At 31.5% G+C, this 69,477-nt stretch overlaps 9 protein-coding genes across 39 annotated transcripts; 7 read left to right on the top strand and 2 right to left on the bottom strand.

Moving 5' to 3' along the window:
- The first annotated feature begins 8,824 nt into the window (after positions 1-8,824).
- Positions 8,825-17,743, top strand: LOC113852417 (protein LNK1-like). Of its 28 annotated transcripts, none has more exons than XM_027482661.1 (10): positions 8,864-9,012; positions 10,356-10,462; positions 11,201-11,305; positions 11,432-11,608; positions 12,079-12,611; positions 12,723-13,056; positions 13,728-14,390; positions 15,693-15,838; positions 16,030-16,165; positions 16,248-16,751. In XM_027482661.1, the coding sequence occupies exons 4-10, from the start codon at positions 11,606-11,608 to the stop codon at positions 16,338-16,340; spliced, it is 1,908 nt and encodes a 635-aa protein (XP_027338462.1). In that variant the 5' UTR covers positions 8,864-9,012; positions 10,356-10,462; positions 11,201-11,305; positions 11,432-11,605; the 3' UTR covers positions 16,341-16,751. The 28 variants fall into 28 exon arrangements, 23 of the variants coding, with proteins under 23 accessions (XP_027338466.1, XP_027338463.1, XP_027338460.1 ...); XM_027482663.1 differs by having other exon boundaries at positions 8,882-9,012; positions 11,114-11,305; XM_027482660.1 differs by having other exon boundaries at positions 8,899-9,012; positions 11,201-11,317.
- A 269-nt stretch (positions 17,744-18,012) lies between these two features.
- LOC113852028 (probable inactive receptor kinase At2g26730) lies at positions 18,013-20,222 on the bottom strand. The gene is made up of 2 exons (XM_027482289.1): positions 19,514-20,222; positions 18,013-18,680 (listed from the first exon to the last, which is right to left on the bottom strand). The coding sequence occupies exons 1-2, from the start codon at positions 20,220-20,222 to the stop codon at positions 18,013-18,015; spliced, it is 1,377 nt and encodes a 458-aa protein (XP_027338090.1).
- A 4,144-nt stretch (positions 20,223-24,366) lies between these two features.
- LOC113862712 (cationic peroxidase 2-like) lies at positions 24,367-26,419 on the top strand. Its single transcript, XM_027495852.1, has 3 exons — positions 24,367-24,789; positions 24,923-25,085; positions 25,883-26,419. Exons 1-3 carry the CDS (start codon positions 24,382-24,384, stop codon positions 26,272-26,274), a joined length of 963 nt encoding a protein of 320 aa, XP_027351653.1. The 5' UTR covers positions 24,367-24,381; the 3' UTR covers positions 26,275-26,419.
- A 2,906-nt stretch (positions 26,420-29,325) lies between these two features.
- LOC113850261 (cationic peroxidase 2-like) lies at positions 29,326-30,709 on the top strand. The gene is made up of 3 exons (XM_027480724.1): positions 29,326-29,745; positions 29,921-30,083; positions 30,310-30,709. The coding sequence occupies exons 1-3, from the start codon at positions 29,326-29,328 to the stop codon at positions 30,699-30,701; spliced, it is 975 nt and encodes a 324-aa protein (XP_027336525.1). The 3' UTR covers positions 30,702-30,709.
- A 4,838-nt stretch (positions 30,710-35,547) lies between these two features.
- Positions 35,548-37,478, top strand: LOC113862704 (cationic peroxidase 2-like). Its single transcript, XM_027495840.1, has 3 exons — positions 35,548-36,070; positions 36,422-36,584; positions 36,865-37,478. Exons 1-3 carry the CDS (start codon positions 35,675-35,677, stop codon positions 37,278-37,280), a joined length of 975 nt encoding a protein of 324 aa, XP_027351641.1. The 5' UTR covers positions 35,548-35,674; the 3' UTR covers positions 37,281-37,478.
- A 2,827-nt stretch (positions 37,479-40,305) lies between these two features.
- LOC113874366 (cationic peroxidase 2-like) lies at positions 40,306-41,984 on the top strand. Its single transcript, XM_027512592.1, has 3 exons — positions 40,306-40,797; positions 40,970-41,132; positions 41,428-41,984. Exons 1-3 carry the CDS (start codon positions 40,390-40,392, stop codon positions 41,841-41,843), a joined length of 987 nt encoding a protein of 328 aa, XP_027368393.1. The 5' UTR covers positions 40,306-40,389; the 3' UTR covers positions 41,844-41,984.
- A 1,198-nt stretch (positions 41,985-43,182) lies between these two features.
- LOC113845955 (3-hydroxyacyl-[acyl-carrier-protein] dehydratase FabZ-like) lies at positions 43,183-46,707 on the top strand. The gene is made up of 4 exons (XM_027473711.1): positions 43,183-43,599; positions 43,694-43,754; positions 43,824-43,968; positions 46,318-46,707. Exons 1-4 carry the CDS (start codon positions 43,392-43,394, stop codon positions 46,564-46,566), a joined length of 663 nt encoding a protein of 220 aa, XP_027329512.1. The 5' UTR covers positions 43,183-43,391; the 3' UTR covers positions 46,567-46,707.
- Positions 43,964-48,178, bottom strand: LOC113845949 (chlorophyll a-b binding protein CP24 10A, chloroplastic). Its single transcript, XM_027473699.1, has 2 exons — positions 47,824-48,178; positions 43,964-47,727 (listed from the first exon to the last, which is right to left on the bottom strand). Exons 1-2 carry the CDS (start codon positions 48,048-48,050, stop codon positions 47,178-47,180), a joined length of 777 nt encoding a protein of 258 aa, XP_027329500.1. The 5' UTR covers positions 48,051-48,178; the 3' UTR covers positions 43,964-47,177.
- A 1,051-nt stretch (positions 48,179-49,229) lies between these two features.
- On the top strand, positions 49,230-60,514 carry LOC113872070 (probable protein phosphatase 2C 71). Of its 4 annotated transcripts, XM_027509327.1 has the most exons (11): positions 49,230-49,591; positions 49,742-50,130; positions 50,221-50,278; positions 50,396-50,769; positions 50,931-51,061; positions 51,461-51,527; positions 52,519-52,606; positions 52,961-53,130; positions 59,014-59,157; positions 59,417-59,545; positions 60,154-60,510. In XM_027509327.1, exons 1-11 carry the CDS (start codon positions 49,384-49,386, stop codon positions 60,313-60,315), a joined length of 1,920 nt encoding a protein of 639 aa, XP_027365128.1. In that variant the 5' UTR covers positions 49,230-49,383; the 3' UTR covers positions 60,316-60,510. The 4 variants fall into 4 exon arrangements, 3 of the variants coding, with proteins under 3 accessions (XP_027365128.1, XP_027365119.1, XP_027365110.1); XM_027509318.1 differs by having other exon boundaries at positions 49,742-50,278; positions 60,154-60,509; XM_027509309.1 differs by having other exon boundaries at positions 49,742-50,278; positions 51,461-51,532; positions 52,491-52,606; positions 60,154-60,426.
- The last annotated feature ends 8,963 nt before the right edge of the window (positions 60,515-69,477 follow it).

The following is a 69,477-nucleotide window of genomic DNA, read 5'->3' as shown; positions in this document are numbered from 1 at the left end:
ACCAATTTAAGTCTAAAAACTCTTATGAACTTTTTATTTAATTTAAATTTAATATATTATAATTTATTACTTTACTGACTGTTAGATTTAAGTTAAGTGGAAGGTTCAGATTAAGTGTAAGAATTTTTAAAAGATCTTTCTCCTTATAAAAATTTATATTTTAGCCTATTAACTTTATAAAACAACTTATTTTTAGTCCTTTTAGATGTAAACTAATGATAAAAAAAAAATATAAAAATATTTTTTTGTGTGGCAATGACAAATATTATAATGTGAATTTTATGAGGTATGGATTAAAATAACTAATTTCTACAATTTTAGAAATTAAAATGAGATAATTTGTTTTCTCTCTTTTACTTAAGGTTTTTACCTAATGAGATTTTTGTAAGTACAAATACAAGAATGACAAAATTTAGATAAATTTAAATGTATTATTTTTTTTATAATTTTTCTTTCTCATTAGGTAAATTATGAATATTTATATAAACAAATCTAAAAATACATGTGCATTCAATATTTTATTTTTCTTTACTTTATTTACTTAATACCTTGCCTTAGCATTTGACTTTCCATGTATCAAATAAACAATCATAAAGTAGATCTAGCTTAATAATCTCTTAATTATTTATAGAAAAAAAAATCTTAACACTGATGCATTAATAGTTTTATTTTATATACTCAAAAGTTATCCTTTTTAGTTAGTTCTTTTAGGAATATCCATTTTGCTTCCCTGCAGCATAAGCGTGGGAAAAAAAAGTGTTATAACAAAATTTAAAATAGAAATGTTAATATTTTTTGGTTAATTTAATAAAAATTAATCACGAAAACAAATTTACCAATATCACCAATCAAATCCAAATGAATGTGTTGTGATATCAAGAAAAGTTTTCAAGTACTTTTTCACTCATTGAATTAAAATGGCTTCCTTAGCACCAACTACTGCCAATATTATCAAAGATGGTAGCATAGAACAACCATTGCAATCACCATTGGTGCCGCCAATGCTTGACAACCCACAAACTGGAGGATTTGGATCCCCTCATGTTGAATGTCGAACATGAGGGTTATGTTCCGTTATTTTTTTGCATTCGCTTAAGCGAGTAAAATTTTCGCTTAAGCAAATGCAAAAAAATAACGGAACATGACCCTCATGTTCGACATTCAACATGAGGGGATCCTAGGGCCAAATTGGACTTTCGTCCCAAAGACATTGTCATCTCACACAGTCCCAAAATTGGCTTCTTTTCTCCAAAGAGTAGAAGAATCATCTCTGCTTGATTTGATGTATCATTGTTGCTTGAAAACACTAACAATAAAACATTATTCATGTTTTCTTATTTTGCTTGTACGCCGAAATTTGACGATGCAAAATTCCAATAATAAAGATTGATTTTTAGTAGAGATAATTTTTAGCTTGTTTAAATTTGTATCTCATTGTAGAACTATCTAATAAATAAAAATTAAAAAGAGTTCTAACTTTTAAAAATATTAATTTTTAAAAGTTATTTAAAGAAGCATTTAATCAAAAGATAGCTCACTAATATTTTTATTTTTATTTTTTAAAACAATTTATTTATCATAATTAAAACTTTTTGTGTATATGTTAATTTCATTATTTTTTTGTTCTTTTTATTTCTATAATTATCTCATTTTTTCTTTTTTTATCATCTATTGTATTATCTCTTTTATCTAAATATATTTTATATTCATAAAAGATATAATTTAAAATATTTAATATTTAATTTTAATATGATTATAATATTGCATATTTATTGAAATTATTTAATATAAATCATTTAATTACATAACTTGTATAACAAATAATTTTAATTTTATAAATTATTTATACATTATAAATTTATAGATAACTATCTAATTAGAAGGTATGTCTTATATCGATGATTAGACTATGCATAAAAAAATTAGTTTATTATACTTTTGTAATATATATATATATATATATATATATATATATATATATATATAGAGAGAGAGAGAGAGAGAGAGAGAGAGATAGGTTTTGATTTTGAAAAAGGAAAGGAAGACTAAGTTTATTTACTAGTTGAATTTAGTAGAGAAATTATTTTCAAATTAAAATTTAGGTGTAGTAGTGAAAACTGTTTAGATGTTGGTAAGCTCAAATAGTAGTCCTGATTATATGTTTTGTAATATATATATAGTCTGATAGGTTTTGATTTTAAAAAAGGAAAGGAAGACTAGGTTTATTTACTAGTTGAATTAAGTAGAGAAATCATTTTCAAATTAAAATTTAGGTGTAGTAGTGAAAATTGTTTAGATGTTGGTAAGCTCAAATAGTAGTCCTGATTATATGTTCATGATATAGCATGGTGGTAAACCACTTGGTCAGCTAGAGTGTTTCCGTTACATTAAGGGTTAGAAATTTAAAATGGCTAATCTACTAAGAGCTACGAGTAAATTGAACTTAGGATGAAATAGTCAAATAGTTAAAAGAGTAATGTCTAAAGATAGAGCCTCAACATCAGAAACAGTTCTACAACAAATTACAATAAATAAAATTAAAAAATCTTTACATAACTAATCAATCACAGTTATAAAAGAAAAAGATGTATATCAACAAAAATCATTTTAGTCCTTTAATAATAATAAACAGATACACAAAGTTGAATATTTTTATTTAGGTACTTAGAGTAAAAAAGATATATAATTACTAGAAGACCATGTATTACAAAAACATAAAAAGCACGGATTTAACTTTATCCATCTAGGGTTAATTCAATTAGTAGTTAAACCAAATTATAGATTAGGAGTAGATCTTTTCATATTAATACTTCTAAGGATATGAAATTACTAAAAGTAAAAGATTCTATAATACCTGCATTAGAAATAAATCTACAAGATGGTCATGCTTTCTTTAATTGCTTCCCTAACTTCTCTATGAGTTTCAATAATAAAAATATAGCAAAAGCAATTAAGATATTTATTAAATCACCAAAAAATATAGTAGGTAATTCCTATGATTCATTTAATTTAATTTATAGAGTATATTATAAAATTACTAAAGTAAATTATAGGTTTCAAGCCAGAAGAGAAACGCTTAACCGTGAAACCACAATAATACAAGCCTTAATAACATTAATTGAAGAGTTAGAAGATGGTCCATTAAAAAATAAATTCATAAAAAAATTAAGTGATTTAGTCACAAGAGAAGAAGAAAAGTCCTTAGAAATAAAGTCTAGAGAAATAAAAGATGTATATAAAAAATTCAAACAATCAAGTGCGAGTATAACATTAGACACTTACAAAAAGAAATGCAAAATTTAAAAAGAAAAATAAATAAATTAAAACAAAACCAAATAGTATTAGATTCAAATTATTAAAACTAGAAGGGAAAAACTTATTAAAAGAACAAAGTGATAAACAAGGAGAAGAAGAATGACAAAAAATTTTAAAATAGAATTATTAACATTAATGACAACTCATAAATAATGGTGTGAAATTACTCTCATAATAGGAAAAGAAAATTTTAATATAATAATTTTAATAGACTGAGGAGCAGATATTAATTATATATAGGAAAAATTAATTTCTACTAAATATTACGAGAAGACAACAGAAAAATTAACTTCAGCAAATAGATCTAGGATGCATATACAATACAAATTGTCAAAAAAAAAAATTTGTAAAAATAAAATGTTTTACAATCTCTTTTATTTTAGTAAAAAATATGAAAAATCAAATGATATTAGAGACTCCATTCCTAACATTATTATATCTTTGTAATATAGACAATGAAGGAATAATAAGTACAGTGGTACTACCATGAAAACTAATATAATTCAAATTTATAAAAGCTCCTAGAATTAGAGAACTAAATCTATTACAAGAAGCTTCAATGTCTAAGTTTAATCTAATAGAAAAAAAAAACAAAATCAAATTAAAATGATTAACAAAAAAATAAGCTATAAAAAAAAATAGAACAACAGCTAAAAAATTTTAAAATACAAAAAATAGTAAAAGATTTTGAAAAAAGAATAGAAAGAGAAATATGTGAAACAGATCCAATAACTTTTCATTGTAGAAAAAAATGAGGTAAGCGTACCTTGTGAAGAAAATTTTAATAAAAAAGATATTCCAACAAAAGCTAGACTAATATAAATGAATAAAGATCAATTGCAATATTGTAAGCAAGCACTAGAAGATTGTCTGCAAAAAAGATTAATTAGACCTTCAAATTCTTCTTGGAGTTATACAGGATTTTATGTTAATAAACCTTCTAAACAAGAATGAGAATCTCCTAGGTTAGTAATAAATTACAAACCCTTAAATAAAGTTCTAAAATGGATTAGGTATCCAATACCTAACAAACAAGATCTTATTAGAAGATTAGTACATGCAAACATTTTCTCAAAATTTGATATGAAATCAGGATATTATCAAATATCTATAAAAGAAGAAGATAGATATAAAACATCTTTTGTAGTTTTTTTTTGTCATTATGAATGAAACGTAATGCTCCAAGAATTAAAAAATGTTCCTAGTAAATTTCAAGAAATCATGAATAGTAGTTTTTATCCTCATATGGAATTTGCGATAGTATATCTTGATGATGTACTTATTTTCTCTAAAGGAATACAACTACACATACAATACTTAAATAAATTTATAGAATTGATAAAAGAAAATGGATTAGTTGTATCAGCTAGAAAAATAAAAAATATTTCAAGAAAAAACTAGATTCCTTGGATATGAAATTTATGAAGAAACAATTACACTTATCCAAAAGTCTTTAGAATTTGCTAACAATTTCTAAACCAAATAAAAGACAAGACTCAATTACAAAGATTTATAAGATGTCTAAATTATATAGCAAATTTTATCCATAATATTAAACAATATGTGCTCCTCTATACAAAAGGTTAAGGAAAAATCCAATACCCTAGGACGAGGAAATGACTAGAATAGTCCAAAAAGTAAAAGTTTTAGTAAGAACTCTTCCATGCTTAGGAATTCCACATCCCGAAGCTTCATTAATAGTCGAAATAGATACCTCAAATTTAAGATATGGGAGAATTTTGAAACAAGTTCTTTTTGAAACCACCAAAGAATAGATAGTAAGATATTACTTTGGTATATGACCTCATGCACAACATAAATACTTAACAATCAAAAAAGAAATTTTATTAATTGTACTTTGTTTATAAAAATTTTAAGATGATCTTTTTAACAAAAGATTTTTTTAATAAAAATTGACTGCAAAGTAGGATCACAAATTTTACAAAAAGATGTCAAAAATTTAGTTTCTAAACATATTTTTGCCAGATATCAAACTTTATTATCAAATTTTGATTTTAACATTGAACATATCAAAGGAAATAATTTTTTTTACCTGATTATCTTACTAGAGATCTTCTACAAGTAGAAAATGTCTAAAATAACTAGCTCTAGTTATGGACCATGTAAAAAGACAGAACCAAATGCACCACAGACGCCTAAAAAACCAAACAAAGATAAAAAGGTAATGACAACTTTAATTACAAACCTTACAAAGCCCTAAAACTATTACTCTAAATGAAATAACAACCTCTTCCAACAAATTCACCATACTATTTTTCTAAAATTTCACTAAATCAGAATCACTATATTTGTAAAAAGAAGATTGTATTCTGGTAATGCAAATATAGCTCGAATGGTTCTCATTATCCAGAAATGAAATAGCCAAAAACGTATTCCTTCCATGATGTCATGTTGTATTGTCATCCTCACAACGAAAAAGAGAATATTATGAGTTTATTCTTATAGGTACCTAGTCCATAGAATTAACTCATCACAAAAATCCATAAACACAAGAGATTGTATTTTTTAAATTTAAAATAAACAATATATTGAAACTAAAGGATTGGGGACAACCCCTGTTCTAATGTAAAAGCTTTACAATAGACTACCGACCTAAACAATATAATTACTTTGATTATATTAGTGCTTGAAGAAACATCCTTTATCTCAGACCAACAACTCATTCTTGGTTTAGAAAAGGAATCTTTTTGAAATTTTCCAAATAGTTTTGTTATTGGTTTCATGATTTTGGACCTATTGTTTTAATACTGCTTGATGAAGATAGAGTTACTTTGGATTATTTCACCAAAAATACAAATTTTACTCCCGAGTGTCAATTCATATCCTTCATAACAAGTCAAGGAATCACTTGGATAACTATGTAGAAGTATAACTCGGCCAAAATTCATGAGCAACAATCAATATAATTATTAGTCTGAACTATAAAAGTCAGGTGGTAGAGTAAATTCAATCTTGAGCTTCTCCGCAAACAAAAAAATATATCAGTGCCTACATGTATATTAAAAAATACCAAGTCCAAATAAAAGATTTCTCATAATACCTACTCATGTTTAAGTTTAGCACTAACAGAAAAAAGTAATTAAGAGTTTCTTCAACCAAAAAACTCAGTTATTAGCTAGTTTTAGCGCAGCTAGGACCAAAAATAAATTTAATAAGATAATACAAATAATATCTCTGAAAACATTAGATGCCGCCTTAGAAAAAGATAGTAGTCTAAATCCGCTAGAAGATATAAAAGATTTTGGTTATAATAATGAAGATGATTACTACGTAATTTATTTCTCGTTTAAGACAGATAAAACAAAGTGTCAACAAAAACGTGGAAGACAAGATGTGCAAAATGAATAGTTAAAAAGTAAAAGTAAAAGTAAAAGCATCTTTGTACAAAGGTGGACCAAATTAATATGAAAAATAAGTGTCAGCAATAAAAAATGACAAATAAATTATGATCAAGAAAATAAGAGAGAATCTCTCAAAAGGAAGAAACCTCTATAAGAACTAGCATTAAGAAGAAGAATGCATTGACCATTCCAAACAAACACAAATTTTCTATAATTCTTGATATAAAGAAACTTTCTTTCTTAAGCTTTGTAATAGTTTTCTTTAATATTTTGTATTAGACTTCTACAATATTTGTAAGAAGTTTTTAATATCAATACAAAACTTGTTTCTATAAGTTTTATTTTATCTTTTTAATATACTTGTTTAATTATACTCTATTTTATTTTCAATATTTTTATTAAAATCAAAATGTTTTGCTATTTTTTAGTTGATCTAAGAGTCTGAGAGGTTTTAATTTTAAGAAGAAATAAAAGACTAAGTTCGTTTATTAGTTGAAGTTAATAAATGTATAAATTTATAAAATTATTTATATTTTAGTTTTATGTTATTAATAATAAATTTAATTTTAATTTACTATTAGCGTAATTTTTTATATTATTAAAGAATTAAAATATATTACAATAATATATTTAAATTATCTTCAGATTCTTTTTAACTTGAGTTCATTTCAATATTACAATTTATACCTTTCACGTTAAAGCAGTAAATATAACTTAGGTCACATTCTTATTCTTCATAAGAGTGAGAAAGTAATAGTTCTAATACTTAAAAATTAAAATGTTAAAAAGGTTATAGTGTAATAACAAAAAAAAAAAAAGTTACAGTGTAACAATATTTTTGGTTAATGAACACGAAGGTTTATATTAAAAAAAATACAAAGGTTGAAAAATGAAAATTAATGCATGGATGTTTTCAATTTTTATGATAAAGGATATTTTGACAACAAAAGATAGTAAAATAGGTGTAAACAGTAAAAAAGAACATGCAAAAGAAATCTCCGTGTTAAATAGGTTTCAATCGAACGTGTAAATAATGTTTTTAAATGTAAAACTGTTTGCCAATAATTAATTTATTTTGATTTGCGAGTTAGCGAACTGATTTGTTTAACTAATAAATCATATTAAACATTTAAAAATTAAAAATACTATATTTTTATATTTATATATAAAACTAATATTAAAAATAACATAATGAAATCTGGCAAAAAAATCCACATTTTAATAATTCAATATTTTTATTAGTGATAACTTACTTAATCTACAAATTAAATAGATTGATCTACGAACTTAAATTCATATATCCAACTGTAAACAAAATATAATTCATTCCAATATCAATTCATGCTACACATTTTTTTTATAACAATTGCTTGCATTTATTCAAGATTGTTAAACAGCCCAAGCCTACGTCAAATAGGAAAAGTTTCACTCCGATGCATTTTTTTAAAATAAAACTATTTGCATAAGTATACTAACTAAAAGTCTTGAAGATAAATTTTTACGAGGATTGTCATAATCTCACTGCTTAATCGTTTTTAAAGATTAGGCAGAAAACATTGACAATTAAATTTTCAGAAAAAACATTATAAAAAAATTTCTCATAATAACTTGTGAAAAAACAGAAAAAGCTATTTAATTTAAGATATAAAAAATTATTTTTAATTAAATTATCATATTTACTAAAAAACATTAAATGTTTTTAATAATTTTTTATCTTAAATTCCTTAAAGCACAACCATCACTTGATGCATTGGATACAATTTTTTAAAATTAATTTGACTTTTCACCGCACCAAATTTATAAACCACTAACATGGCAAAGAGTTTCTACGGAGGAGGTTCCAAAGTGGTGAAGGAAAGACAAGTGGCGATTATTATATTCATGAAAAACAAAACAAAAATAGTGTAGCATAATTGTTTGTTTCGAGGATAGGCACGTGCCAAGGGTACTACGAGTGGGTACGGGGCACGTGTCCCGATGAGAAACGGGAACTCGTCGTGGACCAATAGAAACGCAGTAACTGATCGGATCTTAAGCACCCACCTCCCATCCACGAACCAAATTTCATATCCATCTCAATGCCACGTGTCGGTTTTTGCGTGATACCTTTTGCAATATTAAAAATAATAATATTTATTTATTTTTTTAAAGAAGAAAATTCTGCGGGCAAGTTCAAGTTGGATGATAGTAAAGAAGCGTCTGGAAAGGAATCCTAACGCGTGAGGTGAACAACGAACGCTCCCCAATCCATTCTCTCACTTTTTCTCTTTTTCTTTTTTTAGTTTTCTCTTCCGATTCCCAAACTTGCGATTTTCCACCGAATTTCGATCCTCAGGTCAGTTTCACTCCTATCTTTGGTTAGTTAGTCATTTAGTTACTTCTCGTTTTCTGATTTCTCGTTTTGGTAACTTTTTTTTTTCCTTTTTCATCTCTGGTTTTGTATGGTATCGTTGTTTTAGTTGATGAATATGAAAATTAAGTCTGAAAAAGAAAGATGTCTTCTGCTGAGCTTCACGCTATTCTTCTTCTTGATGGTTTAATTTATAGTTATTCCAACGGAAATTAGACACAAGTGCTTCTATTTTGCATCCTGCTTTAGAATTCGTTATTGTTACAGTAGTTATTATTTTTCCGTAACAAGCTAGTTGTTAGCATCGCTGCATGGTTTAATTGATGTGATATTTATTTATTTTTAAATTGTGATTTGGTCGTTAGGCGCTTTCAATTGTAGTGTAACATAGCAATCCGGTTGGTGCAATATTTCGGAAGTAAGGAAATGGTGAAAATGAACTTCTGGTTCTTTGAATTTCTGTGTATGGCTCGCTCAGTTTTTTTTTTTTTTTTCAGAAGCCAGATTTATTCCGCTATATCTTAATGTATATATTTGTAGTATAAGTTGCTAAATGAGTTGAAATTGCACGAAGTTTATAATATTTAGGGTTCTGCTTCGTGCTTAAAGTTAAGAGGAAGGCAACGGTAGCTGATTGGCATGAGTGCCTTCTTTCGAGAGAAGGGGAATGGAATTCTGGGCCTAGCAGAAGTTTAACATAACAATGATAATTATAAGAATATCCTTTGCGAATGTGTTGTGTTGTCAAATTGGTTTGTAATTGGTGAAGGTTTTGGCAAGGCTCTAATTTGTAGCATTGAATAATGTTTGAAGAGCTGTGGAAACGTGAAACAGGAACAGTTTGGATCCTGTTTTATAATTATAAGGTCGTGTACCTAGAATTGTAGCTGTAGTGTCAGCTCTGTATTTCTTGGACTGAAAACACTAGTGAATTTATCTATACTATTTGACAAATTAGTTTTATGCTCAAAATTTCCAAATTTGGTATGACGATAGTCAACAGCGATAATGAGATCGGTATTGGTATTGGTAATTTCTGATGGATATTGATGTTCGTGTACTACCGATGAGGTGGTGGTGGTGATACTAGTGCCAGTTGGTCATTTCTCAAGAGTCACAACAACATATAGTGTTAACCTAAACATTTAAGAATTCACTGATGGTAGCTGTTGCTATCATTGATCACTTCTATTCATAATTTCTAAATGCAGTGGATATGAAAGTGCTGATTGACCTAGACACTGTTTCAGTGATTTTTCAAACTTATGACTTAAGCTAAGTATTATGTTTGGTGCATATTGTGATTGAGAAGCCTTCTTTGATGACAGATACTGTTAAAGAAATATGACATTGGGTCAAGCAGTTGAATGTATCTTTAGTGGTGGATAAAGGGTCTCAGAGAGGAATGTCAAACATCTGTATGTACCACTACGAGGTATAAAATATTGTAGTTAAATTCAACCCCAGTATTTGAAATATAATAAATATTCTTGTGCCATACTATGCCCAAACATCAAAATGCTTGTATTAATTGTCTACACTTGAAATTCCAATCTTTATGTAGTGCAGAATATATAGCTGGCCCTAATTCCTTTCCTTGTAAGATGTCAAGGTACAATGACATTTGTATTGAGTTACCTATTGACTCTACTCTTTTATAGGTTCCAATCTTCTGCTTGAGTTCAAGCATGAATATATTTACCCCTAACTTGTTAAGATAGTTGGAAACTGTCTCTAACCCAAAAATAGTGAACTCTTTTTACTTTAATGATCTCATCTCACAGCATTAAATAGAGATTAACTTCTCTTTTATTCTGACTAAAATAATTTACCATGTTATTAGTGTGTTTCACCGTTTAAGCTTCCCGTTTAGGTGTTCATTTCTCATTAAAATCATGGTTCAATGCAAGCAGACTTGTCTTTCTGAACATAAGTGCCATTTTCTGTGTTGACCAAACAATTTTCTCTTCTTCTTTTATATACTCAATAACTGAGATAACAATATTGGTTAAAAACTTTTCAGCATAATTAGAGACTGTTTTTCTTCCTGTGACATGTTCATAAACGTCGTTCCTGTCATTGGTAGTCCAGTGACGTCACATCTTTGGCATTGTTCCCTAGAGTTTCATATCTGTATTCATCATTCTAAAGCAATGAAGTCAACATTGAGCAGTTTTGGTGAGCTGGAGGAAATGTGACAAGTATCCTTTACTATGGCTAATGCTCAGTGGCAGATCTTGGTGATAAGTGAAGATTGCTCCTTCGTTACTCAAATAATGTGAACTACTCTGTAATGTTATTGATGATATCACTAGTTGGGCTTCATTAGATGTTTTCATTGCAGTGCTAATATTATTTCTGATTAAATATCACTTTTATACGCAAATGGACTTTTGGTCTGTAGCATAATCTTATTATCAGGCTGTGTTGTGCAATCCAAGTTCAAAAGAGCTACAGACGAAGAAGTGGCTTGGTAATTATTAATAAGACTACAGAAACACCTCTTGAAAAGCTAGTTGTTGATTGCAGTGGGTGTAGCTGGTGTTACTGTTAATGTGAAGTATACAGTACTTGTTAAATGGTAAATTTGAAACTTAAATTTGTATAACTTTCGTCCTACTTTTTGCTTACATCAACTCCACTTTTGTCCTTATTTGCATGGTTCTTGAAGTACTACATGTTAACTAATCATGTCTGAGTTAAGCTTCCTTTAGGTTCAATTTGAATCTTGGATGACATGTGGTTCATGTCTTCTATAGTGGATTTTTTACCATAAAGTTATTCCAAAACCCTTCTTGCAGGGTAAAGTGGCTCTTTTTTCTGAATAACAGAACAGCTTTTGGATTTATTGTTATTTCTTGTTTCCCTTTTCCTGCTGATATCGGCAGAGTGGTGGAGCTTGTATTAGTAGGAGCTTTAGCAAAATTATAAACCTGATGTTTGCTATTTCTCTTTTTATCCGGTTTCATGCCATGCTTTTATGGATTTCTCACATTACGTCATGTCAGGTTACTGTTAGTAATTTGTTTAATATGTGTCTTTCTGTTACAGGTTGAAGATAATGTGTGGGATGGATTTGGTGATAATAGTGATCACATAGTGCCTCATGCTGGTGATAAATATAATAATCAGTTTGTAATACAGGGAGATAGCTGCAAGAAATCAATTCCTGAATTACATATCAGAAGTAGGGATTATGTGAATAGCTATGGTACTCAGGGTAGAGAGGAATTATATTTAAAAAATATGACCCAAAAAGAAAGAATGCTGGAAAAGGATTCATGGTCTAACACGCCTGAAGGTGTGTTTTCTTCATGCAATAGTGAGTCAAGCAAAGAAGCCAAAAGGCTAACATCAGATGACACAGGCATGTCCGATCACTGTTTCAAGAGCAGCAATTTAGATTCTGGTGGTTGCGAGCTCTGTGCTGATGATAGTATCTTGGGAGACAAGTGTTTGGTGGAAGATGATAGTGTCTGTCAATACCCAATCAATCACATATCCCAGGCTGACAACGAACTCAGTTTTCTTGATAATGATGGGTGGCTCGATATAGGAAATTTTGAAGATGTTGACAGGATGTTGTAAGAAATTCTCTTATTTGATAGAAATTTCCTTGTAGCCCTTTGTTTGAGATGCTAATCAATTCCTTGTAATTGCCTTATGAATATTTGATTTCACTTTTAAAATTGCAGAAGTTGTGATTTAACTTTTGAAATTGGAAGTCTCAATAATGAAGAGCAGTTCTGCTGGCTTTCCTCTTCTCATGGCGCTGATGGTTCTGATGACTTCAAGTTTTCAAGTGCAGAAATGAGTCCTTTGAAAAGTATATCAGATTATAATATGGATTCCAAGGAAAATATTGGAGGTGTTCCAATCAATGATTCCAACAAAAGATCAGCTCCTGTTGATGAAAAAGTCAGGTCTCAAATCGATGTTATTGACAATGGTGTCCCTGCTTCATTATTATCAATTAGTGAATCAGACATGAAATCTGCTAATATATATGACTTGCTTCCCAGAGAAAAGGTTGGTTACCCATTCATTTTATTTCATTATATACATATTTTTTATATAACTTGGGTTCTGAATTCCTGAATTTCAAAGTATGACCTACTCCAGAACTGATTGTTTGACGTTTCAAAGGATAATGAAGTTGGGTTTCATATATTGTAGATAGGATTCAGTTGATCTCTGGATATAATCATACATTCACCCATTTAAAGGAGTTTTATAATTTATGAAAGTCGAATAAAATTCTATCATTTTTTACTTCTAAAACTTTTATGGAATAGAAAATGAAATATTTTTAGCATAGTCTTCATAAGATGTTTTTATGGCATACTTTAACTTCTTTTATCTTGATTTGAGTGATATCTACCAATGAGCGTGCATTGAAAGCAATCTAGTAATTACCACTTTCCTATTTGATTCAAATTATGCTTTTTCATGTTTCACTATTTTTGCATTGTTGATGGGAAAATGGGGCTTGAAAATGAGACCTTTATGTAATACTACAAAAGTCAAGACTAATTGTTTCATTTTCACATTCCAGGTTATTTGTTGGATTTATTTGGTTTACAATGTAGGTTTAATGGCAATGGTGGACTAGTTTGAATCAATTTTATTGGGGTGAACCTATAATCTGAACTAAATTGACTCTTTATTTGCATATTGCTAAAAATATCCTTGTGTTACAGCTGCAGAGGAAAGTGCCAAAACCATCAGCTGGAAGGCGAAAAAATAGTGGTTCTGTTCATCCTTATGCTCCTCCTGAGCAATATGCAGATTTTGGAGCTTCTTCCAGTGGGGTTACTTCACTTGATAGCATCCAGAAACATAAGCTGAACATGGAATCTGATTCTTTAGGCTGTATACAGACACAAAGTCCTATAACACACCCAGACCATAGTCATGCTCCAAATCATGCTTCTATCTTTCCAACTTTCTCTGGATCAAGATCTGAGCTTGATGGACGTCTGTCTGCTTCTCTTAAAGAATCATCTTATGCATCGAATGTGGAGAGTTCTCATGGTCATTCTTTCGAGGCTGCTGCCTTGAAAACAAATGAGAAGAGAGAAAAATTGCATCATTGTTGTGATGGGCCCCCATTATGTCGGAGTTTCAAAAATGAAAATATGCCTAATCAAATGCCATTTCACAGTCCAGGTTCAGCTCAGCATGTAGGTCATCAGTTTGAAAATGAAAATGAAGGTCATAGTGAAGTTCAAGAAGTTAGTGTAGGATTTTCACCAGAAATAGACTCATCAACAGTGCAGGAAAGCTCATCCATGAGCTCTGCTCTGGACCAAGCCTCTCGTGAAGCAACTAGCTTTTGCCACCTGCAACATATCATGGATCAGGTATTGGAATCTTGTGTGATGTTTGGGATCGTTCCTGTTTGTTCTTTATTTTTTTTATCTTAAGAGGAAAGAATACTCTGTTTTGTCACCTTAACCTTTCGCTCTAAACCTGTTTAGTTAAGGTTAGCTTTGATTTGATCACACAGGCATAATTCTGAAGAGAAAAAAGCATGAAAATTATTGCTTAGCAGTTGGTAATGTTTTGTATGCAAATCAAGTAGAAAAAGTTTCTCCGCCCTGGTGGTCACTCCTTTTTATGGGTGGAGTTATTTTCTTTGTGTATCTTTGATTCAGCTTATTTTGGAGAAATCAATACTAACATTTGAGAACTCTCTAAGATACCAAACAAGGGCCAACTTTGGTGATTGTTTAAGCTTGGCATTGCCACCAACATTGTTAAAACATTCTAATAATATAATGATGTTTGGTAGTTTCTCTTAGCCTTAAGGGTATTAGAACAGTCTGTTAGAGAGATAAAATCCTTCATGTAGCTCTCCCTTTAATAACTTAAGTTGTTAGGAGAGAGAGCGACACTTTTGCCATGGTTGAATGTTGGGCATTACATACAGCTCTTTGAAAAATTACTTTGATGTGGTGTTTAATAACTACTTGTCCTGGGTGATTAGCGCTTCCTGATAGTTTATGAAAAATATATGAACATGATGATAGAAGAATGATAGCAGCAATGATTTGGATTTATACCCAAAATGTTTGTGTTGGAGCCGGTGTGGGCTTCTGTGAAAAAATTATATTCTCAATATGAATGGAGGAGGAAAAGTAGGGTAATGGAGGAAGATATCTGATGCTGGAGCATTTTGTGTAATTCAATGAAAGGAATGAGACAAAATATATCAAGACTTTAAACTGCAAAAAGGATTATCAACATTATTATTTTTACTCCAAAATTCAAGAATTTGAGGCAAAGCTAGAAAGGAAGAACTAAAGATATCAAGTTGTCTTTCTTACTATTAATTTCAGTTTATGTAATTTGTCATCTTGGTTGAATGTGAAAGTTTTTGTTATATTCTTTTAGTTAGAGGTAGTAGGCTAATAGTGCTTATTTGATTTATATAGTTAGATCTGACTCTTCTTTGGATTGGTAACGTGTTAGGGCATGCTATGCATTTTGTAATTTATTCTAAGCGAGTGTGTAGTGGATTAAACAGACAAAGTCGATATTGCAAAACTAATAGTGTTCTCCCTTTTAAAGTTGCCAAGGTTCTTACCTACCTGTGACTCATTACTGAAAATCCGTCACTTAGTTGATTATAATTTACTTGTTGCACCAAAAATTTGTTGCAGTTGGATATTAGAACCAAACTGTGCATAAGGGACAGTCTATATCGCTTGGCTAAGAGTGCTGAGCAAAGACATAATAATTCAAGCGCAAATGGTTGTATCGGAGATGATGAAACGTGCAAAGCAATGATGGTACAGGATGCAAACAGGTATTGCTCACACTCTTTACTCGCTACAGATTTATATTTCTTTTAACTACAAGGTAGCGGCATTTGTAGTGTTTCCAAAGATTTAGTTTTTATTTTTATTCACTCGCCGACACAAAAATATCCTTTTAGGATCTAAGTTCAAATATTGTGTTTATGAATTAATCTTTTTGATAACACATAGCTTCATTCAGGTGTACCGGATTCATGGATATGGAAACTGACACAAACCCCATCGATCGGTCTGTAGCGCACTTACTGTTTCACAGGCCCTCGGATCCATCAATGTTGCTTCCTAACGAAACTATACCTCCCAAATCCAGTCCCACGGTATGTTGTCGTGAATTTGTGACATTTTTCGATGAAGTAGGCCATTGTTTCGTCCAAGCCTCATTTTCTGGTTAATTGACAGATACATGGATCAGTGATCAATCCACCACTAAAGACTGAGAAACAGGTCTGTCAGGAAGATTCTTCTACTGGAGTGGGAAAAATTTGTTTTTAGGGGGTAACGCCTGGTGAAAGTGAAACCAGTGTCGGCGCATTTCGTTGTACAATTCATACTTTTCAAGTATATGATGATGTATAATTATTTCGGGCTTACTCAGATCCCTTTGTTAATCTGTGATTCATTGTTGCATTGGATGTCTTAATGCTGATGTAAATTTCTGCTAATCATCATAAGGTAGCATATATGACGATTCAGATTAATGCTACGCTCACAACTGTTTTCATCGGAAGGATCACAATTACCTTGCGCATTCCACGGTCAGTCATCAAAATAATTTGAGACTATAGTTACTTGACTGTACCATTTTCTGTGGAAATCTTGTTTTTTCAAGTGACAAGACAGTGAAGAGAGGTAGATGACCATGAATAGAACTTTGCAAATTTCAGTGAACCTTTATTTTTCTCCCAAATTTTGGCATGCAATATCATATTAGTCTCTTAAGTTAAAGAAACACGGAAATAATGTCCATGATCTATTTTTGGTCAGGTACATTGGTGTGTCTAATTAAAGGACTAATATGACTGATAAAGGGTTAAAGGCATATCTTGCGGGGTAACTTGATCTTCTAAAACATAGGTTAATGACTTACCTTTGTGAAGCGTGGGGATAAAAATGTGGGTTTACTTGTACAAATTTTGATAGGACCTACTAATTTAAAATTCCATTGTCTGTCTCAACATGAAAAAATAACGTGAAAACTTCATGAGGATGTGTTATCATTTTTTTGTACAGGATGCTGTCAACTGTTTTCGGATTATTAGTGGATCTTGTACCATCATTATAGGATCAACTCAATGATTTCCACACTAGAAAATTGGATGATTGCTTGTTTTATGCTCATTTGCCTTGTTATATTTCATTTAGTTACGTTTTCATGCAACAGGGGAAAATGATTATTCCTGTCCTTCTGGAATTATCAACGATTCATTTGTATTTTCTATCAAGATACGATGGGTTTTTCCTTAGAAGCACTTAGGTGCAGTCTTTTTTTATAGGTCATTAGTAAATACTACTGTAAGCTTTTGTTATGGCTTGTGGGTTGGGAAATTGGTTCCTTGTTTGTAAGCACGCGCACATTGCTATTTGAAGGAACTTATTCATCACAAGAGATTACCAATTTGATTAAGCAAATCTTGAGTGTGTTGATATTGACAATGACCCACGTTTCAACATACCCGAACAGAGAAGTTGCGATCGGGAGTTGTGGGGCAAACCACTCAAACGAGAAAACACACATTTAATCATAGAAATATTTTTTTCTGTTCCTATTAACCTAGGCTCCAAGAGAAATACGCTTAAAGTTACTCATTTTAAGTCTAGTGTGACATACTCATTAACGTAGATCAAAGATCACTACTTGATTCTATTAAAAAGTACAACCAAGGTTTTAACAAACCGCAAAAAAGATAATTTTGAGAAAGAGATTAAAAGACATGCGATGGATTAGACCAAATAAATTTATATTCTTGCGTAATCGCGAATATATAAAAGTAGGTTTAAGAAGTTTAGCAAAAAATAAATAAAATAAGTAGGTTTATGAATTCATTTTGAGAGAGAAAGAAACGTACATAAAAATGGTGACTTATTTTGGAACACTCTACTTCCTTCATGTTAAAACAAAAAGAACAATGTGTACTGGATGAGGTGCAAGCACTAAATGATCTATCTATCTTTCATCTGCAACAAAGGAAGTACTGGTTGAAAGGGAATCATCTGTTAGAGACCTATCCCCAGATACATCATCTTCATCTTCAGAGATCATTGGGGCATGTATTTTCTCCACTTCTCTCACCACCTCTCTCATCTCAGGACGATTTTCTGGGAACCTCTCAATGCAACGCATTGCTATCTGCAGCAACCTTAGCATCCCGGGAAGAGCACTCTTTTGGCCAGAAATTTCTTTATCAAAGATCTCAGCTGTCCATTCTTCTCTCACAGCTCTGTGAACCCAACTGCAGAGATCCACGCCATTGGTCCCTGATGGAGCTGAGCACACTGATACTTTTCCAGTTACAAGTTCAATTAGAAGGGATCCATAGCTCCATATATCGGATTGAATTGTCACCTTTCTTGCATACCCATATTCAGGTGACTTGTAAACAACCATATGCTGAGCTGCAATTGGTTGTGCTATTAATGAAGCAAGACTAAAGTCAGATACAACAACTGCATCGTTTTCATCGAATAGTACATTTGAAGACTTCAAGTTCCCATGTGGGACAATGTTTTGGAACCTGTTGTTTAGGTGCAGGTACTCCAATGCTCGAGCCACGCCTCGTGCCACTGATAACCTTGAGCTCCAACTGAATGGAAGCCGGTTTCCACCTCTACCATCTGAAATGTCCATTTTTGAGGGCACAAGATTAAGATATGTAAGGTCATGCATATTTTTGTTGCCAAAGCATTATAATCAAACAATTTTTATTTATACAAGAACTATTTTTATTAGCTTTTTGCTCTTTCAAAAATATATGAAGACTGAAATAACATAAAATAAAATAAACGAAGCCTGGTGGTAAGTCTATGGATTTAAGATGGTTTTACTAAATTTTTAGCTGCTGAAAGTTATCAAAATTTTGGAAACATGCATGGCTTTGTATACTTAATGTTTCTTCACGTTTAGTTTTTACTAGAAATTAAACTTGAAAAATAAATCATGTGAATTGGAGTTTTTGTAAAATTTGATGTGGCATATGATCTGTGCATTGAAATCAATCTCTCCTAAGTTTTGATCGTCAACAATTTTTCAGCTATTGTTTCTAACTTTGTCATTTTTTTTTATCTACACGTCAAACATTTGATTGGATTAATTTCTAGAACTAAAACCATTATAAATATTTGTCAAAAGGGATAACGATTATATATATATATTTTTTTATTTTGACCAAAACGAGGAACAGAGTTAGAAAACATTTCTGCACACATCACTCAATTTCTAGATCCTTTACCTTGACCCTTTTTCTTCTGAAAAAAGGGATAATGATTAGAACTGTTGGATAATGGCTGCTGTCCGAAGGAAAATTCTATTGTGTGAAATGTTTCTAATGCTGACTATGTTGTTGTATTCAGTGTCTGTTTACCGCTTTTTGCAGATATTATTTTTATTAAATTTCACAAATGTACACAACAAAAAATTTTAAATAAAGAAGCAAGTTGATGCAAATTACCATGAAGTCGGGAGAAAAGATTTCCATTCTCTGCATATTTATAGAGCATCAGTTTCTCATCTTTGGAATGGTAGTAAGCAAGCAAAGGTAACAAATTGGGGTGCTTCAGATCAGCAATCAGATGCAATATCTTTGCAAATTCCTCCTTAGTGAGAGGCTTCAGGTCCCTTAGCCGTTTTACAACAATAGTTGATCCATCATTCAGCATGGCCTTATAACTATTCCCCATGATTCCATGACCCAGTGACTCAGCAGAAGCTCTAAGAAGTTCTGCCATTTTAAATTTTGGTTTATCATTAAAGAATATGAGTTCCTTTCTCTCTTCTACTGTCATCATTATTGTCCCCTCTCCTATCTCTATCTTCTTGTCAACGCTGATCTCCACATCATTGTCTTTTTCTAGGACCGTTGGAACCTGCCCCTTCCCAATTTTATTTAGCTTTCTGGCTGTGTTGAAGTAAAGTATCAACAGTAATATAATTGCAAGCAGAAGAACCACATTGAAAATTAATGAAATATTATTGGAACCGTTCTTTTTATCTGAAGGTTTATTTTGGACTTCATCGTTGTCAGTGCCATTTAAGGGTAGTAGGATAGAAGAATCTGAGCTGGTTTTGCTTATAGGGTCTCCCTGAGCTACAGCAAGTGTGGTCAGAATAGCAAGGACCAAGAAAGTAATGTGCTGAAGAGCAAAGAGGGGAAACCCCATCATGCATTTGAGATTGAAATCAGTGTTGCAGTTATGGCATCAAGATTTTACAAGCGAAAATGGATTGAACTGCTCGATGAAATCACAGACACATTACTCCAATGCACGTAAAAAATTACTAGTTGCAGACAACAAGGGCATCTACTTATTCATATTCTCCTGAGAATACTAAGATTCAGATTATATATAGTTTTAAATGTTTCCAGCCAGCTCAAACCAAGTGATGATGTGTACATATGAAGTTTATAAAACCTTGGACCTGTCAAGTAAATTGTAATGTTGTGTATAGCCTTGAAAAAAAGGTGGATGATTCTTGTATTTCATTCTCAGAAGTCATGGACGGCCAACGTTGTCGTAGTGTGAGGCAATGAGTGAACTGCGTGTTGGTTGTATCAACATCTTACAACTGCACACAATTGGTACACATGATAGCTGTCAAAGTCTCTTGAAAAATTGTGTTCTTAAAAGTCCATAAAGTTAATTAAGTGTATAATTTACTATGTTTCAAATGGATAGTATTTTTAGTTTAATATCAATTAATCATATAAATATTAAAGTGATTTTTTTTTTTTAATTTTCTTTTATGAAGACAAGTAACCTTCTTAAATGTTATTTTATTATGTTTATTATTTAGGTAAATAATAATCCTAGCGAAACGGTATTACCAACTATCAAGCAAAGCAAAAAGCGAGTGAAGCAGGGAAGCATGATTAGTTTCCACGTTGAATACGTCTTATTATTTTCGATTAGACTTTTAGATTAATTGTCCCAAATATGTCGTTATAAAAATTTCACAAATTTTATTAAATTTTTAGATGAGATCAAACAAAAAGGGGTCACCGACTAACGAGTCACATTAACAATCTTCTCTGATACCAAATCGGATATTCGTTTTAATTAATACAGTGGAAAAGTGTGATTGGTTTCGACCAGTACCTTGTTAAATACCTTCCTTGATTACTTTACTTTTACTTGATTTAATTATAATGTTAGTTTTGTTATCTATATGATTAATATTGTAATTATCACACTATTTACTTTATTATAAATTTTAGAAGAATTTAATGATAAAAAATAAGTTGAACAAATATGAAGCTACAAAAAAGTAAATGTACTTTACCCTGAATATACATTAACCATCAATGTTATATAAATATTATTTTATACAATTTAATGGATCATATGTTGGGCTTTCTTGCAAAACCTATTGTAAATATAAATTACTAGTAATTTTTTTAAAAACAATCAATGCTATTATATTATTTAGGCTATTTTAGCTGCTTTTTTTTGTATTATTTTAGTCAAAAGTTTACTCCTCGAATTTTTCATGAAGTAAAGGCTTACTTTTTTTTTAATCCTATTAGCTAATCTCTCATTCTAATTAATTTTTAATTTTCCGAAAGGTCATAATTTCAACTTCTAATCTCATGATTTCTCTCTCAACACCAGTTTTAAGATTGCAAATTCATTTTTCCGTTTTCCCTACCAAAAATTGCCAGTTTCAAATTAAATTTGTATCTTCTTTCGTTTATGAGAAGTGTTACTCTCATCTTGCACATGAAAACTTACCATACCCATTCTAAAAAAGAAGAAGCAATTACCCAAATCTAGTGTTAAGACCATGTGGGGCAGGGGCGTTTGGATGTGAAGGGTTTCATTCCATGGCGTAGATTTACTACAATGGTAGCTCAAGACTCATGTCAATCAGATGAAGGGGTCAAAGTGAGAAAGAAAAAGGGAGAGAGAGGAAATATACCCAAATTTGAAGCGAAGATTTACTTTTGAATTTGTGATGTAAATAGATATATTTTTAATGTCATAATATGTGGGTTTTGTTTCTCATGATTGCAAACTTATATAATTGACAGTTGACAGTACTTAGAAACTAGTATTTTGTTATTGTCATCTTAATTAATACTTTTGGTGGCAGTTGGTAAGGATTTATGAGAGGCAGCCAATCTAGAATATGTTACAATACAAGAAAGGAAATATTCAAACCAGAAGAAATTAATTGAAAGAGAAGTAACATACTACTAGATCGATCGATTTCGGATTTATACAATGCACATGTTCTATGAAAATACAAGTGATCTTTTATTTTAATGTTATTTATTTTTTTAAATATATATATATATATATATATTAATAATATAATTAAATAATTCTATTTATTTTATACTACATATTTTTACTAAATAAATAATTTTAAGAATGTAAAACTATGAAAACAAACCATATTATATATTAATTTAAGTGTTGAAAAGTTTATGATATTGAATCTCTTAAATGAAATAGGCTATATTATTAAGTTATAAATTAAAGTAAAATTACTAATAGAAATTAGTTTAAGTGAAAAGCGGCTCTATATATTTTAAGTAAAGTTTTGAGTTTGAGTCTTTATATATATAAAATAATTTTAGAAATATACTTATATTATAAATATTAAGAAGACTAATTAATATTAATTATAATTCTTTAAATGATTAAAAAATTTTAATTTATAAATTTATTTGTGCATGCGATTTTTTTCCTATTATAGTAATCACTTATATAATAATAATGAATAATGAATAAAAAATAAATTATATTTTCTTGTCTCCAAAAAGCAATTTTCATATCTTTGAAATTCATATTACTGTTTAGTAATTATCAAATTTAATGTTTTTTTTTATAATTTTAATCTCACATAAAAAATAGAAGAGATTAAAGGTGAAGTTTTTATTTTATTTTATTTCATATATTTTAAAATTTAAATTGAATAATTTTTTTAATAATGAAATATTACCAAATAAAATAATTTTCTTATGATATTGAGTATATACTAATGTTTATATATTTATTTAATATATATAATAATTAATTTTATTTTTATATAAAATATTATTGTATTTTAATATTATTTTCTTTAAAATTTTTTAATATTTATTATAACAATAAGTTAAAAAATTATAATATAAAAAATCAAGTAACGTATAAATAAGATAAATGAAAACCTAAGGAAAATAAAATAAAGTAATGAATTTTAAATATTGAAAAATATAGGAAAATAGCATATGACGTTGTAAGGAAATAACTTTAGTGATAGTTATAGATTATATATTCCACTTAAGTTAGTAACATATATATTACGGAATATAACTATTTTTTTTCTTTGGAAAAAGATTTTTAAATCTTTTTATCAATTTTTTATTTTACTTTTATTTATTCTCAATAACATAGCAGTAAGTTATTAAGTAAAATAAGAGTATAATATCTAAATTCATAATTAATGTGATTTTAAATTTCTAAATAATTATATAAAAAAAATTATTGAATAGTCATATAACTTTTTTTTTAATGTAATATGTATTACTCAGCACGAGTAAATTTATTAAATCATTCGAGCCCATCTAACGATAGTATTAAAAGGATTTTAAAAAAAGATATATAATATTCAAGATCTTAAATTGTAGTACACAATTATAAGTATGCCTATGTCGACTATTCAGATTTTAATGATGTTTTTAAAAACTAATATTTAGAATGAAGAAGAATTATATTATAAGAAAAAATATTATATATAAATGATTTTTTATTTATATTTTTTATGTAAAAGAGGAGGTAGTCCTTTAAAACTTTAAACTTATTTTTTTCCTTTCATACACTATATTTAATGTATTTTTGTATTGTAAATCAATTTCATGACAAGTTTGAGAACTAAAAATCAAACAATTTATGAATTAAAATATTTATTTTGATAAAATTTATATGATTTATTATTGTAAATAAAACTAATTTTATGAACTCAGGACGGAAAAGAAAAATATTAATTAAATATTTGAAAGACTCGTTAGTAATCCAAGTGCTACTATCCTAATCCTAGCCTCTAATATCGATGCTATTCATACTCTTGAATTCATGGATGCATATGAATTATGCATTATGCAGTGTGCATTACACTATGCAGGCACGCATGGCAATTTCTGTAGCAGCCGGCTTTGCTTACTCGTTCTCTTCTCTCCCAATAATGATCCAAAAAAGCATGAAACTGCTATAAATACATACACTCTTCACATTCTCACTCGCACCCTCCCCTTTCCCTACTAAACTAAACCTACTTTTTCACCAAACTTGCACTTCAATCAATATATACTATACACTATATTCATTAGTATATAAAATGGAGGGTGATTTATCTTACAAAAACTTCCTTCTAGAGTTTCTTCTGCTTTCTCTGGCTGTTGTAAGCACAGTGGGGCACGGCCAAGGCACACGTGTAGGGTTCTATTGGAGTTCATGTCCTCGTGCTGAGTCCATTGTTAGGTCCACCGTTGAATCCTACGTCAGGTCTAACCCTACTTTTGCTGCTGGGCTACTTAGGATGCACTTCCATGATTGCTTCATTAGAGGTTGTGACGCTTCTGTCCTCATTGCTGGCTCTGATACCGAGAGATCAGCGGGGCCAAACCGTAATTTGAGAGGCTTCCAAGTAATTGATGATGCAAAGGCAAAGCTCGAGGCTGCGTGCCCTGGTGTTGTGTCCTGTGCTGATATTCTTGCCCTTGCTGCTCGTGATTCCGTTGTTCTGGTAATTTATATTATATTATATTAAACCAATGAAACTAATCAAAATTAATGCTAATAATAACTTTTATTATAATTAAAATGATTCCCGAAAGGCATGAATTTGATGAGTTAATTATTTGGTTGCATGCATGCAGAGTGGTGGAAAGAGTTGGGAAGTGCCCACTGGACGCAAAGATGGAAGGATTTCAATTGGAACAGAAACGAATACTTTGCCTGCTCCTAATGATAGCATTGCAGTGCAGAAGCAAAAGTTTTCTGATAAGGGTCTTAACACCCAGGATCTCGTCCTTCTTGTTGGTAGGTATATCTTTTCAATAACCCTTTTTTTTTAACTCTTTAATATATTTTAACATATACTTTTTATTTTTAACTAATGTTTTAAAAATATGGATTAATAAAATTTAAATATTATTATAATTATCATTTGTTTATTTTTATTTTTTGTTTATTTAGATTTTTTTTCATTTATCTATATATATATTTAATACTTTAAAAAAATATTAGTCATTAATTTTTAATTATGCCCTAATTTTTACCTAATTTTTAATAAATGAGAAAGAAATAATAGTAAATATTATATTAACAAGTTAACAATAATTTTGATTTAAATAAAGATATCAATTGTATTCTTTAATTTGTGTTATTTTAAACTACTGGTGCGAGGTTTTGAGTATTAATTAAAAAAGCTAACTTTTGTGAAAAATATTTTATGAACAAACGAAAAAATTTCTTTAATTAAATTTAAAGTATATTTTTAAATGCATGTATAAAAATAAATAAAAATATAATATCATGTATAATATTAATTTTTAATATTTAAATAATAAAATTAATTTTTATTAAAAAATACCTATGAACAAATATTTATTATTTCTAAATACTTAAAATTAACCCATAATAAAACAATTTGTTTAATAACTATCTCCAGAAACTGCGAAAATTCCTATTTTAAAATAAATGAACAATCCAAAACAGGTACAAAATCGCTTTCTTGTAAAGGGACTGCAGGTCAGGTGCAAATCAATCTTCAGTATTATAGGAGGCTGCATATTCTCCACAACTTAAGATATTGTAATTAATGATTATATTTATAGGTGGGCATACGATAGGTACCACTGCATGCCAATTCTTCGCAGACAGAATATACAACTCAAATGGCACTGATCCTTCAATTGATCCTTCTTTTCTTCCATTTTTGCGACAAATTTGCCCACAAAACCAACCAACGAAGCGAGTTGCACTCGACACCGCAAGCCAATTCAAATTCGACACATCTTACTTCGCTAACCTTAAGAGAGGTCGTGGAATTCTCCGTTCTGATGAAGTGCTTTGGACCGATGCTTCTACGAGAAACTTTGTTCTGAAATTCTTAGCCACGGGTCCCTTCAACATCGAATTTGGCAAGTCTATGGTGAAGATGGGCAACATTGCTGTGAAGACAGGTGCTGATGGAGAAATTCGCAAGAAATGTTCTGCTGTTAATTAGTTAATTAATAATCATGTAGCTCATAATAATACTCATCTTTCCATGTGGCGTTTAGATAATCTATATGTTTGGAGGTGATAATATAAACATTTATGTGCCTTCTTCCTATAGAAAATAAATATAAAGCTCACGAAATACTTTATCTTCAAGTGTATAACTATGGTTATTGGTTATATAAGAAATAAAGGATAATTTTTTAAAATATTGTTAAAATGTTTGTGCTTTACATTTTACACAGAGACATTAATTGATATATGTAATATGTCAAATTTAACAAATTTGTTTGTAATGACTTGATTTATATAAATATTAAATTTTATTAAATTAGGGCTTCCAAGCAACACTGCTTTTAATCACTTTTAAACGAAAAAGAAATTAAAATAAACGGTCATGGTATACGTGAAAGAAAGAAAGACAGTTTTACCTGTTTCAAACTGTTAGTTGATTCACTGATTTAAACACTTAAACTGAATATTTATATTTTATTATATTTCTTTCTATATATATTTTTCTCTCTATATCATGTCGTAGACGAAAAAGTAATAACACCATATGTTGTCACACTACTGGTGCAGGGGAGTGATAATGTTGAATCATACATATCAACCTTAATCTGGCAGGTAGCTCATAATCATACTCATCTTTCCTATTTCTCTCCTCTTCTTTCCATACCACACCCTTTTAAGAGATATGAACAAAGCATTCATAAAGATGATATTATTTGTACGAAAATATGTAAACCATACAAGAGTAAACCAAACAGAAGTCCGATCTCCTACGTATCTTTCAAATCATGAAGCAATCTTAAATTTTGATATTTCTGTAGCAGAAAACGCACAATTGATGGCAAATCACTCTTAAGTTCTCTAACCAACTATAAATCTTAATTACGATTCAATCTACTTTGAAAAGTAAAGAACCTTTTTCATTAACTTGGTACACTTTTGGATCATTAACTGGTCATTATGCGAAAAGCATATTAAACGCAATTTTTCATGAATAATTAACACTCAATTTAATAAAGTTGATGAGTCAGTTTTACAAATTGTTAACGAATAAACAGAGTTTTATCACGATAAATTTCATTCTGAACAGACCCATAAAGATTGAAGTGTGGGAGACAGGAAGCAACAGCAAAGTGTATTGCACCCGAGGGACCCTCGCGCGGAACAAATTACACGTATATAATATACAGAAAATTCAAGAAAGCCTTTCGTCAAAAAACGATAATTTAAGGAAGTTCAATTTTTCTCCTTTCATTATGGGTACGTGTGCTTTCTATGCCAACATAAATAAATAACTTGTGATTAACTACATTGATTGATCTTTCTATTGACATTTTTATATATCTGATGTATATGTATTAGAGACAGAACGACTTGGTCGTTGGCAAGCTAAACATTGATGGGTGGGTGGAGACTTCTTCAACAATGTGTGAATGGCTCGCTTTGCTTATCTATGGAAACTGAGTTCATCTTCGCTTGTGAGAGATGGTTTTGTCAAGACCTACTATGAAACTCTTAAATTTTTTATTTGATTAATAATACACGGATAATAACTTTTTATAACTTTTTTTTTTGTTTCATTGTCTTATTATTTTTCTCTTTTCTCTTTCTATCTCTCCCTAAAATTATAAGAATTTACTGTGAGAATATTAATTTTTTTTATCAATAGAAAATATGATTTATTTATTTGAAAGAGCATAAAAATGTCCCCCAGATGAGTCAGATTTAAAAATTACTATTTTACATGAGCCAAGCCTAACAATGGATTACATAACTATTCTAATCTAGCACTGATCTATGTTCAAGATGACCTAGCCATAATTAATTCCAACAACTTATCTCCACTCAATGTCTCTTGTCCGAAAATGATGCCATTCGTGAGAATCTATATTCACCATAAAACAGCAAACCATTTTAACAACCAAGCAAGTGATTTTGACCTTCAAAACCTTAAATAATGTCAAATTTGCAAACGGCGGTTGAGATCTCAATTACGGTGGTGATGAAAACCATGGGGATCTTAATCTTGCAATTGTGGTCCCCGGACGGCCTCTGCAAGACGAATACTAGCTAGGTGCTCTATGACTATGGAGTGGTCGTAACTACAGAGGCAGCGGAAAGTAAAGATTGCACTTCGCTTCGCTTTTAGTTTAGGTTTTTTTTTTTAAATTTAACGGCCAAAAACGGAATTATGACTCAAAATCTGAAGCCTTATTAAAAAAACAAAACAAAAAACTGATTAAAAGTTTAATTGGAGAATAAAAAAAGTGGACTGACTGAGGAAACCCAGTAACTCAAGACACGAGAGATAAAAATAATAATAATGAAGGGACTCAACAAGAAGGGATACAAGCTCAAGTTAAAGAATGAGGGCAGGTCAACTTCAGTCACAAAATGAGTAAATATAGAAGGTAAGTTGAAATTGTAGTCATAGATGAGTGAATATATAGCTAATATATCTGTCAAACTAGTAGATCACAGTAACTTACTTAAAGGTGTATAGCTATGGAAGATTAAAAGTTTTATCCAGTCACAGTAACACCTTATTAAGGTCAGAAGTCAAGCTCATCATGAAATGGGATGATAACCACAGCGATTGATTAAACGAATTAAAGCTGGAAGGGGTCAAACACTAAGATGAATTAATTGCGAATATCTAATTAACTGTAGCCACAGAAACTAAATTTAAACACGTACGTTAAAAGTTAACAGTTCTTCCATTTTCATAATTTATAATGATAAGGAAAGTTAACTGATAAATTTATTAACCAAAAAGAATGAATAATAGGCAAAAGAAATTAAGCCTACTTGAATTAAATCACTCCGCAACACAATTTATATTGGAAGACCTTGGTGAAAATAAAAGCATGAGGAAACGGTCATGCTTTGCTTACTCATTCTCCCAATGACATAAAAGACACGAAATTAGCCTCTATAAATACCTACACCTATTTTATGTTCTAGAATTTAAGTGAAAATAAGTCTTTCACAAAACCTGCACTTCACTCTATAGTCTAATACGCAGCATATATAAGAAAAGCTATCTATGCATATTATTCCTTATAAAATGGAGGGTGGTAATTTGTGGAACAAAAGCTTCCTTCTAGTGTTAGCTCTGGCTGTTGTAAACACGGTGAATGGACATGGCACACGTGTGGGATTCTATTCACACTCATGTTTTCGAGCGGAGTGCATTGTTAAATCCACAGTTGAATCCTACGTTAAGTCTGACCCAACTCTTGCTGCTGGGTTGCTCAGGTTGCATTTCCATGATTGCTTTGTGAGAGGTTGTGACGCTTCCGTTCTCATTGATGGCCACGATACTGAGAGAAGAGCACCTCCAAACGTTAATTTGAGAGGCTTCGATGTTATTGATGATGCAAAGACACAACTCGAGGCTGCGTGCCCTGGTGTTGTATCTTGTGCTGATATCCTTGCCCTTGCTGCTCGTGATGCCGTTGTTCTGGTAACTAGTTAATTAATTTGTTTTGTTTATAATTTAAATTAATTTTTTTATTTAAATTATAATAACAATGCATTGATAATCTTCATCTGATAAAGTTTTTTGAATTACCAAATGTTTTAAAGGTGATTGATTCCAACTTTTTAGCATTGCGTAATTTGTGGGGTTATGGATGCAGAGTGGTGGATACGGTTGGGGAGTGCGCACTGGACGTAGAGATGGAAGGGTTTCAATTGGATCGGAAACTGGTTCTTTGCCCTCTCCTAATGATACCGTTGCAATTCTGAAGCACAAGTTTTCAGTTCTTGGTCTTAACATTCGAGACCTTGTCATTCTTGCTGGTAAGTGTACACTTTTAGTTTACTTATAAAAGGTCAAATTATATTTTTGTTCCTTAAAAAGTGCAGGGTTTAGTTGAATCCCCTGTCATCAACAATCATTTTTATTGCACAGAAAATAATTTATTTTTGAATGCAATTAACTTCCATTGTAGTTTAAAGCATACTTGTATTTGCGAGTATTGGTTTACATATAAAATTACAAGATAATCTTATATATAAATAAAAGGTGGGCACACGATGGGTACAACTGCTTGCAAATTCTTGGCAGACAGAATATACAACTCAAATGGCACCGATCCTTCCATCGATCCTTCTTTTATTCCATTTTTGCGGCAAATTTGCCCACAAAATGAACCGACGAGGCGAGTGGCACTAGACACAGGCAGCCAATTAAGATTTGACACGTCATACTTCGCTCACCTTAAGAAAGGGCGAGGAGTTCTCCGTTCTGATCAGTTGCTTTGGAGCGATGCATCGACGCGGAAGATTGTCAAGAAATACTCATCCACAGCTCTCTTCAAACTCAAATTTGGTAAGTCTATGGTGAAGATGGCCAATATTGCTGTCAAAACCGGTGTTAACGGTGAAATTCGCAAGACTTGTTCTGCTGTTAATTAGTTTTACTACAATACAATACAAATAGCTTGTAAGAAAGATACATGTTGACACTCATGGATTGAAGTCTTCTATCCTATCCTCCATTGCTACCTATCCTATCTATTAAATGTTGCCACCTAAAATTTATGAAAATATTTTATTTGTAGAAAGCTATGCTAAAGTAACACTACAAAAATAAACAAATTTAAAATTAACTAAAGAGGCAGTGTATGATGATTCAATTAATATAATAATAAATAAAATAATATTAGAAATTATAATTTTTTAGATAAATTAGTCTAATTTTGACAAAAAAAAATTTGTATGATTTTTTTATTAGTTAGTTGTTAAAATTTTAAGACATTTTTTAAACTTTTTCTTGGAACTTGTCATCTGATTTTTTATTTACATTACATATTTTCTTTCACAAACAATATTTGAATTTTAAATTTTATTTAGATAGAATTAAATATTTATTATTTAAAATTTAAAATAACCATTTGTTGATTGATTTAATTATTTTTATATATTAAGTGTGAGTCTTTATTTTAAATAAAAATGATTCTAAAAATTGTGACTTTTTCCTTTTAACTTTTTCCATTTAATATTAATTTATTTTTTCTTAATTTTAGAAATTTTAATTATTTTAAATTATTTGAATTTAAAATAATCATAAAATTTTAAAAATGTTATATATATATATATATATATATATATATAAACAAATTATTTTAAATTACTAATATTATACAATCATAAGAAGTTTCAAAAAAGAAATTCTCTACCTATAATTTTATTTTTAAGTGGGTTAACTTTTTCATTAGAAAGGAATAAATTTTTTTGAAAGGTTAAAAAAGTATAAATATATTTTATTTTTAAAGTTCTATTTGAAAGTTTAAAGAGAAAATAAAGAATTTTAAATAATAAGGGAGAGGGAGTAAAGTAAAGAAAAAACTGTAAATTTAAAATAACTTAAAAATACTAGTAAATTTTTTTTTTCTATAATAGGATTTTAAATTGATTATAAAAAAAACCAATGTAAAAAGTAATTTCTATATCGGTTTTAAAAATAATCAATGTAGAAAAAAATGAGATGGTATTTTTTAAAAACTTTTCTACATCGGCTGTTTTAATAAACATGTATAAAATATTGTGTAATTCTGTAATTTTTTGCGTTCATAGTTGTAAACTTTAAATGGACATAACTTTTAGAATAGAACTCCAATTTGTATAAATTATATGTTTATTTCATATAACTTTTCGAGATTTGTCCAATTCAAACGCTCGGAGGGGGTTCGGACCACCCGCTTTCCAAAATTTCAATTTTTTCTCCTTTTTCTAATTTTTTACTATTTTTTTGATTTTTTGTTTCATCATTTTCCAAAAACATATATATAATTTGTAAAAATCAAAGTTTTGTATGAAAAGTTATAGTCTTTTAAACTTTTTAAAATTACAGAACTTCTTACATCGGTTCAATAAACAACTGATGTAAAATATATTTTTTACATCGGTTGTTTCTAAGAATCAATATAAAATCAATTCAAATTAAAAATTTTGAAATATGTGCCAGTAAAATAGCATAAATTAGAGACTCGAATACAAATTTTTCTTAAGTTTTTGAAACTTCTGTTTTGTTATTTAGGTGGACAATGAACATGCAATAGTTTTCCAAATATATTAATAGTTTTAGTTTCTTTCATATATTGTTATTTCACTTTTTACTGCTTCTTTCTCATTAAACGATTTGATAAATATTGCATGTGCTTTATGTTTCAGATTCAAACAAAGATAAACACGATAAACATGCGAACATGACGAACATAATAAATATGATAAACACTAATATTTATGGATTTTAATTTAACTTAAAGACTATTTTAAATCCTAAAAAAATATATTGATAATATTAACGTGAATGTTAAAACTGTCAGAGAAGAGAAACATTGATGTCATTGACGAAGATGAATATAAATAATATTTTTACATCAGTTATTATAAAAAATTGATATAGAAAGTGACACTTTTTACCTTGATTCTTAACAACCGACGTAGAAAGTCCTAAACTTTCTACTTGTATCTACATTAGATGTGCAACTGACGTAAAAAATCTTTTTTAATTGATATGAAATGTCTTTTTTTCACTGGTGAATATATGATTTAGAAAAGGTTATAATTTTTTTTAATTTTAATTAAGAACTCTATAAGAGCTTTCTCTTTTACATTTTCTGTTATTTCTTAAAAAAAATCATAAATAAGTCTAAAAAATAATATATTAATTATAAACATAAATTTTATATTGAAGTGTTATAAAAATTACTGATGAAATAATTCATTGTTAAATGATATTATAAAACATCTCTACACATATTTAAATTGTTTTTATTTAATTCTTATTTGTCTTGAACTCTTAAAAATTATAAAAATTTTATACTATTAATTTTTAGTCAGTAAATTTGCCTCAAATATTAGAGAAATTTAGATAAGCAGGTAAGTAAATCATAACCTTTAGACTATGTCTGCCAAATTTTCTTAAAATCTTATTTTAATTATCATTTTATCTATTTACAAGGGTCAAATAATATTTTATTTACTTTCTTTCTCTTCTCCTGAATTAAATGAGGAGATATTTTCTTTCCCTTTCTTTCTTGTCATTTGTTAAAATTCTTCTTCATTCCTCTTTCTTTCTTGTCATTTGTTAAAATTCCTCTTCATTTTCTTCTCTTCTTTTAATTAAACACATAGCTAGAGAAATTAAATTTAATGATGATATTCAAATATTTAAAGGAAAAGTTATAAAATTTTGGAAATAAATAAAATTTTAGGATAAATTACCGAAATAATGTTTGGATTATCAAAATCTATTAATTTGCTACAGTGATAAAATTTTAAAATTAAAATTAAATTGATGTTGATTAAAATTATAATAATTTTAATTTTTTAAATATGCTTCTATAATTTGACATTGTGTATTTTTTAATTTAATTTAAGACTAAATAAATTTAAGTAATAGCATTTAAAAAAATTGAAAAACATGAATAAAAAGTAAATAGAATATTTAATATAAGAAAAATTGTTTGACTTAATAAATAAAAGAGAATTTAAATATGTTTTTAGTTCTTATATTTTAATGATTTTTTTTATTTTTATTCATTTTAAAAATACTTTTTATTTTAGGCTTTGTGATTCAATTAAAATCTGATATTTAATAATACATAGTAGACCAAATTAAAAATATAGACTAAAAATAAAATTTATGAAAAATTATAGAATAAAATTTTTAAAAAATATTTGAAGAGACTAATTTTTTTTTAAATTTAAAGAGTAAAAATATATTTAAGTCATAGCAAAATAATTTTAAAAATATTATCAAATATAATTAAGCAAAAATACTCTCTCGTCAAATTGAGTAAGACTAAGTCATCTTTAAATGAGAAAAAAATATTCCTTCATAATTGTAATGCAATTACATTACTGAAAGGGTACTTTTGAAATATATATTCAAATTAATTTTTGCTTAAAAAATATTATTGTGTTAATTTTCTTTTAGTTTGTCAGATTCACAAACATTATAAGAAACTTACACTATAAATAATTTTTTTAATTTTCAAATTATTATTGCAAAATAAAATTTATAGTGTTATATTTAAAACATTTAAATACTCTATTACAAATATATTTAACGACGATTAATTATTTATATTAGATTTTGGTTTCCAAAAGTTATACTGGCCTTATTTAAGAAATAATGCTATTTTAACACTTAATTTGAGTGCTTAAATCAGATACTTTATATAAAAATATAGTATAAATTTTTTAACATAATTTCTTCATACATGCACCAGCTATATTTGTACACGATAAACGTGTATAAATTAAATTATAATTCAATTATGTTATATTTATATAGAATGTTTGAAAGCACTTAAATTGAGGGTTGAAAAAAAAAAGTTTACTTCTCAAAACTTCGTTGCCTTGCACGACATTAATCAAACCAAAATCGTTAAAAAGTCAATTTTTTTAATTATTTGAATCGATAAATTTAAAATATACATCTTACATTCAAACAATAAAATTGAATTTATATTTAGACTTCCAACTTTCTTAGTTTTTATTTATTTATCTATTCAAACATAATATTTATGATTCTATTAGCTTTAATTCTATTAAAAATAAATTAAAGTCTTATATGATAATTTCAACTCCGTCCAAAACGAAAAGTGTTGGGTCATCTTCGATAAATTCGTTCTTCTTATATACAAAGTTAAACACATATTATAAGAAAATTAAGAAAAAGAGGCAAGCTGGATGTCACTGGATCCATGAAATTGACACGTTCTACGAAGATAAGTATCTAATAAAAAAATTAAAAATATATAAATATTACAACTTAAATGTGAAACGTGACTCGAGTGCAGAATCGCAGCCAAAATAAATATAAAAAAAGAAAGAAAAAGAAGAAGAAGAAAGAAACACTCAACGTGGAGATGTTCTTTGGCACTGTTCGTGGCAGCATCCATCATCGTCGCTAACGAACGAGACAAGCCAAGCGCAATAGTGGATAAAGCCAATGCCAAAGAAAGATTCCTCTCATTGCAAGTGGTGGTGGCCACAGAAGAAGAAAAAGTAAACACCCTTTGACAAAATACACTCTTCCCTAAACCCTCACGCGGAATCATTTGCATTTTCGTTGTTTACAAGACAAAAACCGCGAGCCCAGTTTCGTGCTTCTTCATCATTTCAGCACTTTTCGATTTTTGCACATACCCACTTGTAGTTTGTACGTACCAGCCGGCTTTGCTTACTCATTCTCTAAATTTTGACCAAAACTAACTATAAAATGCCCTCACCCATGCCATTGTATTCCACCAAATCATACACTCTCTCATTCAGTTGCTTAAACAGCAAATATTTCATATAAGCTTCAGTTTCAGTTTCACTTCATTCAGGGTGGTGCATTAATTTACTACTCTTTTCTCGTATAAGTACTAAAAATGGAGGCACGTCGTTTATGCATGCTAGTGTTTGTGTTGTTTGCTTTGGCATTTGAAAACGTTGTGCATGGCCAAGGGACGCGTGTAGGATTCTATTCCACTACGTGTCCTCGAGCTGAGTCCATTGTTAGGTCCACAGTTCAATCCCACGTTAAGTCTGATCCTACTTTGGCTCCTGGGTTGCTTAGGATGCACTTCCATGACTGCTTTGTGCAAGGCTGTGACGGTTCTGTGCTCATTTCTGGTGATGGCACTGAAAGAACAGCACTTGCAAACCTTGGCTTAAGAGGCTATGAGGTTATTGATGATGCGAAGACAAAGCTCGAGGCAGCGTGCCCTGGTGTTGTGTCTTGTGCTGACATTGTTGCCCTTGCTGCTCGTGATTCCGTTGTTTTGGTAATTATTTAACTGATCAATTTGTCCATGTTTGAATTTATTTAGTACAATTAATATATTAAATATTTTTTAATAACACAGTCTATCTTTTTAACACAATTTTTTTATGGTTGGCCTATTTGTTAAAAAATTAAAATATCTTTTAAAAGGTTAATTAATTTATGACAGAAATGGTTTAACCATTTTAAAAAATGAATTTTGTTACAAGTACTTTTTTTTAAGTATATATCTTTGTTAGCAAGGTGGAAAGAGATCTTTATTACTTAGTTGAACCAAATCAAAATTTGAGTTGAAAATAAATATTTGCATGTTATGAATTTATGATTAAAATTTGGCAATTTTGCATGGCAGAGTGGAGGACTGAGTTGGCAAGTGCCAACTGGTCGTAGAGATGGCCGCGTGTCACAGGCTTCAGATGTGAATAACTTGCCTGCCCCTTTTGACTCTGTTGATGTCCAAGAACAAAAGTTCGCAGACAAGGGCCTTAACACTCAAGACCTTGTCACTCTTGTTGGTAATAATTACATATATAAATTTACACACTCCAATTTAATTAATCATCATTAGAATCTCAAATCATAGTCACGCGGTCACATGTATTATAGTATCCAGGTTGTTTTGTGACAGCTCATTTCTATATGTAATTAATTAAGTAGTTGCAAAAGTAAATTAAATAATAACAACACGTTAACATAATATAATGTTGACCTTTTCACATAACTTTTTATTACAATTTCTTGCACACTGTTTAGAGAACATCTTTTTCACACGGATTCGTTTTGATGAATGTATAGGTGCACATACCATTGGTACAACAGCATGCCAATTCTTCAGTAACAGATTGTACAACTTCACTGCAAATGGTCCCGACTCTTCCGTGGACCCTTCATTTCTTCCCCAACTAAGAGCACTTTGCCCGCAAAACAGTGGCGCTACGAACCGAGTTGCACTAGATACCGGTAGTCAAAGCAAATTTGATACATCTTACTTTACTAATTTGAAGAATGGTCGTGGAATTCTGCAGTCTGATCAAGCGCTTTGGAGTGATGCTTCTACTAAGACCTTTGTACAAAGGTACTTGGGCTTAAGAGGCTTGCTTGGATTAACATTCAACGTGGAATTTGGAAAGTCTATGGTGAAGATGAGCAACATTGGTGTTAAGACGGGTGCTGATGGTGAAATTCGCAAGATATGTTCCGCTGTTAACTAAATAAGTAGCCAGTTAAAGCAAATAATGGCCTAAATTGAAAGTGGGTTTCTTTGTTTCTGTTGGCATAATTTGCCGCTGAAGTGTATGATATGCAGTTGTGCTTTGATTTTTCTTTTTCTTTGTTCTAACGAAATATTTTGAAAGTGTAAAAGTTACGGAAATTTTCAGGGAATAAATATTCTTTTTCTTGTTTTGGGCAATCATATATGACGTCTTTTTTTTTAAATATATATTGTAATGTATTGTTTGGTTAAAAGAGAAGAAGATACATCTTATTTAATTTTTTAAAAAAGAAAAGAAAAATAAATTAACTTACTATTATAATGTTATGATAGATAAATGAAGTCATTATATTTAATTTAAGTGCTCAAATTAAAAACATTTCATTGGATTGAAAAGGTTCGAATATTTTCCTCCTCTAAATTGTCAAACTAAACAAACTATTTTTAAAATAAAACTACACTTTTTTTCCTTGAGTAATGATTTCAACATAAATTTTTAAGATGATTTTTATACAGTTAAGAAATGAGATTAAAAAAATGTAAAGAATAGGATAAATAATATAATTAAGAGATAAAAAATGTTATTGGTCGAAATAGCATTATTTTTCTCCCTTTTCCTCCGTTCAAAAACCATCTTATAGTATACACATTATTCATTCACATGGTTACAAAAATTACATACAATGGATCTAACGTTCTCTACTACATAGGTGCCAACTTCCTATGTATGTAACGTTAGCAATGGCTTATATACATTAATTTTGATATTGTGATTGACAATTTCATAGATTTAAAATATTGACTAATGCATTGGAGGCTAATTAAGTACGATCGAGTCTTAACATTTTGTATATTCCGAAGTTCAACAAATGTGGGGTGAGAATGATTATAGGGAAAACTAATAAATCTCATTCAAAATTGCTGATCAAATAATGTGAAAACAATCTTCGCTAGGTTGAAACTTTAATATCATTATCTAAATGGACGAAACATGTTTGCAAGGCTTATTATATATATAATTACCTTTTTACCCTGCTATATTCTTCTATAGTTTGGCTAGTTTACTGAGCTGCATGTAATCATTGGTGTATATTATTGAAGTGCTGTTTAGAAGTTGACAAGCCATAACTATAGTAGCGCTTCTCCCGTTGAATTTGTCTCCAATAAAACGAAAGCTGTTATATGTATGATGTGGAAAAGCTACTGAATAGTAGTGCACAACACTGGTCCATATAGAGCTTTTCTTTTGGCAGTTTTGTCAATCAACATTTGCGTTAATTATAACTAATAAATAGAGACGTATTTGATGCTTTCATTGTTGCACAATAAATACAAGTTGTTAAGCCCCTTATCTGGTTGATGCTTAGAATAAATTCGAAACGAAAATAAAGAATGAAAAAAAGACAATTGCTTTGAGGTTTCTATCAAAGACCATGTCATGTGTGCGCATGTGAATGCATTGCTAAATCCCATTCGTAGATGGCTATTCTGAAAACGAGTGAAAAGGCCAAAAACATGAAGATGTTGACTTTTGCAACAAATTAACTTGACAAGGTTAAAATATTATTGTTGTATTTATTGCCTGGACATTTTTATTTTTTTTTACTTAAACCAATTTATAATCTATGATATATACACACACATTCAAAGTTATATTCTAAGAAAAATTTTATACGTTTCATATTAATTTTCCGGCGATTACTTTTTCAATACTATTGTAAATTTTCTAATTTTTTTACCTCAAGATAAATATGTAAATAATATAAATTAAAATAAATAATTATTTGAAAAAATATTTCAATTCTTCCTCGGTCAGTTTTGCTACTTATAAATAAGAAATATATAAGTTAATTAATGTTACCACTAATTAAATTATTGCTACCTATTTATAATATCCACCTTGATATTTTTGAAATATCATTTGAAATAAAAGAATATTATTAAGAAATCATTTGAGGGTTAAGTTGACATAATAATTTAAATATTATAATTAATGTACTTTTAATTTTCTGAAAAGTAAAATAATATAAATTTTAAAATTAAAGTAAATCATATTTTCATTTTTAAAATTTTAAAATCTAAAATAAGTTTTATTTTTCCACTTTTTTAAACGTTACAATCTATAATAGTATAAAAGCTTCAAACTCCATGTTTCGAAAAAATTTTGTACCATCATATGTGAGGTCCTCTCATGAAAATTTAGTACTTTTTTAATATGAGTAATAAAATTTAATCATACGACTATAAATAAATTGTCAAAATAATCTTTTTTATATTTATTTAAACATGAAAGGAGTTAACACTAAAATTTTATGTTAATATGTATAATTTATTCATAAAATAAATTATAAAAAAGTTATAATATTTTTATATATTTTATAAAAATATTTATTAAAATTTTCATTGTGTCATATTATATGTCATTTTGAATGTTTTGGTTTGTTCTAAAATATTCATTATTTTAGAAAAATAATTATTAATTATTTTAATTTTCAGCAATATCCTTGTTGATCCTTTGCTTAGCATGTTAAGTGGAGACACATTTGAAATCATTGATACTATATTCTCAGAAAAGGGAAAAGAGACAACTCAGCATGGAGTCTTGTGCACCCGCCAAGGCAACTAAAAGTCCAAGTCAAGTGCAATGCAGAGGCAGTGATGCCCACTCTTTACAAAGATTCCAATGAGCCTACCTTTATATGGTCAACACAATAAGAAAAGTGAACGCGCTCTTCCCTTAACAAAAAAAAAAAAAAAAAAAAACTCCTCTTAGTTCCTTCACGTGTTGCTCAGTTCTACATATATGCACTGCAAACCATGCAAATATGTCCCCACCATCGACCCTACAATATATATCCTTTGATCTGAATACTTGTTTATTCTATCCTTTTGCATGCACACACGCCCTTCGTACCAGCCGGCTTTGCTTACTCATAAGTCTCCCAATTTTGACTTTTGAACACCCCCCCCCCCCCTTCTTCCACCTATATAGATACCATCACCTCAAATATTCTATTCACAGAATCACACTCTCCAATTGCTATCGCCCAAATAAACTATTTCATATATTAAGCTTGCGTTGCATCTCGTTCTCATAAATTTACAAAATGGAGGATGCTTTCAATAACAATAGCTTCATCTTGCTAAAATTTATTTTTCTTGCTTTGGCTGTTGTGAACGCCGTGCATGGCCAAGGGACGCGTGTGGGGTTCTATTCCACTTCATGTCCTCGCGCTGAGTCCATTGTCAAGTCCACAGTTCAATCCCACGTTAAGTCTGATCCTACTTTAGCTGCTGGGTTGCTTAGGATGCACTTCCACGATTGCTTTGTGCAAGGTTGTGACGCTTCTGTGCTCATTGCTGGTGCTGGCACTGAAAGAACAGCACCTGCAAATCTTGGTCTAAAGGGATACGAGGTTATTGATGATGCAAAGACACAGCTCGAGGCAGCGTGCCCTGGTGTCGTGTCTTGTGCTGATATCCTTACCCTTGCTGCACGTGATTCCGTTGTTGTGGTAATTAACTAAACTACATCCATCATTTGACCAACATGTATTGTCTTATATCAGTTATATTCGATTCATATTATTTACATGTTCCATAAAGTTCTAATAAATAATAATAAATATAAAGTATCTACTAAGCAAGAGAATTTCAATAATTTATAAAATGTTGGCTGCATTTCAGAGTGGTGGAGTGAATTGGCAAGTGCCTACTGGACGAAGAGATGGGCGCGTGTCACGTGCTTCAGATGTCAACGACTTGCCTGGTCCTTTTGACTCCGTTGACTTGCAGAAACAAAAGTTCGCAGCATTAGGTCTCAACACTCAAGACCTCGTCACCCTTGTTGGTAATTATAAGAGTTTACACACCTCAATTTAATTCATCATCATTAGAATCTCTACCAAAACAACGTTTGCTCATTTTACCTTAATCGATTGTTATTAGAGTTTCAAGTTGTAGTTTGGTGACACAGTAATCGTAGCACTGTGTCACGATTTTGATTGATGAATGAAAAGTATTAAAAAAATAAAGAAAATCAATATAGCAACAAATTGAAGTGGGGTGCAATACTTTCTTGTTTTTTGCGTTAAAAAACAAATGAAGAGAAACGTTTAATTTAGTTGAAATTTTGATGAATATAGGTGGACATAGCATTGGTACTACAGCATGCCGATTCTTCAGTAACAGACTATATAATTTCACTGCAAATGGTGCTGATCCCTCCATCGACGCTTCATTTCTTCCACAACTACAATCACTCTGCCCGCAAAGTGGTGGAGCTTCAAACCGTGTTGCGTTAGATACCGGAAGTGAAAACAAATTTGACACATCTTTCTTTTCTAATTTGAAGAACGGTCGTGGAATTCTACAGTCTGATCAAGCTCTGTGGAGTGATGCTTCCACAAAGGCCTTTGTACAGAGATATTTGGGTGTAAGAGGCTTACCTGGCTTGACATTCAACTTGGAATTTGGAAGGTCAATGGTGAAGATGAGCAACATTGGGTTGAAGACCGGCACTAATGGCGAAATTCGCAAGATATGTTCTGTTATTAACTAACTAATCAAACCAAATGCATAGCATTTGAAGTGGTTTTAATTTAATTTTTTTTTTATTTTTTTATTTTTGGCATAAGTCCCTGAAGTGTATGATATGTATTTGTAGTCCGATTATATTCTTTTACTTAAATTTTTTGTATTGAGAGAAATATTTTTTAAATGTAAGAGTTCCAAGAAATGTGACAGAATTTATTTATTTTTCTTTCTATATATTATAATGGTTACAAAATGAAGATGATTCCAACATAGAAGCCATATTAGACTCTTTCCTAGCTTAATTAATTACTGCCAAAAGTTCATAACAATGAATGACACGCTTGAAGCATCTACAATGTTACTGCTAGACCATTGGTATAACTGTCCATGATGATAGTAAAGCATGCATGTGGGTCAATTGTAGTATGAGGGTGCGGCAGAAGATTGGAATATTGTAATTAAAATATTTGTAGGCATTCAACCCTTATCCTAGTTTCATATCTTCAACTCTATTTTTATTGGCGTTTAACACTGGACAACTTTATTTTATTTTATTTTTATTATAAGCGATGCCATATATCTCTTATTTTACTATTTGAATAAAATAATAAAAATAACTTAACAAATAACTATACAAACACAGTTGTTTTATAAGATAAGTAAAAAAATAGTTATATAATTATGAAAAACAAATGCTTTTCTTTCAGTATTATAATCCACTAATGTATAGTTAAGTAAATTCTGCATTCTTACGAGTGAGATAATCACGTATTATACTCTCTTTGCCACTAAGATAATAGTTTCAACTTTGAAAATTTTTATATATTTAAAAAATTCACATTAGTTACTTGTAATTTTTTGTATGTTGAAAATATCTTCATATCTCTAAATTCCTATATTTTCAAATTAATCAGTTTTAATTGTTCATATTAACATTTTTCTCCTGAATCTTATCAATTTATATCAAAGTATATTCTTTTAAGAGTGACTTAATTTTTTCATATATATATATATATATATATATATTCTCTTCTAAACAATGAAATATGCTTTTTCATTTTTCCAAATTTTATTTTAAATTAATTATACATATTTTTTATAATCTCGACAACTTTTTTTACATTCGATAAATATTTTAAAATTTTATATTACAAAAAATATTCTCAATTATACATCATTTAAAGATTTACTGAAGTTAAAAAATGGGCTAATATTTTTGGGCCAATAAAAATTAATAAAAGAAGTGTTAAGTTTTTAATGGGCTTGGAAGAGATCCAAGCCCAGCAGAGTGAGATTTGGGTTGGATTGCAATAGTACCTAACATAGTGAGTGTTTTTATCTAACGATGAAAAACAGACAACGTGGGAGGCTCCGCCCTAACTGAAACTGAAAAAGTAGCAATTTGCACTTCGCAATTGCAGCCTTTAACTTCACACTTCCTTGTTTATGTCGCCTTTCATTTAGCATTAATCAGCGTACACACATACACAACACAGTACTCTCTCTCAGTTAGGATTACATTTACTATAGCAAGCTGTGTTGTGGGGCTTTTCCTTCACACTTCAAAGCTCCAATGGCAGCCTCTGCTCTCTCCAACGCTTTGCTTTCTCCCTTCTCTCCTCCTTCCAAACCCATTTCCTCTCAACCCAATTTTTCACTCCTCAAATGCCCCAACACCAGATCCCATCCCATTCCTCCATTGAGGAAAACGAGATCACTCACCACCTTTTGTTCCTCTGATGCTGCTAATGCTCCTCAAGGAGATACCCCCATTGAATTGAGTATGCCTTTTGCTTTTGTCCTTTTGATTCCTTTTTTCAGTGCTTCTCTTTTTTTATAAGCAATTACATTGCATTGCACGTTTTGTTTTTGCAGGGTATCCTGCATTCCCAACCGTGATGGATATTAATCAGATTCGTGAGATTTTGCCCCACAGGTACTCCAAAAATTTCTCATTTTGTAATTTTTTTTATTAATAATTCTCATTCACCGTTTCTTCTTTCAGGTTTCCTTTTCTTCTGGTAGATAGAGTGATTGAATACAACCCCGGAGTTTCTGCAGTGGCCATAAAGAACGTCACAATTAATGACAACTTCTTCCCTGGACATTTTCCAGAAAGGCCAATCATGCCTGGTGTTCTAATGGTTGAGGTACTGAACTTTACCTTTTTCTTATCCCTCTTCCTTATTTATTATGTTGCCCTTGTCTTCTCTGTAAACATGGGATGATAATTCTTGTGTTTTTTCACTGTGGTTAGCTGTTTATTGGATCAAACAAAATGGAATATCCATTTGTTACAATGTCTAGACTTTAATTTAGTTGTATAAAGGTTGTGATATATCGTCCATATATATTGCTTTGCTTGAATATATCCATTTGTTTAAACCATGAAGTGTCATGGTTGCAATTATCCTAGACTCTTTTATGTTTGTGAAGCTTGTTTATTTGCAGCTGGAGTGGAGATTCTTTAAAAAAATTTAAGCATAATCATATCAGGCAACTGACAGAGTAGATTAAATTAACTTAGTTCTAGTAAACCTCTCTTAATTGATTCATGCTGGTGTGATTGCTTGCAGTGACAATAATCCAATTTGGATTAACTTCTAGAGAAGTACTTATAGGAAAAAAATAGTTAATACAAAAAATGAATAAGATTTTTTTCATAAGTTAAATGAAAATTTATACTCTTCAAGATTCCGAGAAGTAAAATGCGATAACTTTTTAACAAATAGAGAAGCATAAGTTATTTTTAATTTATGGGAGGAGTTTAATTCATTTTACTACTTACTATTTGACTCCTATAAGTCCTTATTGAGAAGTTTATCCAACTAGACCAATGTGCAAATTAAAAAGTGCACCATCTGTTAAAGAGGTCTAACAGTAGCAGCAAATGAGAGAGCCTATTAATTTGCCTAAACATGAATGATAATTTGTGATAAATTTGAAGAAGTTGCAGTCAATGTCTTTCATCATTTAATACCTTCTTGCTTGCTGTATGAAGCTGTAAATTTTACTGTTTTCTTCTACAAAAAGAAACAATGTTATTATTATAATCTCACTGTTACCATATATGTCTCCTTGCCAGTGTAGTCATGCTTGTAGTACTGGATATGGTAAATGTAAGTTTTTTCCTATATGTATTCTCTTTATTACATATTTTGTCATAAATTGAAAATGCGCTAAAAGAATGAACTTCTTTATTATGCATGCTTTGTGTCAACCGACAAAGGGTAAAAAAAGGCTTGAACTAGAGGAGAAATATTTGTAGTCACATGGGATAGGAATTTTTAAATGATCTTGTAGTTCTTGGACCATGAGTTCTAATTGGGATTTGTAAGTGAAAAATTCTTGACTTGGTTTACATGTTTGGCATGCTCCCCGACTCCTGTTTTTAGCCAGAGCTGTCAAGTACACAGGTGCTGTATATATGTATTAATTGTTCATAAATAATGTTGTTGGGGCCATGTGTAGAACATGATCCTTCCTGGCCTGTTTTCATAGCTTTTGAATGTTTGCATGGATCTTTTTTTTTCAAGTAGTAGTTTTAGGTAGCAATACTTTTAGCTCTTCTTTTGTAAAGGAGCATGTTCCTCCATGGTTCCATGCTAGATTCTGATACTTGTCAATAACTAATATCTACCTGATCAAGATCATATATGTAGCTTAGACATATCTACCTATTGAGTTAAACATAGACATCTCCTCTATGGCATCTGCAGTTCTTACTTTAATAGGAAATGAAATTTAATTGTAGTACTAAATACTAATATGCATGCATTTTGCTGGGTTGAGTGCATTATATTCAAATGACAGTTTGTCCCTAGATGTGCTGTCTACTGTCTAGCTTAGATTTTGCCATTGTAAATGTGATAACTGATAAGAACATCTGCAAGAGCCCAAATATAGGTTCAGTTTGGATAAACTTTTCAGGAGAAGAAAATTAGGAAGTAAATGAATCAAACTTCTCTCATAAGTTGAAATCAACTTTTGCACCTCTACATTTTTGGAAGCTCTCTCATTTGTATTCTTCAAAACTCGAGGCATCTATGTTGATTTTAACTTGTGAGAGAAGTTTTTTTTTATTTTACCTCCTTATTTTATTTTTATTTTTATTTTTTATTTCTTGTGTTTGTTCAGAAGTTTATCTAACCTGGACCCTTGTATATAAAACTGGTATTTGTATCTTCTTTCATCTTGATTGGATCAGCATACAATTACTTATGATTACTTGTTAGATGGTCAGGCTTGTTTACATTCACTGAACTGTACTGCTTAGGTTCCAACTTCTAAAAGACCTTTTGTATTGAAATGAACAATTGTTGTTTCTAACTTTCTAAATTAGCTGTAAGTATGCCAAAAAACCTTTGTATAAGTTTCATTTGGCCAGGAACTATGTCAATCTGGAATCTATGCAAGTAAAGAATAGGGGGGAAAAGTCTTGTATGATTTGTGTTGTAATAATCTGATTTAAAAGTGGACATAAATGTCTTTTGCTGCAGGCAATGGCACAAGTTGGTGGTTTGGTCATGTTGCAACCGGAAGTAGGAGGTTCTCGTGAAAACTTCTTCTTTGCTGGAATAGATAAAGTGCGGTTTCGTAAGCCTGTAATTGCAGGAGACACCTTGGTTATGAGAATGACACTTACTAAGCTGCAAAAGCGATTTGGAATAGCAAAGATGGAAGGGAAGGCATTTGTTGGAGGTGATGTTGTGTGTGAGGGTGAATTTTTGATGGCTATGGGGAGTTAATAAGTAGACATATTCCTTCCTTCCAAACTGGAATAGAGTTGATTTTGTTTCATCTTTTAATTAAATGTTCTGCTTTCGAATGCACAACAATGTGAACATTTAATGTATGCCTTTTCAATGAAATCTATCTAAACATTTGTTCTATATGGCTTTGCTTTGGTTATTTAGTGCGAGATAATCTTTGATCGATGAACCCGTTTGCACCTATCCGTATGTTCTCTTATCCAGATTTGTTTCCACAGTACTTATTGGTGTCAATCTAATCTATGCATTCAGTTTTACTCTATTACATATGACGAAGATATTTAAAACAGTGTGTATGAATTGGCTACACGTACATGGGTAAACGCATTTTTTTCATTTTCAAGTCTCCTGTATCACTTTCACTACGGGTGGTTTGGGAAGGAAAAGTAAATGAAAGTATTTATACGATGGTTACATTACAATACAGACACAAGAAGGCATCCAATATTAGTGCATAGAATTTGAATTTGTCATGGGGTAACACACACACACACACACAAAAAAAAAAAAAACAAAAAACAAAAAACAAAGGTTGATTTGCAACTGTCTAGCCTCTCAATTCAATTATCTACATGAATTGGTTTAATTTACAAGCCAAGAGCACCAAGGGGGGTCTTCCCTTGTCCAGCCTCAAAGTAGAAAATGAGCATAGCCAACATAGCAATCCTGGCATGCTTAATCTCAGCCAATTTCAATCTTTCTAGCTTGTCTCTATCAGGAATGTAAACCCCATCCTTGATGGTTCCAGCCAAGCCCAAGGGGTCAAAGAATTTGCCTCCTGGGTAGCCTTGATCACCTGTGGCATTTGCAAAGTTCTCAGCAGTTCTTGACCATGGAGTGGCCCACTCCACTGACTGTGAGTCTGGATTGAAGAAATCCACCCATCTCTTGCTCTCAACCCACCCCATGAGAAGCAACTGTGTTCCCAAAAGAGTACCAAAGGAGAAAGGAGCAATAGCACTGGGATCAGCTCCAGCCTCAAACCATGGAATTCCACTCCATGCCTGCCCCACAAATATGCCAACAACTGCAGCCATTGCCCACCTTCCATGAATCAGCTCAGCTTCTCTGTACCATTTGAGAAATGCTGGGTCCTTACCAAGGCCTAGAGGGTCAAAACCATAGTCACCCGGTAGCCTGCCATTGAAACATTGTTGTACATGTAGTAATAAGTCAAAATTCTGAAGAGAAACAAGTGAAAAAGAGAGAAATTTAGTATCTGGGTGAACTCACGATCCATCAAGCCATTCTGGGTCAACGAAATTCCCACCACCTCTAACACCAGGGAGCCATGACTTCTTTGGTGCAGCTGCAGCTGCAACAATGAATCTTCTTGGGGTAACAGCACCACCAACTTTGCCTCCAATGGCAGTGGCCAGAAGGGTTTGGCTCCTTTTCCCTCCACAGAAGAATGAAGATCCCAATCCATTTAAAACAGCACCAGATGTTGCAGCTGCCATCTCTCTTTCCCTTCTATAAAGCTCGCTGGAGAGAGTGAGAAAACAAGTGCTGCTTTTCAAGATTACTTGGCAAATGCACCACTTGGAGTGATTTTATGAGTGAGTGGATGTGAAGTGAGAGAAAATCTTAGGGGGTCTATTAGAAGGCCAAGTAGGACAATGAAATCTGTAGAAGAAATCTGAAGCAATCGTGGATAGATTTCGGACCAATGGGAACAAGATCTCCATCCTCATCCCATGTTGTTTCAAGCCACGTGGACAACTCACCCACCTATTCCACTCCACTTTGGTCTTTCTATCTTTTGCTGTTGTCCATGTTTTCAAAGATAAATAATTTGGAACACAAGCAGATCCCAACAAAACCGTCTTATTGAGGCAAGATATTGATGAGCATAGACGTGCTTCTTCACCTCACATTATCATGCTATATTCGCCTTTTCAAATGCATCTCATCTATGTAACTACAAGCAAAGAAGTGAATACAATTCTCAAGAAAAATTTTAAAAATTCAAATGTCTAAGGATAGAGAGAAGTATTAGTTAGGTTTAGTAACTGAGTACATTTCAATTGAAAGAACTATTACCTGTGGATGACAATTAAATTTAGACTTGATCAGTATTTGACAAAAAAATATTAATGAGGAGGAGAAAAATTATCCATTGAATGAATTTGAATCAGAACATAAATATTGCTTGGTAAAAATATATAATTTAATTAAAAAGTATTGAAGTGAAATTCTTTTTACATTGTGATTCAGTTATATATTATTATATTAATAAAAATATTAATTTTTATTACTTAATTAAAAATTAGATACAATATTTTAATTAGTGGACAATATAAATATTTTTACAATGATGATATTTTTTCTATTTTATTTTCATTGATGCAAACATAAGATTAAGTATTAATTAATAAATTAATAAATATTAAATATTAAAAAATATTTTAGAACTGTATTAAAAATTTTTAAAAATATTATTACATTAAAAAAAAAAAACTAGTACATTGCACTTGAGGCAACGATTCACATTTACCTTACTAGATCCATGTTTTACTTCTTTACAAAATTAGTTGGATTTTTTTAAAATTGTTTTGGAAATACACAGCATAATCATATCAATCCATGTAAGGTGGAGAGCATTCGGGAATTCCTGTGTTTGTGTCTGTTATCCACGTGTCCCTTTCCTTCACCCTCGTCTTCGCACTGCAGTCTCAAAAACCCAGCAACAAACTTATTCATGCCTTAATACAAACTTCAAACTTGAAAAACAATTAATAAAATAACTAAAAACTAAAAAAATAATAAAATAAAAAATAAAAACTTGATGAGATGGCTGATCTCTTCTGCAGAAGCTTCCATTGTTTTTGGCTTCCATGCGGCAATTTTCCGCTAAAACCTTCGGGAAGGATTCGAATTTCTGCTCCAATTCCTCTTCCCAAACGATGGGTGAGCTTCACCCACCATACCCACATGCTTCCCAATGCCACTTCACCCTCAAACCCTGTTCCTGAAGATTTTGATATTCTCTCGTCAACTGGTATCTGCCTTAACTCCCAAAATTTCCAACTTGATTCAATTTTATTTCTTGGGTTTGTGTTAATTTTCCATTTTGGTTAGTGGGATATTTTTTTTGGTTGATATTTCTGAACTGTCCAATTACTGCTTGAGCTTCTGGTTTTTCTGGCAGAGTGTTCCGATGGTAGTTTTGTATTCCGATTCGGCAATGCCAGCGAGATTAGAGAAAGGATAGATGAATTAGGCAAAGAGAAACTCACCCGTGAGGGTGTTGAGGAAGGAGGCAAGGCTGGTGTTAGAACTCTGTTGGATGAAGGTGTTGAAAAGAACGTTGAGGTTGATCATAATTTGGGGGAGGAAGCTGAATCTTCTTCAAATCTAGTAGTTGGTGTTGCTGATCGAAATTCTCAGCTTCCTGTAAATGAAAAGGAGAGTGTTGTTTCTGATAATGACTCAGAGACACCTGTGATCGATGATTCACAAAATATCGATGGATATTCCAAGTTGGATTCAGTAGAGGATGGTGATGATCAACATGAAATTTTAAAGGAAGATGTTGATGCTGAGTGTAATGGTGTATTGAGTGCGGTTGATGAAGATTCTGAAGTTGATAATCACGAAGAAGTTGTTGTTTCAACGGTTTCTTCAGAGCCTGATGTGTTTTCTGATCAGAATAGTGATTCTGGGGAAGCTGAAGAGGAAGAAGAAGGTGATATTGTGTCTTATTAGCGTCTTCTTAATCAACATTATCCATTGAAGTTTTTAATAGTTATTGTTCTGTCTGTCAGGTAGAAGGCTAACATTGAAGTTGCTCATCTCTCTACAGCTGACCAAGGTTATGGTGTAGATAGAGCAATAGACAACCTGACTGGTGGTGTTGATGCTGACTTAAGGGAGTTGATGCCAGAATCCACTTCTTTAGAGTCTGAACAAGTTGGTTATAGTGGTGGAATGAATGACCTGACTGGTGGTGTTGATGCTGACTTAAGGGAGTTGGTGCCGGAATCCACTTCTATAGAGTCTGAACAAGTTGGTTATAGTGCAACGAATGACCTGAATGTTGCTGTTGATGCTGAATTAAGTGAACTCATGCCAGTATCCACTTCTATAGAGTCAGAAAAAGTTGCTAATGATGAAGAAACAACTGGCCTCATCGTGGATCACCCAATTGATGCAAGTAAAATGGGAAAGTCAGAAATGGTTAGTCTTATTCCTTTCCTTACAAATGGGTTTGTTTGCATACATTTAGGTATCCAACCTTATTGACCTTAAAGTGATAAAGCATCCCTTCAAGAATTGCTTTTTACTGAATTCAAATGGTATGGTTTCTAATATTATTTCTGTGTTAATTTTGTGTTTAGTTACATGACTTGGTTCCATCCTCAGATTTGGAAAATGACATAGATACTGGCAATACTGAAAGAAATGATTATGAAAGGACATCACATCCTACTGTGCCACAAATACAATCAGTTGAGATGGATAGTCATGGGTATATCAACTATCTTCTCTTTTTTCTGTATTCTAAATTATTTTCACTCTTTTTTTTCGTGGTCTTCAGCAATGATTAGTGAATTGTGTTCCCACCCGTGAAAACTTTCTCCCTTTTGCTTCAAAAGGAACGTTTCTGAGCATGATCTAGTTACTGAATTTGATGATAAGTGTTATATAAGTGGTATATGGTTCAAGTAATGCATTTCTGTTAGTGAAGAATGAAACCCAATAGTTCCATATGGTCATTTTATTCTACTGAAGCAAAAGGAAAAAAAAAAAAATGCAGCAAAACCATTGTAGATGCTAGTATCTAGGATTGATGCTTGACAAACTTCTTGAAATTTGGAAATTGACACCTGTTTCATGGTTCTTTGTGCTGATTACTTACATGTATCAGGGAAACATCTTCAGGAACAGAGCTTTTCTTAGTTTCTGGTGCTGCTTGCTTGCCTCATCCCTCTAAGGTAACTTCCATACATCAATATCTTGACTCGATATGCTCAGTCAATAGGGATGAAAATGAAGCATGTTAAACTTACAAATGGCAGAGTGTTGGGATTTTATTATGCTAGATAAATCAAAATTTGGGGAAAAAAATGAATGATTTAAGTTATATTTTCTTAGGGGCTGTTTGGTTTTTCTAGAAATTTTTTGTTTTTATTTTCTGTTTTCACTTTTTATTAAAAATATGTCACTTAACTTTTGTTTTATTTCTTGTTTTAAAACTTTTATATAGGAAATAATGAAAATAATAAAAGTTGTCTTCACCTTCTCTATACAAATATTTGTAAATAGAAAACAAAATGAAAACAAAGTCGCATTTTTGTAATTTAAAGTGAAACAGTAATGAAAGTAGAAAAAAAAAATTTCAAACCAAATGACCCCTAAATTTTTGCCAGGCTATAATACTAGTTTGCTCCTGGGTTAATAATCAATCGCTGTTGCAAATTTCTGATTGCTTCAACCTTTTCTTTTTGATAAATTTTTTCTTTTAAAACAGTCATTATTCTGATCATTCTTGTTTTTGTTTTGGTATCGTCATTGTGTTTGATGTAAGTGAGGATAGTTATACCCAATTTTATGGAAAGATAGTTACAAATAAATAAATGCATAAATCTGAGAGTTCTGGAGTATATCCAGTAGATAGAAGAAAATGAAAATGGTTAAATTGTATTGGACATGACACTTGAAGGGGAGTGGCAAACTTGAATTTTTGGTCTGCGGGATATGGCTTCCGAGTTGTTAGATGTTGGAGCTCTCAAATGCATAATTTGCTCAGATCTAGTTAGCTATTTAAGTATTTGACTAACAAGGTGCAAATCTTTTCTAGCCTAGAATTTGACATGTTTATTGCATGTATATTATAATCATGAACATATGCATTACATTTTAAGTGATGTTTGGTTTGACTCCTGAATAACATATGATAATAAGCCAACTAATAACATGTTTCAGGCATTGACAGGTCGAGAGGATGCTTATTTAATTTCTAACCAAAATTGGCTTGCTGTGGCTGATGGAGTTGCTCAGTGGTCACTTGAAGGTATCCTTTCTACAATATTTGGAAATCCATGAAGACTGCAGCACCTTCATTCTTACTCCTTCTGTGTGTCTGCTTAAGAAGTGCAGTCTTCTGGTACAGAATTTCTATATAGGATGTTAGCTTATTACTAACCACCAACAGTCCAATTTAATCACATAATGTCATTTCTTGAAATTATGTTTATTCTCCCTTTTATAAATTATGAACCTGGATTTATTATCTTCTTATGTTAGGACTGAACAAAATGTACTCATCATCCATTGCCTCACACTCTTCTCATAGCTTGCCAATTGAGTTGATTTATAGTCTTTTTCGGTTTTAATCTGTACTTATACACCTGAGAAAATTATGCAGGGAGCAATGCTGGACCTTATATCAGGGAACTTATGGAAAAATGTGAAAATATTGTGTCAAATTATGAAAACATTTCTGCTATAAAACCTGCAGAAGTTATCATCAGAAGTGCTGCCGATACACAATCTCCAGGATCATCTGCTGTTTTGGTTGCTCATTTTGACGGACAGGTAAATGACTAAATGTTTTTGCTAAGTGGATAAGTGGGGTTAGCTCAAATGAAGGATGGTAGTACAATATTTAGTGAATTGTGAGTTATTAGTTCAATTGATAATGCTATTTCTACTAATTCGCAGAAATGTTGATTATGGCAAATTCGTAAATTGGCCACTTAGTCCAATGGAATCTTTAACTTGGTTTTGAATCTCTTTAAAAGTTCTTCAATCCAATCGATGACCTTGTTTATGTAGGTATCTGATAGGTACTGCTCTTTGTTATTGAATGAAAGCAAATTCAGGGGACTGACTCTGGGTTACAAGTAAAGAGCCAAAAATTGGTGTCTACTGGCAACAGCCACCCCCAGATTACTCAAATGATTCCTTATTCCCTCTCCCCCTTCCCTCCCTTCAAATATGTCTTCCCCTGGCCTTATTCCGGTATCTTTCTCTTCTCTCTCCTCTTGCCATATATGCAGTTTGTCATGCAATTTGTTATGATCCTGCATAACCGTCTGATAGGGTTCTTCTAGGTAGGATTAATGAACCTCGAAAAAGAATCAAGAGAAGAAGTAGGGGATCCAGAGAAAGAATGGAATCCGAACAGCAGTAGTTTTATTGAATTAATGGAGTTCCAGAATTACAATTGAAAAAATGAATGCCAGCTATTCTTTACAATCTGCTATATATAGCAGTAAATCTAACAAACTAATTACTAACTGAAATAACAACTTCCTGTATCAATCCTTTCCCCTTAAGCAAGTCCTTGTCCTCAAGGACTGAAGTTTGGAAACTTCTTCTTTAAGTCATAATAAAACTCCCAAGTAGCATCTTCAGGCAGCTGATGCTTCCACTTGACCAGCACTTTAGTGACAGCCTTGTTGCCCCTCTTCACAGTAGTTCTGTCAATGATGGTCTCAGGTTCCTTGATAACAGCTTCTTCTTCTAATATTGGACAATCTGCTGAAGTGTTTGCTTCCCCCACTGATTTCTTCAGTTGTGAAACATGAAAGACATTATGTATCAAGGAATTAGCTGGTAATTGCACTCTATAAGCCACAGCACCAATCTTTTCAAGGACTGGATAAGGTCCATAGTATTTAGGAGCCAGCTTTGCAGTACTTCTAAATGCTACAGAAATTTGTCTATATGGATGAAGCTTGACAAAGACCAAATCGCCAATCTGAAATTCCCTTTCTGATCTATGTTTATCTGCCAACTGTTTCATCCTCTCTTGTGCTCTTTTCATATGAAACTTGGCCAGCTTAAGCATTTCCTCTCTCTTCTGTAAACTTCTATCCACTAACTCCACCTTAGACTCACCTGGAAGATATGGTAAATAAGTAGGAGGAGTCTGTCCATACACAATTTCATAGGGACTAGTCTTTATAGAACTGTGATATGTGATATTATACCACCATTCAGCCAAAGGAAGCCATTTGGACCACTGTTTAGGTTCATCACAGCACATACACCTCAGGTATGTTTCAACACATCTGTTAACTACTTCTGTTTGACCATCTGTTTGAGGATGGTAAGCAGTAGAAAGCTGGATTTGAACACCTTAAAATGCCATAAACTCCTTCCAAAATTGGCTTACAAACACAGAATCTCTGTCACTTGTAATGGTAGCAGGAAACCCATGTAGTTTGAAAACATTATCCAAGAAGCATTGGGCTACTGTTGCAGCTGTGTAAGGGTGTTGTAAGGCCATAAAGTGGGCTGCTTTGCTCAATAAATCAACTACTACAAAGATGACTTGCTTACCAAAAGAGTTAGGTAATCCCTCTATAAAATCCATGGTAATATGCTGCCATATGTGGTCTGGAACTGGTAATGGTTGCAGCAAACCAGGTGATGCAGTAGTATCATACTTGTTTCGCTGGCACACTTGGCATTGTTGTACAAATCTCCTAACATCCTTAGTCATACCCTTCCAATATACTACTGATTTTACCCTGTGAAGAGTAGAATCTCTGCCAGAATGTCCTCCACAAGCAGTAGCATGTAACCATACCAGAATCTGTTTTCTTACTTCTTGGTCTTTACCAACTACCAATCTCCCTTTCCTTCTCAGCTCTCCCCTCTGCCAAGAAAAATGTCTATGAGTAGCACTGTCAGCCTGCAACTCATTGATGATTCTTTGTAAATCTTCATCAGTTTGCCAAGTGTTTTTAATTGTATTCAGTAGTTCAGAAGTAGGTTGATGAACTAATAGAGCTGAATACTGTATCCTTGATAATGCATCAGCAGCTACATTCTCACGCCCTTGTTTGTATTCAATATTGAAATCAAACTCCATCAGTTTAATTAGCCATTTCTGCTGGAATGCTGTAGACAACCTTTGATCCAAGATGTACTTTAAGCTTTGATGATCGGTCCTTATAGTGAACTTCTTAGGCAGTAAGTAGTGCCTCCATTTCTGGACTGCAAACACAACTCCTAGCAGTTCCTTTTCATAGGTTGAAAGTGCTTGCTGCTGCTGATTAAAGCTCCTACTAATGTAGGCTATGGGATGACGATCCTGCATTAAAACAGCTCCAACTCCTTGTCCAGATGCATCTACCTCAAGCACAAACTCCTTAGAAAAATTAGGTAAGGCCAGAATTGGTGCTTTGCTCAATTGAGTTTTTAATTCCTGAAAAGCACACTTAGCTTCCTCTGTCCAAGAAAATCCATCCTTCTTGAGCATGTCATGCAATGGTCTGGCTATGGTGCTATATCGGTTGACAAATCGTCTATAGTAGCCCGCTAATCCCAAGAATCCTCTTAATTGCTTCACAGACCGAGGTAAGGCCCACTGTTGCACAGCCATTATCTTAGCAGGATCTGTGGCAACACCTTCTGTTGTGATGAAATGCCCCAAATACTCCACCCTTCCAACTCCAAAATAGCACTTGGATTTCTTGGCAAATAGGGAATGGTTTCTTATAGTGGACAGAACTTGGTATAAATGATTCAAATGATCCTCAAGACAAGTGCTATATACTAAAATATCATCAAAAAATATCAAGACAAATTTCCTTAAGAATTCCTGAAATACAGCATTCATGAGCCCTTGAAAAGTGGCAGGGGCATTTGTCAGTCCAAAGGGCATAACCAAGTACTCATAATGCCCTGAGTGAGTCTTAAAAGTTGTCTTGTGCACATCCTCTTCAGCCATACGAACTTGATTGTACCCAGACCGCAGATCAATTTTAGAAAAGATTTTGGAACCATGTAACTCATCCAACAGGTCATCTACTAGAGGAATAGGAAACCTGTTTTTTATTGTCCCTTCATTCAATTCCCTGTAATCTATACAAAGTCTCCAGCCACCATCTTTTTTTCCAACCAAAACAACTGGACTAGAGTAAGAGCTGCTACTGTTCTGAATGATGCCAGATTTCAAGTACTCCAATATGATTCCATCAATGATGTCTTTTTGTTGCTTTGCATATCTATAGGGCCTTCTATTCACAGGATTTGTGCCTTGAACCAGCGGAATTTTATGATCATGCTCAGCTCTTTTAGGGGGAAGAGTAGTTGGTTCTTGAAATACATCTTGAAAATCCAGCAGCAACTTCTCAATGCTGGCAGGAACAGTAATGGAATCAGCATGAGGTGATAAAGATTGCAATAAAGCACCTTCTCCTGTCTCACACACCTGTAACAGGGAGACTTAAACTCCAGTTGAAAGGGACTTATGTAATCGCTGCTGTCTGATTGTCTTAATTCCTGTACCTGTGGTGCCCCTCAAGACAAGCCTCCTACCATGCACAACAAACTCCATGGTCAACTTCTCAAAGTTCCAAATGATATCCCCTAATGTAATCAACCATTCTATACCAAGCACCATGTCACAACATCCCAAGGGTAACAGCAACATGTCAGATTTGAAGGATGTATTATGCAGCATCCAAGTAAATTCTTTGACCATACTGTTGATTTGCACCCTAGCACCATCAGCCACAGTGACACTCAAAGGATCCATGTTAACAATCCGACATCCTAATTTCTTAGCCAAGTGAACATCCAAGAAATTATGAGTGCTTCCACTGTCAATTAAGATATGTAGAGGTCTCTTTTTGAATAGACCAGTGACCCTCATAGTTCTAAAGTTAGTAACTCCAGTCAAGGCAGTAACTGAAATTAAAGGTTCCTCTATATCTGTCGAGGTTGGAGTTTCTTCATCAGAATCAGTGACCTCATCTAACTCCAAGACATGAATCTGTAATTTCTTGTGAGTCAGGCTATGAGCCGGAGTGAATGGCTCATCACAAAAGTAGCAGAGACCTTTAGCTCGCCTTTCATTCATATAGGCAGGGGTTAAACTTCTAGAAGCTTGTAATTTTGGTCGATTGAGTTCCAGGTTTTTGGGAGGATTAGGTAATAATGGTGGTGTATTTTGTTTGGGAAATAGTTTAGGTTGGTAATGAGTGTTGTTTGCAGATTCATACATCTTGGCCAACGAAAAAGCTTTCATCACAGAGGTGGGTTGGAACATCCTTACCATCATCTGTACATCCTGCTTCAATCCACCCAAAAAACAACTCAATTGATTGGCTTCAGAGAGCTCCACTTGAGAAACTAATCGATCAAAAGCTTCATGATAATCCTGAACAGAATTCTTTTGCCTTAATCTCATCAATTCAGCCATAAGATCTTCGCATACTTCACCAAAACGAGCAATCAAGATCTTTGTGTACTCATCCCAAGATGGAAGATTCGGTAAACCTACGTTCTTGACATAGGCACTGTGCCACTGCAGAGCCTTGCCTTCGAAATGAACCACTGCCAACCGAACCTTGTAATCCTCCGGTGTACCATCGACGGAAAAGAAGGTTTCACATTGGATTAACCATTGCTTCACACCATCACCATTGAAGCGAGGAAAATCCAGCCGAGCCAACCGTGTATGACAAGAGTAAGGGCGAGATTGAGTACCATTACTAGAAAAAGCGTGGGTGTCACGGTTACGGAACATCTCTTCAAGACTGTGCTTCAATGAAGCCCCAATATCCATGAATCGGGCCTCCAATGACGTTCCCATATCCAAAAAACGCGTCTCCATGGAAGCCTTGAAGCTTTCAAAATCTTCACAGACAGAGCGGGTGTTATCGGCCATGGCGAAAACGTGGTTGGAAGGTTACCGTCTGATACCAATTGATAGGGTTCTTCTAGGTAGGATTAATGAACCTCGAAAAAGAACCAAGAGAAGAAGTAGGGAATCCAGAGAAAGAATGGAATCCGAACAGCAGTAGTTTTATTGAATTAATGGAGTTCCAGAATTACAATTGAAAAAATGAATGCCAGCTATTCTTTACAATCTGCTATATATAGCAGTAAATCTAACAAACTAATTACTAACTGAAATAACAACTTCCTGTATCACCGTCTCCTTCCCAATACTTCCTATCTTACCCTTCCTCCGCTCGTAGGTCTTCAATGGAGGCCCTTTTTGTCGAGGCCCATCAGTATCTATTACTTTCCTTGAGTCAGGACCAAAGCTACGTAGGTCACTTGGGAATTTTTTGGAGGTTTTTCTTTAGTTTCTTTTTTTGATGGGGGGGGGGGGAGCTTATGTTCTGACTGCATTTTTGTCCTATTTTGTTGCACCTTAAGCTTTTGAAATGACTGTTTCATTTGCAGGTTTGGGGCCCATATCATTGTTTTGCATGTTATTATGTTTGTACATATTATACTTAAGTAATATGAAAAAACATTTAGTGCAAGTATCCCATTACTTTATCCAAAGCACAGATTAATTCTGTTTCTGGGTCACTTAAATCTCAGGTTGCAGACAATTGCATTTACTTTTGGGTTGTATGTGCTCAGAAACCAGAAATGTATAAATGTAAACCTACCCCATATAGTACATTTTTCAAGTATGAATTACCTATAGCAATTTATTTGCAGGTCCTCCATGCAGCCAATGTTGGGAACACTGGATTTATCATTATAAGAGATGGTTCCATCTTTAAAAAATCAACTCCCATGTTTCATGAATTCAATTTTCCATTTCAGATAGTAAAAGGTGAGGATCCCTCAGATCTCATTGAGGTATGTAATCTATCTCTAACCTGCCGCATTTTGTCATATTCACCCGATATGATAAATATTTGAAAACATTATTCATCCAACTTTCTCCTGTAGCCATGAGCTTTTGGGTATGCTTCGTTTGAATAGTGAGGCTCAATAGTTTAGAAGTGGAAAAGGAGGATTTTATATTACTAATTAATTCATATCTCTGTAAACCTACAACATTAGTTTCGATATATTTGATTTATTAGGATAACAATTCAAGTAAAATGTGTTTCAGGATTACATGATCGATCTACATGATGGTGATGTGGTAGTAACTGCCACAAATGGCCTTTTTGACAATCTGTATGAGCAAGAAATAGCATCAATTATATCAAAATCACTCCAAGCTAGCTTGACACCTCAGGTATATTTTGGGCCTGTCTATCTTTCCCTTTTTATTTAAGCATTTTCTTCTTAACACTTTATAAAAGAATAAACATTCACTTTAGTCCTCAAAATATGAAATGTCCTTCAAATAAATCTCCTAAATTTGAAATTTGAAATTTGAAATTTTAGTATTTGGAATTAATAATTATCAATCACATTAGTCATTGAGACATTAAAATTAAGTAACGCAACAATGATTTGTCACGTTAAGTGACATGCGAAAGTTCATTCTGAATACAAAATGAGATTGGTTTAGAATCTTTATAAATAATTCATTTTTATTTTTGACTTTTGAAATTTTCGAGCAACAAGTTCTTTCTCTTCTTTTGAAATCTTGTTGACAAAAAAAAATTAGAGAATACATTTCAATAGTCATCTATAAGATCCAGCACAACCTTTTACTCACTTATTATCTTTTCCTTTTAGGCAGTGTTTTAGAATTATATTCTATAGTAAAATACCCTGTTGAAACGTATCTCTTCAAAATCGTTGTCAATATCTGGTGCACCATGTGCTAATCAAACTCTTTCTTCTGGAGTCTAAATTTCTTGGCAGCTTATGCTTTCATGTATGGGTAACTTGCAGGAAATAGCAGATTTGTTGGCCATGAGGGCACAAGAGGTTGGAAGATCAACTTTCACAAGAAGCCCTTTTGCTGATACAGCTCAGGCTGTGGGCTATGTGGGATATAGTGGTGGCAAGCTTGATGGTGTAACAGTTATAGTCTCATTAGTTCAAATTAGATAGCTCTTTCTCACTTCTTCTCATGTTATCTATTTTCTCTGTGTACATACCAACAGTTTTGTAAATTTATCATGATGCTGAAGATCTGTAATTTTTCTCATGATTTTTGCCACTTATTTATGGATTGTTCGGTCCTTGAAGCATATGACAATAACATTTTATGATTCCGAAATGTATAGTAATATAGTTTTCAGTCGCCTTTATAGAATGTACCGTAAGGACTGTTATAGAATATGGTGGTTTTGTTTGAGCAGAGAAAGAACAATTCTTTAGTGAGCCATCAAAAGCTACTGGATCTAATCTTTCTTGTTACGTCATTTTATCGTGGTTGATCTTCTTTTTTTTAAATGATATATTAAATATTAGATATGTTGTGTTATAATAAAAATACACAATTAATTAGTAATTACCTTTTCATTTAGTTTTGACTTTTTTTATTTTAATAATACATATTTAAAAAATATTTCAAAAATAGAATTTATTAAGAACTAATCCATCGTGTCAAGATGAGTGATATAAATCAAAAGATTGACAGCTAAAGACATTTGAGAAACATTGAAGTTAATACAATTTCTAATTTTATATTTTTAAAAATATTTATTTATTATAAGTTTTAAAATTTGTAGAAATTCAGATTTTAAGGTAGTATTTTATTTAAATTATTTATTATTTATTTTAATTGTTTAAAAATTGTTATAGTTTTATAAAAAATAATTTGAAGAAGGTAAATAATATAGAAATAATGTAAATAATTTATTCGTGCATACAAGGGTAGTAATTTATTTTTTATAATTGATAAAATTTTTGTAGATGTTATTTAAAATTTACGAAGTAATTGTTTTATTAAATAAAATAAGAGGAAAAAAGTAGAAAAGATATAAAGAATGTTGTTCATGGGCAAATGTACCCGTTAAAAAGTAATAAAGGATTTTAAAAAAGAGTTCTCAAGTTATCGTCTCACAGAAATTATTTTTAATTAACAAGAATTTCTTAATTCAATTGTTTGAGCTTAAAAGATATAAAGTTAAGTAAGAACTAGAATTTAACTATAAAATTAATCATAAATAAAGGCAAATAACACAACACACGTCTTAGTTAAACTTATAAGAGAGGAACTTAGGGCATATGAGTTTTCTCATTCAATCCTTTATGTTATTTTTTCGTTTAACTCTAAATTTGATTTCCTTGTGATCACCAATCATTCATACAAATACTATTAATATCTAATGATTATGCAATACTAATATTCTTTTTTTCAAATTAATATCCCTAATGATCATGCAATACATCAATTAAAGAAAGCATAAAACACATATGAACTTGTTAATTTAATAATGATTGGGAGAGAAAGATTGATTTGGTCCGCTTAATCATTTGTTTCGTTTTATCCTATAGATCTATTAACTAATTGATATACGGTCGCTTGACGATATAATTAATTAGAATTATAATTATGCGCAATAAGATAAAAGCTAATCATGAACAGAAACTAAATATAGATTCAAACTTTAAAATCTCATAAATTCATGAACAATAGTTCTCATTGTCCTAGTTATGAACTTAGTTACTCATGCTAAAGAGAAGAACTAAAACAATCGTAAACAAAGCCATAGAGAAAAGCAAACTAGAAAGAGATGATTTCTCAGTCTTCAAGTACGGTCGCCTGAAGCTCCAAGTCCCATCAAGAGTATACGAACGATCCCATGCAAGAGAGATAAGATAAAAGATATATCGAAGAGTGAAAGACAAGATGTAAATGACGTCTTCTAAGATATCTGAGGTATCTCTTTTATAGAGTTTAAAAACCTTAAAAGCTCTTTATAATTGAGCTTGGGCGTGCTGACTGTTGCGAAGCTTTGATCTTTCACTAATTTAGGCCTAAAATGCATCCAAAAATCACTTGTGACCTCTTTGTACTAAACTGCACATTTAACATATAAATTAGTGTAAAATTCAATTAAAATAAAGACTAAACATAAATATATGAGTCGTCCTCAAGCAAAATGCTGGTTAAAAGAATAACAAAATAACTTGAAATATAATACTACACAAGAAACTTGAGATAAAGGAGATAAAAAGAGTAACAAGAGTGATATAACTGAGTATAAACAATCAAAAGGACTCCTAATTAGACTCTTATATTTCTATACTTTTTACTCAGACATAAAACTAAGTTACTCTACTTTCTGTTTTCACTAAGGATAAAATAAGATATCACTCAATTTTTCAAAAAAAATGTACTACCATAAGCTTGACTATAAATCGACTTTCCATTAAATAAATTAAATGCACGTAAAAATCATAAAGTCTTTTTCAGGTTATAATGTGGCCAAGTGTTATAATAATTGAGATGAGATAAATGAAAGGAAGGGGTATACAAAGAGATAATAAATTATAAAAAGTACAAGTATCCCTTAAGTTTATAAATGAAGCTTCGAGAGTAATATATATATATATATATATATATATATTCTTTTTTATGCAAACAATATTTTTACTCCTCTCTCCTTTCATTCATATATAACTTTTTTTTTCGTACTTTCTTTCTTTTTACACATGAGAGATATAGAGGAGAATTGTCAAACAATTCAACAACTCCATTGCTCCATTTATAAACTCAAGGTCATCACAATATATTATAAATTTAATGTAAGAGATAAAAAAAATCAATAAAGCTCAAAGTGGACAATTAGTTATATCTCAAACATGTTGAAAGTCAAGAATAAAAAAAATCCTATTATGCCTCAATCACATTAATGCAATTAAAAAAAGTTTAGTCTCAAGTCGATTACAAGTCAAGTTCTAAAGCACAAATCCTAAGGAGATAATCACACAACACAATGAGGAAAGGGGTACAATTAATTAAATTAGGATAAAAATCCCTTTTAAGGCTCAAAAACTCACATTTGTGGGTTAAAGTTTAAAGTAGAGCAGAAAAATAAGGACCTTAGCTAATTATTAGTTTTCAAATATAATGCCAATAATAATCACTCAACATGCTATTCTATTTGGAAAAATTGTGCTCCTTAAGAGAAAAAGTTTCAAATTATCATAAAAAATATCACGAACACTTTACTTAAGAACATGCAATAAAAATCATATAATTGAGAACCACTCTCTCATACTTAAAGCAAAACATTGTCCTCAATGTTTGAAAAAAAATAAAATTAAATGCATGCAGAAAGGACAATTAAAACAACATAAAGAAAAAAAGATTTCCTGATAAGTTTGGGCGCGACGTCTTCTAGTGAGGAAGCATGACCATGCTAAAATCATATGCATGCCCATGCTTATAATATGGAGCTTTCTTGCTCAACTGCGTCATCATGCACAACCATGTATACATGTAGCACGGGCGTACTTGTTATTCAGAGCTCAAAATTATGCACAGGAAAAATCAACTCAGCTCCTTCAAGCTTCTAATATCTTATTCTTCATCCTAAAAATAAATAATAATAGCAAATTAAAATAAACAAAAAGAAATAAAATTTAAATAAAATAAAATAAAATAAAAGATACAGGTTGCCTCCTAGGAGCGCTTGTTTAACATCACGAGCCTGATGTTCTTGTTAAATCACGGTGGGAAGAAGACATGAGTTTTAGAGGTAACTTCCTTGGTACGTAATTATCTTCCTAACAACTTCACCTCCCCAACACCTATTACATAAAAAAAATTATTCATATGATGAAGATTAAAAAAAGAGAAGGAAATTTAAGCTCTAAATCAGGAGGCTTATTAATGGATTGTTTGAGCTTTTGTCTTTTCTTCTTCTTAGATTGCTTCCTCCTTAGCCTTCTTCTTAGGGTTCTATTCTTCAAATAAATTGGAGGAGGAGAAGCAACATTCACAGTGCTCACAAAGTTGCAGGATTCTTGGCTAAAAGGGTACTTTAGAGAATTAAAAACTTGAAAAACAACTTCCTCATCCTCTACTCGAGCTCTCCTTTTTGAACATCTATAAGGGCTCTAGCAATGGCTAAGAACAATCTACCTAGGATGATGGGAATATCACCATTCTCCTCCATGTCAAGCACCACAAAATCTGCAGGAAATAAGAGTTCTCCAACCTTTACAAACACATTTTTCACTATTTCTTCGGGATAAGTGATAGATCGATCTGCTAACTGCAAAGAAACAAAAGTGGATGACCCAACCTTTTAAAAATAGAAAGAGACATTAGATTTATACTAACCCCTAGATTACAGAGGACTTTATCAAAATGAGAGCTACCTATAGTATAAGGAATAGTAAAACTCATTGGGTCTTTGAGTTTTGAGGGTAGTTTTTTCAAAAGGATTACGGAACATTCCTCATTAAGCATTACACTTTCGAATTCCTCTAGCCTCTTCTTATTGCTCAATATCTCCTTGAGAAACTTGGTGTATTTGGGCATTTGAGATATAGCTTGCACAAAGGGTATATTGATGTGCAACTTTTTTAGTATTTCGAGAAATTTGTTGAATTGTGAGTCTCTTTGATTACTCCTCAGCTTCTGCAGAAAAGGGATTTGAAGTTCTTGAGACCTGGGCGTCGTAGATGGCCCTTTTTTTTTTCATGTTTTGTTTCTCCGATGTCAGCATTGTTGTGCATATCAACGAAGCACGAATGTGCTTCCTTTAAGTCATAGTTGTGCTTCTTAATAAGCACGGACGTGCTTGCAGTTCTGCTATACAATTCTTGCAGCTTCTTTCCATTTCTAAGGATGATGGCATTGTATTGCTCCATCAAATTACGTTCTGGTTGAGTTGATAATGTTGCCAACGCTTTTTGACTCAGAAGATTAGTAAGTTGTTGAAGTTGTATTTTTATCTTGGATGTGTCAAAGCTTATTTCTAAGAACTTTCCATTTTACTCTAAATTTGATTTCCTTGTGATCACCATTCATTCATATAAATACTATTAATACCCAATAATCATGCAATACTAATATTCTTTTCTTTCAATTAATATCTCCAATGATTATGCAAGACATCAATTAAAGAAAACATAAAGCACATATGAACTTGTTAATTTAAAACGATTGAGGAGAAATATTGGTTTGGTCCACCTAATCCTGTATCTCGTTTTATCCTATAAATCTATTAACTAATCGAGGTACGATCGCCTGATGATATAATTAATTAGGATTATAATTATGCGCAATAGGATAAAAGTTAATCATGAACGAAAACTAAATATAGATTCAAACTTTAAAATCCCATAAATTCATGAACAATAGTTTTCATAGCCCTAGTTATGGAGTTAGTTACTCATGCTAAAGAGAAGAACTAAAATAATCATAAACAAAGCCATAGAGAAAAATAAACTAGAAAGAGATGATTTTTTGGTCTTCAAGTACGGTCGCCTGAAGCTCCAAGTCTCATTAAGAATATGCCAACAATCTCGTGCAAGAGAGACAAGATGATAGATGTATCGAAGAGTGAAAGACAAGATATAAACGGTGTCTCCCAAGATATCTGAGGTATCTCTTTTATAAGTTTAAAAATCCTAAAAGCTCTTTATAATTGGGCTTGGGCATGCTGACTATTGCGAAGCTCTGATCTTTCATTAATTTGGGCCTAAAATGCACCAAAAATTCACTTGTGGCCTCTTCATACTTACATTTAACATATAAATTAGTGTAAAATTCAATTAAAATGAAGACTAAACAAAAATATATGAGTCGTAGAAAAGGGCCTAATTACAGACTTATCAAATATAATAAAGTATTTTATGGGAAGTATTTTCTTTTATAAATTATGGTATTTTTGTAGTTGTTAATTAAATATTTAATCATTAAATACATATTAAATAAAAATAGTTAGGAGTAGGTTGAGTTACAGTTCTATACCTATGTCTTTGTGGATGTATGCATTAAAGACCGCTGCGTATCTATGTAATTGAGTTCCTAGTAAGGCGGTTCCAAAGACTCCTTATGAATTATGAATAGGAAGGAAACCTAATTTAAGACATCTTCATGACTGGGGTTGTCTAGTAGAAATAAAAGTGTACAATCTACATGAAAATAAGCTTGATGCTAGAACCGTTAGTGAGAGTGGGAGTGTAGAAATGCAAGGTTCATTGAAAATAGTCAGTTTAGTGGGAGTAGTAAAAGGTGAAAAATTAAAGAGACACATGCGAAAACTCCTATAGTTGGTGTCTCTTATCAAGTTGTTGTCCCTCTTGTTGTATCACGGTCACACAACATAAGGAGACAATAAGGTGATGTTCCAAACTCACAAGAACAACACATATAGGATGAATTAGCTAACAATGTGCAAGTCACAAATGAGCAAGAGGAAGGTGAATCACAAGAGATAATGTTAAAGAGGTGTGTAAGACAGAAAAAATCTACTATTTCGAATGACTATGTAGTTTACTCACTTGAGCATGAATGTGACTTGAGTATTGATGAAGATCCAGTCTCATTTAAGTAAGTCATGAAATGTTACAATTCTGAAAAGTGGTTGAATGTCATGAAAGAAGAATTAAAATCAATGAGTGACAATAAGGTATGAGATCTAGTCAAGTTGCCTAAAGGTTCAAAACGGGTCGGTTGCAAGTGGGTCTTTTAGACCAAACATGACTTAAAAGGCAACAATAAGAGACACAAGGCTAGACTTGTTGCTAAAAGATACACTCAAAAGGATGATATAAACTATAAAGAGACATTTTTTCCAGTCTCAGAGGACTCTTTAAGAATTATTATGGCTTTACTGACTCATTATGACTTAGAGCTCTACCAAATGGATGTAAAGACCGCTTTTCTGAATGGTAACATGGAAGAAGAAGTTTATATAGATCAACTAGATGACTTCTTGACCATAGGTAAAGAAAGTTTTGTGTGTAGGTTAAAGAAATTAATATATGGGTTGAAACAAGCTTCCAAACAATGGTATCTTAAGTTCAATGATACCATCATATCATATGATTTTGTAGAGAACACTGTTGACCGATGTATCTATATGAAGGTCAGTGGGAGCAAGTTCATAATTTTAGTCCTATATGTTGATGACATTCTTCTTGTTACTAATGATGTTGGGTTGTTACATGATGTAAAGGAGTTTCTCTCTAAGAACTTTGAGATGAAAGATATGGGTGAGGCCTCCTATATGATTGGAATAAAAATATTCTGTAATAGATCACAAGGATTATTGAAATTATCTCAGAAAAGCTATATTAACAAAGTATTAGAGAGATTAAAAATTAAAAAGTGCTCATCAGGGGTAGTTCCAATTCAAAAGAGAGACAAGTTTAGTGAAATGCAATGTCCTAAGAATGAGCTAGAACAAAAAGCAATAGAATTTATTCCCTATGCATCAGTGGTTAGGAGTTTAATGTATGCTCAGATATACACTCAGTCTGATATCAGTTTTGTTGTTGGAATGTTAGGCTGATATCATAGTAATCCTAGAATGGACCACTGGAAGGTTGCAAAGAAAGTCCTTAGGTATTTACAAGGCACTAAGGACTACATGTTTACTTATAAGAGATCTAGTCACCTAGAAGTGGTTAGCTGCCCGTATTCAGACTATGTTGGATGTGTAAACTAAAGGAAATTGACCTTTGGCTACATCTTCTTTTTGGCTGGAGGTGCGATTTTATGAAAAAGCAAAAAGAAGTTCATTATTGCTATGTCTACCATGGAAGCGGAATTTGTGGCATGCTTTAAGGCCACTATTCATGCTTTGTGGCTGCAGAACTTTGTCTTAGGGCTTGTATTGTTGACAGTATAGAAAAGCTATTAAGAATGTACTGTGATAATTCTGCAGTTATTTTTTTCTTTAAGAATGATAAGTATTTAAAGGGAGTAAAACATATAGACTTAAAATACTTATCAGTGAAAGAAGAAGTGCAAAAACAGAAAGTGCTTATTGAGCATATTGGTACTGATTTAATGATAGCGGATCTGCTAACTAAGGGATTGCCCCTTAGAACATTTTCTGGCCATGTTGGAAGAATGGACATTATAGACAAGTCCTTGTTAGCATAATTGTGTGATTCACACATATGTGTATAGATTATTTTGCTCATATTATTATAGACATTTTTGAAAATTCAATAAAAGTATTATTTCTTTTTGTTTACTTGTTATCTGAATTGTGTTAATATACATCTCTAGTTTGAGTTTGATAACATGTTGAGTGTTAAAAACACATCAAAGTTGCAGTCTGTAGTATATCTGATTAAAGCTATTTTGATTTGAGTTGGTTCTGTGATACTTTGAAGAAATCATATCATTAAATGACTTGTGACCACCATGATCCGATCAATTCAAATTATTAAAAGATGATGACTTAATATTATCAGTGATATGTGCACTTATAATTCATTGAATCTTCAAGTCATCACATAAGCTAACTGAAAGATTGTTAGATTATTTTAATACTTATTATAGTGGTCTATGTAACTTATAACATGACTCTAATTAATGATATAATGTGATGATAGTTAAATATAAAATATAGTCATTGATGGTATAATTATAAATACAATTATAAAGAAACTTTATCCTCTCCCTTCAGCAAATAAAAGAGAGGAGCTAAAAGAAGAAGGAAAATCAAAGGGCTCAACAACATCATAAAAGCGAGATAATATCAAGAAATAATAAATTTAGGTTAATGCTCTCTAAATCCTTAATTATCTGAGAATCATGTGTTATATTATAAAAACAACGTAATTTAAAATTAAATAGGAATAATAATTTCATAATATTAATATCAAATAAAAATTACACAACAGATTAAAAATTATAACAATAAAATCTTACCCATGTTTTGTCTTAATTATTTTAATACTATGATAGTATCAGCATCCATGGTTTATTTGTCTGGTCCCGAATTAATATCTAAACCACAAAGTGCTGTCTTCAATAATTGGAAACCTTATCATCATGAATATTAATTTCACACAATTTAAAAATTTGTAAAAATATTATCTAGAAATTGATATTTATTTATATTTTTAATATATATAGAGAGAGAATCATAACACCTGTTTTCACTTTCCTTCGAATCGGATTCTCTTACTGAATAATTATGAAATCCGAATGCTTTAATCGATCGATACAGATTCTTCCAATGAATTGATCAATTCATATTTTTGACACATAGCTGAAACATGATGATTCACCAATTCTGCACGACTCTTCTAAATTCGTATGCCACGTCTATTCAACTACCATTT

This window comes from Abrus precatorius, unplaced genomic scaffold (genome assembly GCF_003935025.1).
Source record: "Abrus precatorius isolate BTA unplaced genomic scaffold, Abrus_2018 Scaffold10, whole genome shotgun sequence".
NCBI classification, from domain to species: Eukaryota; Viridiplantae; Streptophyta; class Magnoliopsida; order Fabales; family Fabaceae; genus Abrus; species Abrus precatorius.
The sequence above is the reverse complement of the archived record's forward strand: the minus strand, read 5'-3'. Positions and strand labels throughout refer to the sequence as shown.

What these genes read in the sequence shown, in the direction of transcription:
- LOC113874366 (XM_027512592.1), top strand. Translation starts at nt 40,390, where the DNA reads ATGGAGGATGCTTTCAATAACAATAGCTTCATCTTGCTAAAATTTATT. An exon ending in CACGTGATTCCGTTGTTGTG is followed by an intron (nt 40,798 to 40,969) that starts GTAATTAACTAA and finishes GCTGCATTTCAG; the next exon opens with AGTGGTGGAGTGAATTGGCA. An exon ending in AGACCTCGTCACCCTTGTTG is followed by an intron (nt 41,133 to 41,427) that starts GTAATTATAAGA and finishes TGATGAATATAG; the next exon opens with GTGGACATAGCATTGGTACT.
- LOC113852028 (XM_027482289.1), bottom strand. Translation starts at nt 20,222, where the DNA reads ATGGGGTTTCCCCTCTTTGCTCTTCAGCACATTACTTTCTTGGTCCTT. An exon ending in TCTTTTCTCCCGACTTCATG is followed by an intron (nt 18,681 to 19,513) that starts GTAATTTGCATC and finishes TGGACATTTCAG; the next exon opens with ATGGTAGAGGTGGAAACCGG.
- LOC113845949 (XM_027473699.1), bottom strand. Translation starts at nt 48,050, where the DNA reads ATGGCAGCTGCAACATCTGGTGCTGTTTTAAATGGATTGGGATCTTCA. An exon ending in CCAGAATGGCTTGATGGATC is followed by an intron (nt 47,728 to 47,823) that starts GTGAGTTCACCC and finishes TTTCAATGGCAG; the next exon opens with GCTACCGGGTGACTATGGTT.
- LOC113850261 (XM_027480724.1), top strand. Translation starts at nt 29,326, where the DNA reads ATGCATATTATTCCTTATAAAATGGAGGGTGGTAATTTGTGGAACAAA. An exon ending in CTCGTGATGCCGTTGTTCTG is followed by an intron (nt 29,746 to 29,920) that starts GTAACTAGTTAA and finishes TTATGGATGCAG; the next exon opens with AGTGGTGGATACGGTTGGGG. An exon ending in AGACCTTGTCATTCTTGCTG is followed by an intron (nt 30,084 to 30,309) that starts GTAAGTGTACAC and finishes TATAAATAAAAG; the next exon opens with GTGGGCACACGATGGGTACA.
- LOC113852417 (XM_027482650.1), top strand. Translation starts at nt 11,995, where the DNA reads ATGCCATGCTTTTATGGATTTCTCACATTACGTCATGTCAGGTTACTG. An exon ending in GAAGATGTTGACAGGATGTT is followed by an intron (nt 12,612 to 12,722) that starts GTAAGAAATTCT and finishes TTAAAATTGCAG; the next exon opens with AAGTTGTGATTTAACTTTTG. An exon ending in CTCCCAAATCCAGTCCCACG is followed by an intron (nt 16,166 to 16,247) that starts GTATGTTGTCGT and finishes GTTAATTGACAG; the next exon opens with ATACATGGATCAGTGATCAA.
- LOC113862712 (XM_027495852.1), top strand. Translation starts at nt 24,382, where the DNA reads ATGGAGGGTGATTTATCTTACAAAAACTTCCTTCTAGAGTTTCTTCTG. An exon ending in CTCGTGATTCCGTTGTTCTG is followed by an intron (nt 24,790 to 24,922) that starts GTAATTTATATT and finishes GCATGCATGCAG; the next exon opens with AGTGGTGGAAAGAGTTGGGA. An exon ending in GGATCTCGTCCTTCTTGTTG is followed by an intron (nt 25,086 to 25,882) that starts GTAGGTATATCT and finishes TTATATTTATAG; the next exon opens with GTGGGCATACGATAGGTACC.
- LOC113845955 (XM_027473711.1), top strand. Translation starts at nt 43,392, where the DNA reads ATGGCAGCCTCTGCTCTCTCCAACGCTTTGCTTTCTCCCTTCTCTCCT. An exon ending in AGATACCCCCATTGAATTGA is followed by an intron (nt 43,600 to 43,693) that starts GTATGCCTTTTG and finishes TTGTTTTTGCAG; the next exon opens with GGTATCCTGCATTCCCAACC. An exon ending in CGTGAGATTTTGCCCCACAG is followed by an intron (nt 43,755 to 43,823) that starts GTACTCCAAAAA and finishes TTCTTCTTTCAG; the next exon opens with GTTTCCTTTTCTTCTGGTAG.
- LOC113872070 (XM_027509309.1), top strand. Translation starts at nt 49,384, where the DNA reads ATGGCTGATCTCTTCTGCAGAAGCTTCCATTGTTTTTGGCTTCCATGC. An exon ending in AAATGGGAAAGTCAGAAATG is followed by an intron (nt 50,770 to 50,930) that starts GTTAGTCTTATT and finishes TTTTGTGTTTAG; the next exon opens with TTACATGACTTGGTTCCATC. An exon ending in AAGCTAGCTTGACACCTCAG is followed by an intron (nt 59,546 to 60,153) that starts GTATATTTTGGG and finishes GGTAACTTGCAG; the next exon opens with GAAATAGCAGATTTGTTGGC.
- LOC113862704 (XM_027495840.1), top strand. Translation starts at nt 35,675, where the DNA reads ATGGAGGCACGTCGTTTATGCATGCTAGTGTTTGTGTTGTTTGCTTTG. An exon ending in CTCGTGATTCCGTTGTTTTG is followed by an intron (nt 36,071 to 36,421) that starts GTAATTATTTAA and finishes TTTGCATGGCAG; the next exon opens with AGTGGAGGACTGAGTTGGCA. An exon ending in AGACCTTGTCACTCTTGTTG is followed by an intron (nt 36,585 to 36,864) that starts GTAATAATTACA and finishes ATGAATGTATAG; the next exon opens with GTGCACATACCATTGGTACA.